This window comes from Crocodylus siamensis, chromosome 1, assembly GCF_052110815.1.
Source record: "Crocodylus siamensis isolate JL-2025a chromosome 1, ASM5211081v1, whole genome shotgun sequence".
Taxonomy (NCBI): domain Eukaryota; kingdom Metazoa; phylum Chordata; order Crocodylia; family Crocodylidae; genus Crocodylus; species Crocodylus siamensis.
The window spans coordinates 423,435,894-423,505,259 of record NC_143395.1 but is presented as its reverse complement, the minus strand read 5'-3'; the positions used below and the strand labels follow the sequence as shown (position 1 = coordinate 423,505,259).

The 69,366-nt window shown below is 53.2% G+C and overlaps 2 protein-coding genes and 1 long non-coding RNA gene across 8 annotated transcripts; 1 reads left to right on the top strand and 2 right to left on the bottom strand.

Annotated features, from left to right (window-relative positions):
• Positions 1 to 30,780: 30,780 nt before the first annotated feature.
• LOC149875685 (uncharacterized) lies at positions 30,781 to 42,243 on the bottom strand. 4 transcript variants are annotated; one of them, XM_090031053.1, is made up of 6 exons: positions 41,543 to 42,243; positions 41,340 to 41,445; positions 40,082 to 40,242; positions 39,527 to 39,653; positions 35,218 to 35,334; positions 30,781 to 33,444 (listed from the first exon to the last, which is right to left on the bottom strand). In XM_090031053.1, the coding sequence occupies exons 1-6, from the start codon at positions 41,903 to 41,905 to the stop codon at positions 31,220 to 31,222; spliced, it is 3,099 nt and encodes a 1,032-aa protein (XP_089887179.1). In that variant the 5' UTR covers positions 41,906 to 42,243; the 3' UTR covers positions 30,781 to 31,219. The 4 variants fall into 4 exon arrangements, with proteins under 4 accessions (XP_089887179.1, XP_089887178.1, XP_089887180.1 ...); XM_090031052.1 differs by having other exon boundaries at positions 40,082 to 40,239; positions 41,543 to 42,098; XM_090031054.1 differs by lacking the exons at positions 39,527 to 39,653; positions 40,082 to 40,242 and having other exon boundaries at positions 41,543 to 42,098.
• Positions 42,244 to 44,873: 2,630 nt separating this feature from the next.
• Positions 44,874 to 52,834, bottom strand: LOC149875684 (uncharacterized). The gene is made up of 2 exons (XR_016439745.1): positions 52,700 to 52,834; positions 44,874 to 47,001 (listed from the first exon to the last, which is right to left on the bottom strand). It is a non-coding gene; the product is annotated as an uncharacterized LOC149875684 (long non-coding RNA).
• Positions 47,022 to 64,614, top strand: LOC149875683 (uncharacterized). 3 transcript variants are annotated; one of them, XM_090031068.1, is made up of 7 exons: positions 47,022 to 53,196; positions 54,403 to 55,007; positions 55,123 to 55,333; positions 56,047 to 56,204; positions 58,594 to 58,720; positions 60,174 to 60,290; positions 62,871 to 64,614. In XM_090031068.1, the coding sequence occupies exons 2-7, from the start codon at positions 54,645 to 54,647 to the stop codon at positions 64,148 to 64,150; spliced, it is 2,256 nt and encodes a 751-aa protein (XP_089887194.1). In that variant the 5' UTR covers positions 47,022 to 53,196; positions 54,403 to 54,644; the 3' UTR covers positions 64,151 to 64,614. The 3 variants fall into 3 exon arrangements, with proteins under 3 accessions (XP_089887194.1, XP_089887193.1, XP_089887192.1); XM_090031067.1 differs by having other exon boundaries at positions 47,022 to 53,563; XM_090031066.1 differs by lacking the exon at positions 47,022 to 53,196 and adding an exon at positions 53,750 to 53,821.
• Positions 64,615 to 69,366: the final 4,752 nt, after the last annotated feature.

The following is a 69,366-nucleotide window of genomic DNA, read 5'->3' as shown; positions in this document are numbered from 1 at the left end:
CTCTGTGTCTTTGGGAACAGCTCCGCAAGGGGCTGTGGCGGGATGCCGGGCTAGCGGTGCCGGCACCGCTTCGGGGAGTCGCGGGCTTTGCGAGGCTGTGCGAGCGCGCGGCTTGTGGGGCAGGATTGGAGGTAGCTTTATAGCCGCCCTCGAGGTTTGCCGAGTTGGCACAAGTGGACGATTTAGAGTAAATTTTTAGTTTTCTTATTCTATAGGATGTCCGTTGGTTCACGAGGTTCCAGAGCCAGCCCTTGCTCTCCAACAGTGGAGCTGGTGCAAAGCTCGGTGCGGCTGCCGGCTCCGTAGTCCCAGAACTGGTCAACTGCTCATGAGTGGGATATACAGCACAAAACTGTAACACGGTGAATCGTTGTCAGTTGTCGGATTTTCGAGGCCTTTGTCTTCGCTGGGGTATGCCCAGACGGAGAGGCTGAGAACCGGTCTATAGGGTGATCGGGCCTATAGAGTTTTCTGGTCGTCGTCTCTGCTGTTTTCTGTTTCTTTGCCTCTTTATAGATGTTGGTTGGACTGCCTCTGTGACACTAACTATGATATAAGCTGAGCATACAGGGATAGGATAGTTTCTTTTACATAGTAATTGCTAGGCAGACTTTCTACATAAGTTTCATTTCTGCAAAAATAACACTTCTAGATAAGAAATAAAATCTACAAAATGTGCATGTGTAGCTTAATGCCAACAGAGAAGAATACAAAGCACTCATTTAGCTGATGTAAAAATCATGGTTCGTTTCTTTGGAGGCTCAATGAATAATGATCCTTTAGGCACACATTGTTGGTGATACAAAAGGTATATATTTGCAAATAGGGTCAGAGAGAGAAGACAAAAGATCAATCACTCTGCCCCCAGGGAACACTTCTTAGCAGGCTTTTATCCCCTCTCTCCTGAGCACGTGTACAGAAGCAGGAACTCTTACAACTCATTTCCGGTTCATACAAACATGTATGTGAATACGTCACATCATACATCGCATGTGTATTATAATTAACTACTTAAGTATGCGGGGCGGATAGGCTTAATATGTATTAGCTTATTGCGCTTGCCCAGAAAGCACTTCAGTTTACAAAAGTTCAAACCTCTCCTGCCTTCAAGGCTAGAATTGCGATTTACTCTTATCTGCATGAGAAAAGCTGAGGAGTATATGCTTTACTGTAACAAAGAGATAGTAAATTTGCAAAACAAAGAGAGAGTGATACCTTAGTACAAAGAGCCCTTAGTATCCTTCCCTCCAACCCCCTCCTTCTTACACCAGGGAGACAAGAGGAGCTGGCAGCCGTGCTTATTCTGACTATTAATGGGAGCTAACAGCTGTTTTAACAATATTATTGATAATGCATTTTTAATAATATTTCTAACAATATCCCCCCTCAAGATGCTTTCTGATCTTTACTTCATTTGGGCATATCAAGATAATTACGAGGAATTTTTCTGAGGACCATGACCTTTGCAGCAGTCTGTGCTTTTAAAGGTACTGCTGCGACCTGCATTCCTTCTACTGTGGTGGTTATCAATCTAGTGAGACAAGGAATAAGGCAAGGGATAAAAATCAAACCAGTCAGAGCACACAAAAGTACAAATCCTACTTTTTTCCACCAGGGTCCTCCAAATAATTGAAACCACCAGTCCTTATTCCATGTGGTTTCCCACGTTTGTATTGGTACATGGGCTATTTTCCTAATCTCTTTGGCAATCTCTAGGACCACTTTCCCGTTATCATCTATTTGGAGGCAACAATTAGAAAGGTTGAACTTTCCACAGACTCCGCCATCCTCTGCGAGTAAATAGTCTAAAGCCATTCGATTTTGGTATATGGCTTCCCTCATCTGAGAACTCTGTCGGGCCAGCAACTCGAGAGCAGTGGCGGTCTGGTTAGTAATTACTTCCAAGACTGCCTGCAACCGGATGATTCTATTTAGCATATATATTGGTGTCCGGTATCCCCAACTCCCATCATTAGCCCATGTAGCTGGTCCATAATACTCAATGATCCTTTGAGGAGGCCACTCATCCTCCTTCCACTTTTGGGAGCCACCCTGTGTCAAATATACATCAATACTTCTCTTGGCCCTGTTCCAATCATCATACAAAGAGACTCCCAACTTATTTCCAACCTCAGATGGTAACAAAAAGAAAGATGGTACAATTACTCCAATATAGCAGGTTCCTGTCCACCCTCGTGGTAGTACCGTATAGGCACGCTTTCCACAAATCCAATAATGTCCTTTCAGGGCCCTGTTTTCCCCTCCCAAGGCTAGGGGGTCACGGCTGTGGAAAAGAAGGGGATAGTATTTGGTGCCCTTATGCCCTAAAGGGCCAGTGTGATAGTTACTCAGTTTAAACTGACATTTCCATACACCATCTTTATCCCTATACTCGCACTTGGTTATTTCATTTGTGTCATTTAAGGCACTCCAATATGTATTAAACCTTGCCACTGTGCCATTCGGGTGTGCCCATTGCCACTTATAGATGTAGGTAAATCGTTCGCCTCGAGCCTTTTCATATGCCTGACATCTGGTAGGGTCAGGATCGAAAGGTAATATTCTTGTCCTTTTGAGATTTTGCATCTGTGTGGAGATTGGGAGCCTAACGGCAGCAGAATTCCATTGATCAGCATACTTGCTGCATACTCGGGCCCATTTTAATGTCCATGTACACTGACTATGTCCCAAACTCCTTCCTGTACCATTACTGCTAATACAGTACTCTCCCAATGCCACTTGGGAAAGATCCCAGCTGCGGTCCTCATCCCATTCTTGACCAGTACTCTTAACATCTGCTTTGTCACTGACTAACCATTTTGGGGCCAAAGGAAAAGCCCTCCAAGGCCACTGTTCTCCGGCCTCTCGGAGTCCCCCACAGGCCCAGCAGTTGGTAAGATTAAAAGTACTTGCAATTCTTTCCATCATATCAACATACAAATTTGTCCCTGGGGGAGCAATTTGGGAAAGCGGGGGCATAGGCCAGTGGTTAAGGCTACGCAATCCCGCTTCTTTCATTATGCAGATAACAACAAGGCACATTAAAATTCCCACCATATTTTCCCTTTTACTTTCTTGACTAATTTTCTGAGCTCTGATTAAGCCGTCTCAGGCGCACTTGGAGATCACCAGTAGGTTCACAGCTCCACTTGCTGGCTTCTTGTTCCGAAGACGACTCAGCTTCCGGAGTGAGTTCGTCTTGGGAGTTGTTGTCCTCTGACGCTTGTGGATGTCGTTTCACATGGGTATGGTGTATCCAACGGTCATGGCCAGCAATCTTTACAGTGGTGTGGGTTGTTAGAAGTACCTGGAATGGGCCACTCCACCCCTCAGTCAAAGGTTCCTTTTTCCACCGCTGCACCAAGACCCAGTCTCCTGGGGAGAAGTCATGTACCGGTACGTCTAAAGGCAGACGCTGAAAGGAGGCTGCATACCTGTGAAGAGAAGACAAGACAGACTGCAAAGCAATAATGTACATATGAAGCTCACTATTACCTAATTCAAAAGTTACATTCTCTCGCATCCCAGGAGGTAAGACTCGAGGGGGCTTGCCAAACATAATTTCATATGGGGTCAATTTGAGGCCCCGTCGGGGAGTGTTTCGAATGCAAGTAAGAGCTAGCGGCAATGCTTGAGGCCACTTAAGGCGTGTTTCAATACAGATTTTGGTGAGCAAAGTCTTTAAAGTCCTATTTATGCGTTCCGCTTGTCCTGAACTCTGTGGTCTCCATGGTGTGTGTAATTTCCAAGTAACCTTGAGAGTTTGCGCGACTTCTTGAACCACCTTTCCCATGAAGTGTTGTCCTTGATCCGACTCAATGGACTCAGGCAGGGAATACCGGGGAATGATCTCCTGCAACAAATACTTCACTACTGTAGCCGCAGTGGCAGTCCTGGTGGGCCAGGCCTCGACCCAACCAGAGAGCTGGTCTACCATGACAAGTAAAAACCCGTGATGTCCGGACCGTGGGAGCTCGGCAAAATCAATCTGCCATGCCTGTCCAGGGTACGCTGCCCAGGGTCTACCTCCCATTGGCACAGGGGGTTTCCTTCGAGGGTTTACTTTCTGGCATGTGATGCACTTGGTAGCAATGCGCTGAGCTTCTACATATAGCCCTGGGGCTACTGCTTGGCGGATCACTAGATCACCCATGGCCAAGCCTCCCATATGGGTTCTTGCATGGAGCTGTTGCAGCACCTCCCGAAGCAATGGCCTGGGTATCATGACTTTCCCTCCTGGTACTATCCACCACCCCTGGGAGTTCTTTTCTGCACAAGCTTTCTGTGCAAACTTATCTTCTTCAGGGGAATACTGTGGGACTAAATCTTGGACGTCTGGCCATATGGCATGGGACATAGCCTGCTTGGATACCTCCTCCGCTTCTCCCCCAATAAATGCAGCTTCCTTTGCTGCTGCATCAGCCTTTGCATTTCCAAGCTTATGCTTTTCCTCAGCAGCCTTCCCATGGGCCCGCACATGAATGACTGCTACCTCTTTAGGCTGGTGGAGTGCCTCTAGTAGCTTGATAATCTGGGGGCCATTAGCAATCTTATTCCCAGAGACCGTAATGAAACCCCTTTCTTTCCACAATAGTCCGTGCGCATGGACTGTAGAAAAAGCATAGCGAGAGTCAGTGTATATATTAACCCACTGGTCTGTCCCCAGCTGTAATGCTCGGGTGAGCGCAGTGAGTTCCGCGGCCTGTGCCGACCATGAGCTCGGCAATGACTCCTTCCATACTACCTTATCCAAGGTTACCACTGCACATCCTGTTCGTCTTTTTCCATTGATGACAGAGCTGGAGCCGTCTACGAAGTATTCAACATCTGGGTCCTCAATTGGGTCCTCAGCAAGATCAGGTCGCACCTGCATAGTTTGATTCAGGACCTCAAGGCAGTCATGCATCAGTTTCCCTGGCTCCGGCAGCAAGGTTGCAGGGTTTAAGGCTGTAGTATGTTTGAAAGTAAGTCCTGGATTAGAGAGCAAAAATATCTCATACCGTGATGTCTGGAGGGATTAAGAAATTTCCCTCCCTCAGTCCCTTGGAACTGGGGAACTCCATGAGGAGTGAGTATTTCCATATCCGCTCCCATGACTATCTTCTGGGCTTCTTCAACAACCACTGCTGTGGCTGCCACAGCCCGAAGACAGGCTGGCCACCCGAGTGCAACTGGATCTAGAACCTTTGAGTAATATCCCACGGGTCTCCAGGTCGGGCCCGATGGCTGTGTCAGCACCCCTGATGCAACCCCTCGATTCTTATGAACATACAGTCAATATGGCTTTTTACTATTTGGGATGGCCAGGGCAGGGGGCTGGATTAATGCTGCTTTAAGCAGATCAAAGGCATGCTGCATTTCTTTATTCCATTTCCATTTAGTGAGACTCTCCTTAGTCAGGGATTCATACAGTGGTCTAGCCTTCCCACCATAATCTGGTATCCATAGTCGACAGAACCCAGTTAGCCCTAGGAATGCCCACAGCTCCTTGGGTGACTTAGGTGGGGTTAGACCTTGGATTGCCTGTATGCGATCTGCACTCAGGGCTCTGACTCCTTTTGAGAGCTTATATCCCAAAAATGTGACTTCAGGCTGACATATCTGGGCTTTCTCTCTAGAGACTTTATATCCTTTTTCCCCTAGAGTGTTTAGGAGTGACCTGGTGGCTTCCTCGCAGAGCTGCAAGTTTGGGCTTGCAACTAGCAGGTCATCCACATACTGGAGGAGAGTCACTGCGGGGTGTGATCCCTTCCACTCCTCCAAGTCCTTCTGAAGGGCAAGTCCGAAAATATGGGGGGCTGCTACGAATCCTTGTGGGAGAACTGTCCACATGAGTTGGGCTTTATGGAAGGTGTCTGGATCCTCCCATTCAAAAGCAAACAATTTTTGACTCTCTCGGTGAAGGGGAATAGAGAAGAAAGCATCTTTCAAATCTAGCACTGAAAATATTTTAGCTTCCCCCGGTACTTGTGTCAAAATCGTGTGAGGGTTCGGGACTACAGGATGGTCTGAAAGGACCTTCTTATTTACTGCCCGTAGGTCTTGGACCAGTCTGTATGAGACCCCATCTGCCTTCGGCACTCCAAGAATGGGGGTGTTATAGGGTGAGGACTCTTCCACTAGCCATCCGCACCTCTTGTATTTCTCTATTAACGGCTTGAGTCCAGCTCTGGCCGCTCGGCTGAGTGGATACTGCTTTACCCGAACGGGCCCCTCCCCATCCTTGAGTACAATCCTTACCGGGGAGACGAACTTAGCTCGCGCAGGGGTTCCATCAGCCCATACCGAGGGGTCTACTCCAGTCATGTAATCTTCTGGACTTACTGCAGGGCGTTGGTCCTCCAGGAGAGCCATCTGATAGTTCGAGCTCTGCTTGACAGGTAGCTGGACCACCATCTGATCGTCTCTGAAAAAGATCTCAGCTTGCAATTTTGTGAGTAAGTCCCGCCCAAGAAGTGCAACCGGGCAACTTGGAGAATACACAAAGGAGTGCTCGAGCAAATGGTCCCCCACTTTGGTGAGGAGTGGTTTACAAACAGGGAGTCGGGTCTGTGTTTCCTCAATCCCTTCCACAAGTACATGCTGTTCACTAGTTCCTGCACAGGGGGCGTTTTCTGGAATCATTGAAAATGTAGCCCCAGTATCCACCAAGGCTTCAAAGTTTTTGCCACCAATCCTAATGGTTACCATGGGATCTTCTCGGGCTCCAACCCGAAGGGTAGGGGTCTTAGATCCCTGTCCCCTTCATTCTGAATCCTCACCCTTGTCTTCTGCCCGCATGAGGTGACCTCTCGGTTCCCTCTCTCTCTTCTCCTTCAACTTTGGGCATTCCCTCTTCCAGTGCCCTTTCTCTTTGCAATAAGCACAAACATCTGCTCCCACTCTTTCTCCTTTCCCCTTCTGTATCCCAGCCTTTCCAGGGTTTCCTCCAGTTATAGCAGCTGCTAGTGCTGCCATCTGTCGCTGAGCCTTTTTATCCTCCTTGCGCTCCTGCACTTGCTCACGATTCCCATACACCTTATATGCAATTTCCACCAGCTCTGAAATCGGTTTCCCAGCACCTCCCTCAGTTTTCTGTAACTTCTTACGGATATCAGCAGCAGATTGACCAATAAACATAAGATTTACCATGCGCTGGTTATCTGGGGCTTCTGGATCCAGATCCGAAAACCTGCGAAACGCCTCATACAGCCTCCCAAGGAAAGCTGAGGGATCCTCCTCTCTTCCCTGTCTCACTTCATACAACTTAGACAGATTGGTAACCCGAGGCACTGCCTTTCCCATTGCTTCCACTATAATTCCCAGATACCGTGCACTCAGCTCTCTGCCCTCTGCAGTATGATTGTCCCATCTTGGCTCTTCTACAGGGCAGGTATCACGCAGAGTACGACCAGCAGCACCCTCTGACTCAACTCTGGCTGCCGCAATACGTTCCGCTGTACCCAACACTAATTTCCTCTCCTCCGGGGTTAGGAGGGTCTGGAGCATCATCTGGACATCAGCCCAAGTGGGTCGATGAGTATGCCCAATAGATCGAAACAGGTCCCTCATCTTTTCAGGGTCTTCACGAAAAGAGGGGCTCTGATTCTTCCAGTTAAATAAATCTGAAGTGCTAAATGGGGTGTAGACAAAAGTTGCATTGCCTCCTTCCCCAATAATCTCTCACATCGGACAGTTCAGCACCGGCTGTGACTCTACAGGCTTGCGCAAATAATAACCCTTATTCCCCGATTCAGATGAGGCACTTGGCTGAGGCTCACGCTCTAACTCATTAGGTATGCTTTGGTACATCGGTGGTGGTCTCTCTAAGGGAGGGGGCGGTGGTGCAGAAGGACTGGATCCCGAGGAGGTGTCTGACTCATCTTCGCTACCTGACAGGGCAACCGGAGCGCGGGTCCGGTACTCAGCCAATTCAGAATCTTCCCCCCCCATTAGACTCAGGGAGTACAGGCAGCGCCCCCCGAGTCTTAACAACCATCACATGAGACTTTGCTAAGTAATTCTTAATCCAAGGTGGCTGATTTTGAACCACCCACAACCAACAATCAATATAAGGAAACTGATTCCAATACCCATTCTGCATAACAATTTCATGGATAGCTATCACTTCTTTTAGCACAAAGGATCCTTTCGGGGTCCAGTGGACCCCAAATGTTGGCCACTCGAGTTGACAAAACTTAATTAAATCACCTTTTTTTCATTTTTACTCCGTAATCGGCCGGCCTTGCAAATTTATTAAAATGACGTAATAAGCACCTTAGAGGGGCATCTGAATTTTCTACACGGGAGCGACCCATACCCATTTTGCCCACAAGAGTGCGCCCACGGCACACCAAATACCAAAAAGTCCCGATAACAGAAGTTTTACTATGAGAGCTGAGCCGAAAAAAAATATTCCCCAGCAAACATGCACACCCCCTGCTCTGGACTCAGAACCAAATTGGGCAAAAGGGAATTCGTATACTCACTCAGATACCCCAGAGATCTCAATCCAAATACCAAAGTTTGTCTGGCCTCTCCAGAAACTGAGAATTTTGCACGGGATCCTTTTAACTTCCCGAATATCCCGACTTGCGCCTCAAATTCCAGGGGCGAGCCCCAAAAGTCGGCTCGGTGCGCACAACCCCTGGTACCGGAGGCACCCCGCCGCTGGATTTTGGGGTCGTCCACGAGAAGGTCCCATCTGGGTCGCCAGGATTGTTGCAGAAATCTGCTATGGTTCGTTTCTTGGGAGGCGAAAAAAACTCTCAGTCACAGACACACTCCATTAGCAATACAAAAGGTATATATTTGCAAATAGGGTCAGAGAGAGAGACAAAAGATCAAACACTCTGCCCGCGGGGAACACTTCTCAGCAGGCTTTTATCCCCTCTCTCCTGAGCACGTGTACAGAAGCAGGAACTCTTACAACTCATTTCCGGTTCATACAAACACGTATGTGAATACGTCACATCATACATCGCATGTGTATTATAATTAACTACTTAAGTATGCGGGGCGGATAGGCTTATATGCATTAGCTTATTACGCGTGCTTAGAAGGAACTTCAGGTTACAAGAGGTTCAAGCTCAAGGCTAAGACGGCAATTATTCTTATCTAGCCTAAGAAATGTGGGAGCCATGAAAGAAAGTGTGATTTAGTGTAACAAAGAGATAGTAAATTTGCAGAACAAAGAGAGAGTGATACCTTAGTACAAAGAGCCCTTAGTAGCCTTTTTTTTTCTTCCCTTCAATCTCCAACCCCCACCTCTTCCACCAAGGAGACAAGGAGAGCGAACAGCTGTGCCTTTCTAACAACACTATTGATAATGCATTTTTAATAATATTTCTAACAGCTGTGTCTGTAGCCGGGGGGTCCCGCTGGCTCCCAGCTCTGATCTGGAGACATGCACTGGGTTACTTGCTGCCTCCATTGGGCCTTGTGCTGGTGTGCGTCCTCCCAGGCTCTCAGCATTTCACCACCTTCATGGGCAACTTCCCTCAGTTCCCTTCGACCCTTTCTCTTTCCGGAGGATGAACTGTTTAAACAGAGCCACGTCCTCGACCTCCCTCTTCTGCCTTTGCTCACACAGCCCTTTCACCAGGGCGGTGGCTGATGAGGCTCTTTCCATGGATATCATGTGCTCACTAGGCCTGGAGGTCTTGCTCCTCGTCTACCATCCTGATTTTTCCTTTCCTGCCTGATTCTTTAATGATAATGAAGGTATCTCTTTCGTTTGAGATGAAAGCACTGGGAGGTGGATGCATCTTGGCTGAATGATTGTGCTCCAGGATTAGTCCCCGAGAGCTCGCTGTCTTCAAACACAGGAAGGTGGCCGCGGAGAGGATGGAGACGTGTCCTGTTTGCTTCAGCCACAGAAAACAAGACAGGGCTGGAGCGGGTTTGGAAATCCCCCTCCCCCCGAGCTGGCTGTGGGGGTGGGGCAAACTCCCCCTGGTGCGGGGCCCGGGCTCCCGGCGCCGCCCCCCCCCCGGCCGGGCCCTGCACATGGAGGGCGGGGGGGCCGGGACTCGCGGGACAGACAGGCCGGCCCGGGGTGTACCGGACGGGAGAGGGAGGGGGGCCGTGCGGGGGGGGGGGCGCCAAGCACCGGTGTTTCCCGTGCGGGGGCCGGGCTGCACGGCCGGGGCGGCGGGGCCGGCAGCTCCCGGGGCGGGGGGAGAGCCCGCAGACTTGGGTTTCTTGGCGGAGAGTTGGTGGTGGGTGCACCACACCCCGCTGTCTGTCTGGGTCCCCCCCCCGCGTATTTCTTTTCTTGTCTTTTCCCAGGCTGGGAGGTGTTTGGTGCCTGGCTTGGTAAAAATCACCCAGAAGCAGTGCAGGGTTTCAGCAGCGATGCCCTGAAAGCACGGCGAGCAGCGTGAGAAGGGCGCACCACGGCGCTCACTGCAGAGCCCTGCGCCGCTCTCCTGCGCCAGGGCAAGCCGCCGTTCTCCAAAGAGCCTCCTGCCGGGAGGGATTCAGTAGCCAAGATTCACTGAGCGCGGGGCCAGATAACGAGGGACCCTCATCTAAATGCACCCAGCACTGAGGGATGTCGGCTACACTACTCATAACCATTGTCCCCGCTTACTCACCGTGTGTTTATTTGGTGCAGGGCTCTTTTCCACCCCCCAGAAGGGCTGAGAAATGATGGTTGAAGGGAAACTGGTTTCAGGAACTGAGGGATTTACTGGTGGAGGTGGGTGTGTGCGGGTCTGGATAGGAGCCTGGTTTAATGATTGGCAGCGGATGTGGGCGACTGCTTTTATTAGGGCTGTATTGATAAAGATTTTCAGGCTGATACGGATGGCCGATACCAAAGCGGGCAATACAGATCTGCTGGCTGGTCTGCAGCCCGGCAGCCTCGACCGCAGCGTCTGGCTGGTCAGTGTTGGGGGAAGGTGTCTGGGGGGCAGTTCGAAGGAGGGGGGAGTAGGGCAGAGGCAGGGGCAGGGGCAGGGGCAGGCGCTGCCCAGCCAGGGCAGGACAGGGTGCGGCTCATCCACAGGGCACAGGGGAAGGGGCGGCTTCTGTGCTGTATGCACCCCCGGGGGAGGGGCTGGGGGTATGTGCCCCCCAGGTCTGTGCATGGGGCGAGGGCAGGCTGGGGCCAGAGCTGGGGCTGTGTCAGCCTTTCTCTGATGGGCTGGGGGGCTGGGGTGGGGCTGTGCTTGGGGCAGGCGCTGGTAGCACCGGGACAGGGGTGTATGGATGGGGCCGCAGCCACCCAAAATCTGCCGTAGCCTCCTTCTACCCCGCCCCCCCACAGCACTGCTACCCGTCCCACCCCTCCTACTCTGAGCCAGCCCGGGCCCAGCCCTGCCCCCAGGAAGAGACCAGCACACCCCAGCCTGCCCCCACCCTGTGTATAGACTGGGGGCACATCCCCCCATGCCTCTCCTGGGGGTGCGTACCTCCCCCTCGCGCCCCCCGGGTGAGGCACTCGTGGCTCCATTCTGTGCTGCACCTTGCCCCACCTGGGCAGCGCCTGCCCCTGATCCTGCTCCTGCCCCAGCCCTGGTCCCTCCCTCACAGTGGGGGCCTCGATCTGCTCCCCCCAGCACACCTGTTCCTCACCCCGTGCGGGTTACAGAAGAGACCGAGTCCTGCGCCGTGCTCCCTACGAGCAAACCCAGCGCGCCCTGCTGTGATCTGATGCCACAAATACCGTCCAGGGGAAGGCATAGCCGCTTGTGTTGCTGGTCCTCTGCAAAGATGTCAGAGATTTCCAACCTCCAGCAATATTTCTGCAGGGACAACCAGGGGCCTTCAGCCAACCACACCTTTGCGGCACATGTAAAGGCCGTTTCCTTCAGCCAGGAAGGTGATGATGAGGATCCTGTTTAATTAAGTTTCCAGCCATCAGGCGGAGTTTCCTTGTGCCTAAAGAAGGGCGTCTCTGCCACAAAGCTGGCAAGGAACAATTTTTCCAGCTATTTAGTTGGTGTAATAGGAGATATCACATCTGCCCAAGGAACCGGGCCTGCCCACGTCCTCAGCCCAACACGGCTGCAGCCAACCCCCCTCTCCAGCCGTGGCACTCTGGAGAAAAGCTGCCAGAGGAGAGAAGTCAGAGCAGCCCCGCGTGGCCGTGACTCAGTCGGGGGTCAGCCGTGGGGCAGATGAGGGCTGTGGGTTGCACATGGAGATGAGGATCGATTCGATTGCTTCTGTTCGCAGCAATTTGGATTCATTCTAGCAGCTCAATCGTTTGCCGTCGCGCTGGCTGCGCGGTTGTTACTGCTGAACTTTCCTGGTGCCGACGCCTTCCAGAGCCGAACCGCAGGAAGGGCTTGCTAGCAATGAGGGGGATCAAAGACGGACACAGAGAGGTTGTGAAGTCTGTCTGGGGAGGGGTCGATGTGGAGGTCACACAGACATTTGTGGGGCAAGGTTCCCACTGGCCTGATCCTGCCCTGAGCAGGAGGTAGACGAACTGACCTCCCGAGTCCCTTTTAGCCTCTGTTTCCTACAAGTCTGTGACTAGCTTCAAGTTCGTAGCTGCCCTGTGCATGCATCGGTGTGTTGACTCTGAATCCTAACGAGGGCGGCTCATATCAAAGTGGTTAACTGGTTGACCCTTGATCTTCCTAGCCGACATGTCAAACCAGCTGGCTTCTCCCACAACACAATGGATGCTGCATCATTCATTGCAAAATTTAATTGAGCAATCCCTTACAGACATTTTTTTTTTAACTTTATCCTAACTGAGTGTGAACTCTGAAGCATCTACCCCTTCTTCAATCCCAGCCTTCTGCTGCAAATATTTACCCTGGAGCACACAGAGGAACAACTACAAAACACAATTTTTTGTTGCCATGTTCACATTTGAAGCCATTCTTGGCAGCTTTGCTCCAGACCCTGGATTTGGCCATGTCAGGATTCAAGAATAGAGACTTTCTGTTCAAAGACGATGCCTTCCCCTACTCTGTGCACTGAATGGGGAAGTCTGCCCAAATTTTTTTGGGTTTTTTTTATCATTTCACATGTGTTTTCTGAAGTGGAGGTGGTTACCTTAGTCCGTGTTGACTCTTCTACAGGGTCTGTGCCAGGGAAATGCCTAATCGTGGACCACTGCAGACAGAAAAGATCTGCTTGTTGTAGGTCTCATGCAGTCGTGCTCCACATACGAGTGCAACACCTGTATGCTGTTATACTTTCCTGTCAGGTCTTCTTCCAAGTGGCCTGAACTTTAAAACAAGAAAACAGTCCCACCCTGCGCCCTCCCAGGAGTCGACGTGCGCTCTGCTCCCATCGCACAGGTTTCCCTTTAAATGCAGCGTGCTCCCTGGAGCTCCTTGGGGAAGGCAGTATTGCATCTGCATGGTGTGTAACTCAGTTGTGGCACCAAAGTACAGAGAAACAAGGTGCAGAAATGTGCTGTTTTTGGCAATATTTTGTGTAGCACAAGGGAAATTTTGGGGGAAGTCTTTCAATAAGTGGTGTTTAAATGAGCCTGTCCTTTGCAGAGCACGCTCCCTTTAATGTTGCTCTTCCTGTCTTTATTTCTAACCCTGTGCTTCTTTTAATTCATCTACTCCCCTTCTCTTTAATCACGCCCTTTCCTATTCTCCTTACAGAAGAAGCAAGAGCAACAAATCCAGTTTAAAAGTATTGGGGTGTAACATATGAGCAATGGTACACACCTCCTCCTCTCCACGCCTGCCTTGTCTTTTTTGGCGGAAAGCTCCTGGGGGCTTTCCCCTGCATCCCAACAGCTCTGAGGTTCAGGGCCACGTGCTGAGCGGTGTCTTCAGGCTACTGGAAACGGTGCCCATGAGAAGCAGACCTGTGTGGCTGTCCCTTGAGAGATTTAAGTTTTACACTGAGTATTTAGCTGCATTTTACCAGTCTTCCAAATATGACTCTAATTCCAATGATTTTTTTTTCCCCAAATGTAGGGTGTAAGCAGTGAGTGATGCCAGGAAGGGAGCTTACATTGTCTATGTGGAGAGTAAAATTAAGATTTCTAAGGGAAAGTCAGTCCCCGGCTCTGTAGTTAGGTACAGAAAATCCAGAGCTCGAATGACATTCTCCACAGCCTGTTAGGTTAAATCTCAGTATAGTAGCTGAGAGCACAGGATTAATTACTTTTGTTTTAATTTTAAGTTAGACGTAGGCATTGCTAACGTCCCTCCTGGCGTGGTTAGTAATGCTGGTGGAGAAGGGAGCGCGGTGTCTCTGCTGTCAACCGTTCGAAAGCGGGGGCTGCTCATTGTCGCAGGGAGAGCGGACGGGGACAATGTCGCATGTTGCTGGAAATGAGCCCAAATCCTCGAGATGCCTTGGAGTACGGGGACCAAGTTCAAGTGACGAATTTCAAGATAAACATAGCCACGGAGCAGTAGATCTCTTCAGAGGTGACATTAAGGTTTAGCTTCTCTCCACTGGTGAACATTGTGAGTTGATTTTGGTTAATTCTCTTGTAATGATTGATTTTAAATGCACGTGTCAACGATGGGCTTCGGGAGAGGGAGAGCTGTTGTCCTCCCAACGCCTGGTCCAATGCTTGCCGCGTTACATGATCTGGTTTGCAGCACAGAGGTCCCTTAGGAAAGCGGTGGTCCGATCCAGATGCACACGCTTTAGTCTTTACACCACAAACTCACTTCTCATCTCCCCCAAGTATGCTGGTGTCGGTATTGTCTGTGATTACAAATGCAATGTGTGCATTGGCAGTTCATACAAAACACTCATTTGTCTTTGTTGCAACCCCTTGCCCTTGATCAACAGCTGGGCGTGTCTTTTTCTAAATGTCTATAGGATCTGAGACAAAAACCAAACCCCTCCTGAAGTGATAAGAAACATGAATGAGGAATTTGGAAAAGAAATACAGAAAGACTGCTCACTGATTCATTCTGTATTTCAGAAGCAGGGTAAAACCGTCTTGGCTGTAGACACAACACTTGGCTGTCGTGTTGCACAGTGGGTTGTTTTACGTTCCCCGCTGAAGTCGTGTTGCTCTCGTCTCTCCCTTTTCTCTTCTCCTCTCCCGTGTGCTGAGTTGCTCTGTTCTTGTGTTAGAAATAGAATATTGTTAGAAATGCGCATCTTGCATCTTGCACCTGATAAGAAAGAAATCTTGCCAAAGACTCCTTTCTCCCCCAGTCCCGCCTCAGTCTCTCTCATGCTGATTACACTCTCTCCCCCTCACTCACCTCAGTCTCTCTCATGCTGATTGCAGGAGGTAAAATTCAATTATCTATGGCCTTGAAGTGTGAACTTTTGGCGAACTGTTGTAGTTTTTGAGCATGCTTAATAAGCTGATACATATTTACCTCTCCGCCCTGCATACTTAAGTAGCTAATTATACTATACATGCAATGTATGTAATGATGTAACCACATGTATGCTTGTATGAAATGGATGTAGGCTGTAAGAGTTCCTGTTTCTGCACACGTGCCCAGGAGAGAGAAGATAAAATCTGCTTGCAAACACCATTGCTTTGTCAGAGTTAATCTCAGTGCTTGGCTCTGCTCTGACCTTGTTTGCAAACAAATACAACCTTTTGTGCCGGCTGATGACTGTGTGTCTGTGATCTTTGCGGGCCTCCAAAGAAATGAACCACTTTGTGCAACAAATCTGGCGAGCCAGCCAGGAGTTCTTTGGATCACCTCAAGACCCAGTGACAAGATCGTCCCTGCCACCACGGGGAGTGCGCACCGAGCTGCCTTTTTGGGCTCGCCCAGAGGGCTTGAGACGTGAGTCAGGGTACCCAGGAGATTAAAGGCTACCTGTGCAAAATTTTTGGTTTCTGAGGACGCCAGACACACATTTCAGCATTCTGATCGAGATCTCTGGGATACCTGAGTGAGTATACGAATTCCCTTCCCCAATTTGGTTTCTGGATCCGGGGACAAAGACGTGTTTGATTTGGTTTTGTACTGGGGGATTTTTGGCCTAGTATTTTGCGAGCGGTTTGTTGCTAGGATCTTTTGGTATTTGGTGTGCATTGGGCACACTCTTGAAGACATTAATATGGGTGCGGGTAGCTTCCGTGTAGAAAACTCAGATACTCCCTTAGGTTGTGTTCTATGGAACTTTAGTAAAATTTACAAAGCAGGCAGATTATAGGGTGAAGATGAGAAAGGGTGCTTTAATTAAGTTTTGTCAACTCGAGTGGCCAACATTCGGGGTCCACTGGACCCCAAAAGGATCCTTTGTAGTAAAAGAAGTGATAGCTATCCATGAAATAGTTACGCAAGATGGACATTGGGATCAATTTCCTTATATAGATTGTTGGTTGGAAGTGGTTCAAAATCAGCCACCTTGGATTAAGAAATGCTTAGTAAAGTCTCATGTGATGGTTGTTAAAAGGAGAGACTCGAGGAGGACCGCCTGTACTCCCTGAGTCTAATGAGGGGGGGGATTCTGAATTGGCTGAGTATCGGACCTGCTCTCCGGTCACCCTGTCAAGTAGTGAGGATGAATCAGACACCTTCTCAGGATCCAGTCCCTCTGCACCACCGCTCCCTCCCTCAGGGAAACCACCACCGGCGTATCAAAGCATACTTAATGATTCAGAGCGAGTGCCTCAGCCAAGTGCCCCATCTGAATCAGGGAATAAGGGCTATTATTTGCGCAAGACTGTAGAATCACAGCCGGTGCTGAATTGCCCGATGCGAGAGGTTGTTGGAGAGGGGGGCAATGCAACTTTTGTCTACACCCCATTTAGTACTTCAGATTTATTTAACTGAAAGAATCAGAGCCCCTCTTTTCGTGAAGACCCTGAAAAGATGAGGGACCTGTTTCGATCCACTGGGCAGAGTCATCGACCCACTTGGGCTGATGTCCAGATGATGCTCCAAACCCTCCTGACCCCGGAGGAGAGGAGATTAGTGTTGGGGACGGCAGAGCGCATTGCAGCAGCCAGGGTAGAAGCGGAGGGAGCTACTGGTCATACCTTGCGTGATACCTGCCCTGTTGAGGAATCGAGATGGGATAATCATACTGCAGAAGGAAGAGAGCTGAGTGCACGGTATCTGGGGATTATAGTGGAAGCAATGGGGAAGGCAGTGCCTCGGGTTACTAATCTGTCTAAATTGTATGAAGTGAGACAGGGAAGAGAGGAGGATCCCTCAGCTTTCCTCAGGAGGCTGTACGAGGCGTTCCGCAGGTTTTCCGACCTAGATCCAGAAGCCCCAGATAATCAACGCATGGTAAATCTTATGTTTATTGGTCAATCCGTTGCTGATATTCGTAAGAAGCTACAGAAAACTGAGGGAGGTGCTGGGAAACCGATTTCAGAGCTGGTGGAAATTGCATATAAGGTATATGGGAATCATGAGCAGGCACAGGAGTGCAAGGAGGATAAAAAGGCTCAGCGACAGATGGCAGGGCTGGCAGCTGCTATAACTGGAGGTAACCCTGGAAAGGCTGGGATACAGAAAGGGAAAGGGGGAAGAGTGGGAGCAGACGTTTGTGCTTATTGCAAAGAGAAAGGACACTGGAAGAGGGAATGCCCAAAGTTGAAGGAGAAAAAAAAGGGGAACCAAGAGGTCACCTCATGCGGGCAGAGGAAAAGGGTGAGGACACAGAATGAAGGGGACGGGGATCTAAGACCACTACCCTTCGGGTTGGAGCCCGAGAAGATCCCATGGTAGCCATTAGGGTTGGTGGCAAAAACTTTGAAGCCTTGGTGGATACTGGGGCTACATTTTCAATGATTCCAGAAAAAAACCCCTGTGCAGGAACTAGTGAACAGCAGGTACTTGTGGAAGGGATTCATAGATTTCATAGACATTAGGGCTGGAAGGGACCTTGGGAAATCATCGAGTGCAGCCCCCTGCCCAAAGGGCAGGAAGTCAGCTGGGTTCATAGGATCCCAGCAAGATAAGCATCCAATTTACTCTTGAAGGTGTTTAATGTAGGTGCTTGAACCACCTCCGCTGGCAGACTGTTCCAGACCTTGGGGGCTTGGACAGGAAAGAAATTCTTCCTTATGTCCAGCCTGAAACGGTCTTGCAGCAGTTTGTGACCGTTCGACTCGTCATCCCTTGGGGCGCTCTGGTGAACAGACGTTCCCCCAGATCCTGGTGGTCACCCCTGATAAACTTGTAGGTGGCCATCAGATCACCCCTGAGCCTGCGCTTTTCCAGGCTAAAGAGTCCCATGGCTCTCAGCCTGTCCTCGTAAGATCTGTTTTCCTGACCTCTGATCATGCGCGTGGCTCTCCTCTGGACTCTCTCAAGCTTCTCCACATCCTTTTGGAATTGTGGAGCCCAAAACTGGACGCAGTACTCCAGCTGCGGCCTCACCAAGGCCGAGTACAAGGGGAGAATGACGTCCCGGGATTTGCTCAAGAAGCATCTATGGATGCACGCCACCATTTTGGTCGCTTTACCAGCTGCAGCATCGCATTGCAGGCTCATGTTCATCTTGTGGTCAATGATGACCCCCAAGTCTCTTTCTTCTGTAGTGCTAACCAACGTAGCACTGCTGAGCCTATAAGGGTGCTGCAGGTTTTTCCTCCCAACGTGGAGAACCTTGCATTTTTCGGTGTTAAACACCATCAGGTTCTCGTCCGCCCATTTGCTGAGCTTGTCCAGGTCAGCCTGGATCACCCGCCTATCTTCTGGCATGGATGCTTTGCCCCAAAGTTTGGTGTCATCGGCGAACTTGGCCAGTCCACTCCTGACTCCAATGTCCACATCATTAATGAAGATGTTGAACAGGATGGGTCCCAGGACAGAGCCTTGAGGGACCCCACTGGTCACAGGGCACCATGATGAGTGACTGCCATCAATCACAACCCTCTGGGTCCGACCACGGAGCCAATTTCCCAGCCAGCAGATCGTAGTGGAGCCAAGGCCACAACTGGGCAGTATGGCCAAGAGGTGATCATGGGATACCAGATCAAAAGCTTTTTTGAAGTCAAGATATATGACATCAATCTCTTCTCCCTTGTCCAGGTGATAGGTCACCTGGTCATAGAAGGAAATGACATTGGTCAAACAAGACCTACCCGCAACAAACCCATGCTGGCTATCCCTTAGAATGTTAGCCTGGGCCAGTCCCTCAAGGATGGCCTCCTTAATAAAATTTTCTAAGATCTTCCCCAGGATAGAAGTCAGGCTGATGGGCCTGTAGTTAGCTGGATCCACTCTCCTCCTTTTCTTGAAGATCGGCACCACATTGGCCTCTTCCAGTCTCCGGGCACTACACCAGAGCGCCAGGAGCTGCCGAAGACCCGTGCCAGGGGCTGGGCTATGACGCTTGCCAGCTCCTTGAGTGCCCTGGGGTGCAGATTGTCAGGGCCGGCTGACTTGAAGGTATCCAGCTTCTCAAGGTGTTCCTTCACGAGGTCAGCATGTATGGAGGGTAGGGGATCCCCATCACCCGGATCTCCCTGTCCCATAGCAGGCATGGGCATCCTGTATGACTGATGAAAGACTGACGCAAAGTACCTATTTAATAGGTTGTCTTTTTCCTGGGCGTCAGTTGTCAGTTGCCCCATCTGGTTTAGCAGGGGTCCAACGTTGCCCTTGCTTTTCCTCTGGCTCCCCACATATCTGAAAAAGGACTTTTTGTTGTCCTTGATGCCTAAAGCTAGTTGGAGTTCAGTTGCAGCCTTGGCTTTCCTGGTTTGGTCCCTGCAGGACCGGACCAGCACGGAGTAATCCTCCTTGGAGGTGAATCCCATCCTCCATCCTTTGTAGGCTTTCCTTTTTAGCCACAGGAGGTCCACTAGGTCTCTGGAGAGCCAGGCGAGCTGCTGTGCCTTCTTGCTGCCTTTCCTCCGTGTTGGAATAGATTTAGCTTGTGCACTGAGGATCACTTCCTTGAGAAGCAACCACTCTTCTTGAACTCCCATCTCCCTGGGGTCATGCAACCAACATGGGTTCATCAGTGGCAGGGCTTGTCAGACCAACCTGGTGGCCTTTTACGATCAGGTCACCAAATCATTAGACGCAGCGGTTGCTGTGGATGTAGTCTTTCTGGACTTCCGGAAGGCTTTCGACACTGTCTCTCACCCTGTCCTCATCAAAAAGCTGGGAGACTGTGGTGTCGATGCCCACACGGTCAAATGGGTCGCCAACTGGTTGGAGGGCCGCACCCAGAGGGTGGTAGTGGATGGGTTCTTCTCGACCTGGAAGGACGTGGGCAGTGGGGTTCCGCAGGGCTCGGTCCTCGGGCCCGCACTGTTCAACATCTTCATCAATGACTTGGATGACGGGGTAGAAAGCACCCTGTTCAAGTTTGCTGATGACACTAAGATGTGGGGGGATGTGGGTGCACTAGAAGGGTGCAATAGGCTACAAGCTGACCTTGACAGGTTGCAACGGTGGGCGGATGAGAATAGGATGGGGTTTAACACTGATAAGTGCAAGGTGTTGCACATGGGGAGGAAGAACCGGCACCACACTTACAGGTTGGGGAACTCCCCTCTTGCCAGCACGGAGACGGAAAAGGATCTTGGAGTCGTCATTGACTCCACGATGAACATGGGCCAGCAGTGTGGGGAGGCAGTCAAGAAGGCCAACCGTACCCTGTCATGCATCCACAGATGCATCTCGAGCAGGTCCAGGGAGGTGATCCTCCCCCTCTATGCGGCACTGGTCAGGCCGCAGCTGGAGTACTGCGTCCAGTTCTGGGCGCCACACTTCAAGAGGGACGTGGACGATATGGAAAGAGTTCAGAGGAGGGCCACTCGTATGATCAGGGGTCAGCAGGGCAGGCCTTATGAGGAGAGGCTACGGGACCTGAACCTGTTTAGCCTCCACAAGAGAAGGTTAAGGGGGGACCTTGTGGCCTGCTACAAACTGGTCAGGGGGGATCAGCGGGTATTGGGGGAGTCCCTGTTCCCCCGTGCGCTGCCAGGAGTGACCAGGAATAACGGTCACAAGCTGGCGGAGGGTAAGTTTAGATTAGATATTAGGAGGTGCTACTTCACAGTCAGGGCGGCTAGAGCCTGGAACCAGCTTCCAGGGGAAGTGGTGCAGGCTCCTAGCCAGGGGATTTTTAAAAGGAAGTTAGATGAGCACCTTGCCGGGGTCATCTGACCCCGGGGCTCTTTCCTGCTAAGGCAGGGGGTCGGACTAGATGATCTACCTAGGTCCCTTCCGACTCTAGCTACTATGAAACTATGAAACTATGGTCCCTGAGGGCCTGACTGACTAGCCTCTTGAGCTTGTCAAAGTCGGCTTTTCTGAAGTCAAGGACTTCTGTGTTGCTGACTGACTTGCCAGCTTTACGGCGGATGGTGAAGGTGATCAGCTCGTGGTCACTGTCACCCAGCTTCCCATCGATCACTAGGTCGCCCATTAGGTCGTCCCCCGTAGCCAGTACCAGGTCGAGCAGCGCTTTGCCTCTCGTTGGCCCATAGACTTCTTGAGTCAGGTAGAGGTCATCCACGCACGAGAGAAAGCTTTGTGCCCGCTGAGATTTAGCTGAGTGATCTTCCCACGAGATGTCCGGGTAATTGAAGTCACCCATGACAACCAAGGTCCTGGAGCAAGTGGCCTCAGTCAGTTCCCGGGTGAACTCCTGGTCAAGCTCAGGACCTTGAGTGGGAGGTCTGTAGTAGACTCCCACCGTTGTGTCCCCTGGGCCGTATTCCCCACGAATTTTTACCCAGAGGGTCTCTAGCTGTCCATGCCGGTCCCAACATCAGCTTGCAGGGACATGTAGCTTTCCTTCACGTAGAGAGCTACACCCCCGCCCCTTTTGTCAACACGATCCCTCTTGTACAGGGTATAGCCCTCTACACCCGTGGTCCAGTCATGGGTGGAGTCCCACCAGGTCTCCGTTATCCCAATGACATCATATTTCTTTGCACTGAGCAGGAGGACGAGCTCGTCCTGCTTGTTGCCCAGGCTCCTGGCATTAGTGTACAGGCAGGCAAGTGTGCCCTTGGGGGCTCTTGCCTTGCCCACAGATTGTGCCAGGACTGGGACAGGGGTGAGCTCCGTTAAGTGCCCCCTTAAGTGCCTTGGTCTGCTGGCTTTGCAAGGGCCGTTCAGCGGGCCAGCAGTGGCAGTCGTCCCCCCATCCCCCAGCGGGCTTAGTTTAAAGACCGGTGGAGCAGTTCAGCCGGCCTGGCTGAGAAGAGCCTCCTCCCCGGGGGGGAGAGGTGAAGGCCATCTCTTCCCAGCAGCTCGCTGCCTCTCTCTCCAAAGAGCGGGCTGTGGTCATGGAAGCCAAAGTCTTCCCGATAACACCAGTGCCGCAGTCTTTGGTTCACCGCGTGGATCCTCCTCTCCCTCCTCAGCCCGTAGCCCGAGACTGGGAGGATTGACGAAAACACCACCTGAGCTCCCAGACCCCTAAGCCCCACTCCCAACTCCCTGTAGCGCCTCATGACCTGGCTGGAGGTGCTCTGAGCTGTGTCATTGGTGCCCACGTGAATAAGGAGCATGGGGTAGTGGTCTGTGGGCCGGAGGAGCTGCGGGATCCTCTCTGCAATGTCTCGGATGCGGGCCCCTGGGAAGCAGCAGAGTTCCCGGGCTAAGGGGTCGGGGTGGCAGATTGCCCCCTCAGTGCCCGCAGGACGGGGTCTCCCACAACAAACACCTTTCGCTTTGACTTGGGGAGAGTGGGGGCAGTAGCTGCAGTCGAGCCTGGGTTGCCTGCGGGAGCCGGCAACTGCGTGGGCTCTGCTGGGGCTGCAAGATGTGTGAACCTGTTGCTAAGCTCCGGTGGGGCAGGGGCCTTGGTGCGGCGGGCCTTGGGGCCCTTGACCACCTCGGTCCATGCCCCTGACTGGGCAGAGCGGGAGGTCCCAGAGTCCTCCTTAGTCGTGGAGGGAGACGGTGCTCTCCCCTGCGGCTCCCGGGGAGAAGGGCCTGGCAGTAGGAGTCGATCTCCTGCTCGCAGTCCCTGATGGCGCGCAGTCTCTGGACTGTGGCCTGGAGCTCCTCCAGCTGGCGCGCCAGAGACCGCAGTAGGGAGTAGACCCCGCAAGGGGAGTGTGAGCAAGTGGGGCCTAGGGGCGGCCGTGAACTCCCTAGCGCCCCCTACCGTCACGTTAGGGTGAACTTAGCACCCTCAGAATCTCTCCTGCCACGACTTTGATGACCAATAAGTTGTATGGGAGGCTGCCTCTGTTTCCCTAGTGGATGGTACCGATGTTCCTGCCCCTACTCCTAAATGGGGTATCTATATGCGCCCCGCCTTAAGGGCTATGTGTGCCTCCAAACCTCCCCTTCAGCATGCCCTAGGCCTCGCAGCTGTTCTGGGGGACGTTTGTACGGTCCCTCGCCCCTCGGGTGCCCTTGTTCTCTCTCTCAGGCACCCTGGGCTCCTCGCCCACCTGGCGCCCCCCTGGGCCGGGCTCCTATCTCCAGCCCGCTCCCTGCGCCCTGGGCCTGTCTTGCTGGCATCCAGCTAATTGCTGGCGCCCCCCCTGGGTCCGGCTTGCTAGCGCCGCCTAATACCGGTGCCCCCTGGGCCGGGTTCTCGCCGACGTCCAGCTAATCGCTGGCTTCCCCTGGGTCTGGCGCGCTACCGCCACCCTAATCCCGGCGCCCTTGGGCCGGCGCGCTACCGCCGCCCTAATCCCGGCGCCCTTGGGCCGGCGCGCTACCGCCGCCCTAATCCCGGCGCCCTTGGGCCGGCGCGCTACTCCCGGCGCCCTTGGGCCGGCGCGCTACTGCTTGTTCTGCCCCGCTCCGGGGCCTTGCCCTCTCTAGGGCAGACACCACGCTCCGCACGCAAGGGGCACAGGCAATCGCTGCCGTGCCTGTCCCCTTGACCCTTCACTGGGTCCGGTTGCCCCACTGGGCAAAACACTGCCCTTATGGGCTGGGGTCTGCAACCCCGCACACCACGCCTCCCTGGCGCAATACAGCGCCTCTCTGGCACCGACAATAATGTCCCGCTGGCACTGTGCCCTTACTGGGCACCGGGAACCCCCAAGCTGCTGGGGAGCCCCCGTGAGGCCTCCTCGCTCCCCTACAGCCTCACCCGGTCCTCCAGTTTAAACTGTAACATAAGCTCAAGCCATCTGGCTGCAACATAAACACAGAGGCTCCATACGCCTAACGATAACTCCAAGCCCCGCCGGGCTCTCAGTCCTACCTCCCTTCAGGGCAATCTTGTTCCCCGCATCATCGCATCCGGTTAGTGTGGTAAGGCTGCGACCACTTAACTCGGGCCACTCAGCTCAGCCGCAGAGCTCCTGCTCCTGCGGCAGCCAGAAGGGAACTGTGAGGCAGGCTCTGGCCTAAGCTGTTTATAAAGGCCTGGCCCTGCCCCCTTCTGGCCACGTGACCCGCCTGGTCGCCCTGGTAACCGGCACCTGAGCTGCCCGGATGATTGGCAGCTCTGCCAATCACCCTCACAGTCACGGGGCACTTACGTGACTCTGTGACAGGGAGGTGGCCATGCTTCCGGGCCCCAGAGCCTGAAAAAGGGACAGGCAGCCCCCGCAGCCAAGAGCCAGGGGCTCCGTCTGCGTGGAGCCCGGGACCATGGGCTCCGTCTGGGTGGCCGTCTCTGAGGTGCCCAGTGGAGGGACCGCAGACCCCGAGGGGACCCTCGGGGTGCGGCGCGTGCCCATCCGTGTCATGCCTCTGGTAGGCTGGCTACAGCTGGGGGGGGGTCGCAGGCAGGGTCTCGTGCCCTCCCACGCCCTCTCCTGCGCGAACTCTGCGCTAACTCGAGAGCCTGTTTGCGCACCCTGTTCGCGCAGCCTGTTCGCGCGGCTCCGGTCGCGTGGGGGGCTGGGGGGCTGGGCCAAGTAGGGGCCTGGGCGGGGGCTTGACCCGGCACCAGGCAGCGGCCTCCTCCCAGCAAGCGAGGAGTTAACCCCTTCCCACCACGAGCCCACTCACCTCCGGCTGTGCTGGGGGTCGGCAGGGGGCTCGGCGGCTGCTGAGGGGGTGTCTGGGGGGCTTCGGGGGAGTGGGGGCGCAGCGGGCTTCACCCGCGCGTCTCTCACCGCTCCAGAGCCTGCCTGAGTGTTGTTTTTTTTTTTTTTCTTCCCTGTTTGGCGGGCCCTTTTAAGCTACGCGCATGTGCAGTGGGCCTGCCGTCGGGCAACGCTGGCTTCTCAGGCCGGGGGGCCCTGCCCGGGATTTGGGGGGCCCTGCCTTACAGGAGGGGGACTGGTGAGTACCCTCTCCTTCACTTCTCTCTCCCTGGGGGGCTGGGCCAAGTAGGGGCCTGGGCGGGGGCGGGGGATTGAGGGAACGCAATCCCGACTCCCTGTTTGTAAGCCACTCCTCACCAAAAGGGGGGACCATTTGCTTGAGCACTCCTTTGATGCAAAAATTTGCGGTTCGTTTCTCGGGAGGCACGCACACGAAGAAATCTCAGACACACACTTATTAGCAGCACAAAAAGTGTATTTGCAAATAGGGTCGGAGCAGAGTCAAAGGACTCAGATTACTCCGCCCCCCTGAGGAAATTCTCAGCTGGCTTTTATCCCTTCCCTCCTGGGCACATGTGCAGAAACAGGAACTCTTACAACTCATTTCCAGTTCATACAAACATATATGTGACCACGTCACTTCATCCATCACATGTATATTATAATTAACTACTTAAGTATGCAGGGCGGATAGGTGAATATGCATCAGCTAATTGTGCATGCTCAGAAAGTTCTCTAGGTCACAAAAAGTTTAAATCCCCCCGCTTTCAAGGACACAGTCAGTTGAATTCCAGCTTCTGTAATCTGCATGTGAAAGCCAGGAGGAGTGTGGAGGAGGGAGTGGGGGAGAGAGTGATTTAGCATAAGAAAAAACTGTAACAAGGCTTAGCTAAAAAAGAAAAGTCCTTGGCAGTGTTTTTTCTTATCAGGTACGAGATGCAAACTGTGCAGTTCTAACAACACTCCATTTCTAACAATATTCTAACAATACTCCATTTACTGTGCATTTCTAACACCTTTGTATATTCTCCAAGTTCCCCGGTTGCACTACTTGGGCGAGACCTACTCACAACACTGCAAGCTGAGATATTTTTCAGAGACGACCAGATGGTGGTCCAGCTACCTATCAAGCAGAGCTCAAACTATCAGATGGCTCTCCTGGAGGACCGATGCCCTGCAGTAAGTTCTGAAGATCACATGATTGGAGTAGACCCTTCGGTATGGGCTGATGGAACCCCTGCGCGAGCTAAGTCGGTCTCCCCGGTAAGGATCATACTCAGGGATGGGGAGGGGCCCATTCGAGTAAAGCAGTACCCACTCAGCCGAGCGGCCAGAGCTGGACTCAAGCCATTAATAGAGAAATACAAGAGGTACGGATGGCTAGTGGAAGGGTCCTCACCATATAAGACCCCCATTCTTGGAGTGCCGAAGGCAGATGGGGTCTCATACAGACTGGTCCAAGACCTGCGAGCAGTAAATAAGAAGGTCCTTTCAGACCATCCTGTAGTCCCAAACCCACACACGATTTTGACACAAGTACCGGGGGAAGCTGAAATATTTTCAGTGCTAGATTTGAAAGATGCTTTCTTCTCTATTCCCCTTCACCGAGAGAGTCAAAAATTGTTTGCTTTTGAATGGGAGGATCCAGACACCTTCCATAAAGCCCAACTCATGTGGACAGTTCTCCCACAAGGATTCGTAGCAGCCCCCCATATTTTCGGACTTGCCCTTCAGAAGGACTTGGAGGAATGGAAGGGATCACACCCCGCAGTGACTCTCCTCCAGTATGTGGATGACCTGCTGGTTGCAAGCCCAAACTTGCAACTCTGCGAGGAAGCCACCAGGTCACTGCTAAACACCCTAGGGGAAAAAGGATATAAAGTCTCTAGAGAGAAAGACCAAATATGTCAGCCTCAAGTTACATTTTTGGGATATAAGCTCTCAAAAGGAGTCAGAGCCCTGAGTGCAGATCGCATACAGGCAATCCAAGGTCTAGCCTCACCTCAGTCACCCAAGGAGCTGCGGGCATTCCTAGGGCTAACTGGGTTCTGTCGACTATGGATACCAGATTATGGTGGGAAGGCTAGACCACTGTATGACTCACTAAGGAGAGTCTCACTGAATGGAAATGGAATAAAGAAATGCAGCATGCCTTTGATGTGCTTAAAGCAGCATTAATCCAGCCCCCTGCCCTGGCCATCCCAAATAATAAAAAGCCATATTGACTGTATGTTCATGAGAATCGAGGGGTCGCATCAGGGGTGCTGACGCAGCCATCAGGCCCAACCTGGAGACCCGTGGGATATTACTCAAAGGTTCTAGATCCAGTTGCACTCGGGTGGCCAGCCTGTCTTCGGGCTGTGGCAGCCACAGCAGTTGTTGTCGAAGAAGCCCAGAAGATAGTCATGGGTGCAGATATGGAAATACTCACCCCTCATGGAGTTCCCCATAGTTTCATAGTAGCTAGAGTCGGAAGGGACCTAGGTAGATCATCTAGTCCGACCCCCTGCCGTGGCAGGAAAGAGCACCGGGGTCAGATGACCCTGGCAAGGTGCTCATCTAACTTCCTTTTAAAAATCCCCTGGCTAGGAGCCTGCACCACTTCCCCTGGAAGCCGGTTCCAGGCCCTAGCCACCCTGACTGTGAAGTAGCGCCTCCTAATATCTAATCTAAACCTACCCTTCGCCAGCTTGTGACCGTTATTCCTGGTCACTCCTGGCAGCACACGGGGGAACAGGGACTCCCCCAATACCTGCTGATCCCCCCTGACCAGTTTGTAGCAGGCCACGAGGTCCCCCCTTAACCTTCTCTTGTGGAGGCTAAACAGGTTCAGGTCCCGTAGCCTCTCCTCATAAGGCCTGCCCTGCTGACCCCTGATCATACAAGTGGCCCTCCTCTGAGCTCTTTCCATATCGTCCACATCCCTCTTGAAGTGTGGCGCCCAGAACTGGACGCAGGACTCCAGCTGCGGCCTGACCAGTGCCGCATAGAGGGGGAGGATCACCTCCCTGGACCTGCTCGAGATGCATCTGTGGATGCATGACAGGGTACGGTTGGCCTTCTTGACTGCCTCCCCACACTGCTGGCCCATGTTCATCATGGAGTCAATGACGACTCCAAGATCCTTTTCCGTCTCCATGCTGGCAAGAGGGGAGTTCCCCAACCTGTAAGTGTGGTGCCGGTTCTTCCTCCCCATGTGCAACACCTTGCACTTATCAGTGTTAAACCCCATCCTATTCTCATCCGCCCACCGTTGCAACCTGTCAAGGTCAGCTTGTAGCCTATTGCACCCTTCTAGTGCACCCACATCCCCCCACATCTTAGTGTCATCAGCAAACTTGAACAGGGTGCTTTCTACCCCCTCGTCCAAGTCACTGATGAAGATGTTGAACAGTGCGGGCCCGAGGACCGAGCCCTGCGGAACCCCACTGCCCACGTCCTTCCAGGTCGAGAAGAACCCATCCACTACCACCCTCTGGGTGCGGCCCTCTAACCAGTTGGCGACCCATTTGACCGTGTGGGCATCGACACCACAGTCTCCCAGCTTTTTGATGAGGACAGGGTGAGAGACAGTGTCAAAAGCCTTCTGGAAGTCCAGAAAGACTACATCCACAGCAACCCCTGCGTCTAATGATTTGGTGACCTGATCGTAAAAGGCCACCAGGTTGGTCTGACAAGACCTGCCACTGATGAACCCATGTTGGTTGCCCCTGAGCATGCATTCCCCCGCAAGGCCCTCCTGGATGTGTGCCAGGATAATTTTTTCAAAGAGCTTACCCGGGATTGAGGTAAGACTAACTGGCCTGTAATTTCCCGGGTCCTCTTTTTTTCCCTTTTTGAAGATAGGGACCACATTGGCCCTCTTCCAGTCCTCCGGCACCTCACCAGAGCACCACGAGTGCTCATAGAGCCGCGCCAGGGGTCCCACAATGACCTCGGCCAGTTCCTGTAGAACCCTAGGGTGAAGATCGTCCGGACCAGCGGACTTGAACACGTCCAGCCTCTCCAGAAGTACCCTAACTAACTCCTCGCTAACCCCTGGCCCAGGCGTGTCTCTCCCGGGGCCCGAGGGGGGCCCAGCAGGGAGGTGGCTGAACTGGTCCCTACTTAGGAAGACAGAGGCAAAGAAATCGTTAAATATGTTAGCTTTGTCATCTGGCATGACGACTAAGTTGCCCATCGTGTCCTGCAGGGGCCCCACATTACCCGGGACCCTCTTTTTACCACCTATGTATTTGAAGAAGGACTTCTTATTGTCCTTAATCCGGGAAGCTAGTCCTATCTCCATCTCTGCCTTGGCCTTCCTGACTGCCCCCCTACATCCTCGGGCGACTGTAACATAGTCCTTCTTGGTGATGACCCCATCCCTCCATTGGGTGTATGCCTCCCTTTTAGCAAGGAGACATTCCTGGATGCTCCTAGTGAGCCATGGGGGTTTATGTGCCCTCCTGCTCCCTTTGACTTCATCCCTCTGACCCCACTACACTGACATAAGGGACCCTACTACCTCTTGCCCAGGGTTCATTCAAGAGGGCAGGGTCCTGGCTGCACAGCAGGACATGGGAGTGAAGCCTTGAGTGGGACCAACTCCTGCTCCTGAGGGTTAGCAACAAGCTCTGCGTAACAGTGAATCCTCTGAAAGACAAGGGGCTGGGAAGTCACAGAGAGATCTGCCCTGGAAAGGGTTGAGGGTTCCCATGGCACAGCTCTGGAGAGGACACAGACACCAACCACAAGGCACCATGTTCAATTCAGGAGCTTTGCTAGCAGGGAATTCATGAGAGAATACAAGGGAGGGAGGGCAGGGAAGGGAAGAGCATCAGGGAGACAGTACTTGGATCTTGGGCAGCATTGGATGTGCAGCTGAACAAAAGGCTATAAGCTGTGCCTTAGAAAAGCTGCTGACCAGAAGGCAAAATGGTATGTTAAAAGTAACACTGCAAGACACTTAGGCAAGCATTTTCATAACACTAGAGTATTGTTGTAAGATATTGAAGTTAGATGAGCACCTTGCCGGGGTCATCTGACCCCGGTGCTCTTTCCTGCCAAGGCAGGGGGTCGGACTAGATGATCTACCTAGGTCCCTTCCGACTCTACCTACTACTATGAAACTACTATATAGCTCCCTGTGTACAGGAAACAAGATGTAGACCTCTAGCTATCATTAGGAGATAAAGCAAAAGCAAAACCTTGGAGATAGTGAAGAAAGCAGCAAGAAACTGCAAGTGACTGAGAGAAGCAGAGGTCAGGGTTTTAAGCATGCGCTCATAGCCAAAAGCCACGTAAATGAGTGACATGCAAAGGCAACTGCATGCTAATAGAGTAAACAGTAAACAAAGGCGGAGCTTAAGATGGGAAGGACTAAGGGTGGAACAAAGGTGGGGTAAAATGTTAATGAGTAACAACCAAGGTATACAAATATGAAAAGAATTAATATTCACTGCAGCTCCCGTTTATTGAAGCAGTCTCCACTTGGAATAAAGCTGTTGACAAGCAATGTGTGCATCAATCCATTGTCTCCCTAGTTTTGGGCATCGCATAGAGTCGGGGTCGAACAAACAGCTCAGGGGGTGGCAGGAGCAGCTCCTGGCAGACCCCACTGGGCATGGGTAGCTCCAGGAGAGGGGTGATGTGGTGGTGAGGAAAGGCAAGGTCAGGGAGGAGAGTAGGGAATGCTGCCCAGCCATAAATGCCCTGCTCCCTGCAACTCAGGGGCTCACATACCAGAACCCCTGGACCAGGAGGAGGGAAAAAGCTGGGAGGCAGCCCAGCAAAGTCCCTGGGTGTCATTTCAAGCCAGCTGTCTTGGGGAGGACACCCTACCGGGAAGGCACTTCTTCCCCTGGGACTACTATTTGCTTTTAGAGAATGATGGGGAATGCACAGGCTCCAAGGCAGATGCAAGATCATCTCCTCCTCCTCTCCTTCCCCTGCATGGGGGCTGACTTCTACAGAGGTGTTGGAAGAAATCAAACTTTGCCTTGTGGTTGAATCAGAACTGACAGAGCCAGCTTTTCTTTAATTAGGGCTATACTGTGATCACAAGGAGAGTTTCATACAGCAAGGGGAATCACCCACTTGTCTGTTTCAAAGGACTCCTGCTCTATAAGTTTACAATCATATTTATACTTAAGCCAGAGAAAGAGAAAAAAAAATACGACTTTGGAGAAACCAAAATGATAATAAATTACACACAGACATGCAGGCATTTTACTGGTGGTTGCTGAGCAGGCAGACATCTCCACGCCCTTCCTATACTGCTGGCTGAATTAGGGATGCTTCTGGGTGTGGATGTGCTGATTCAAGGACGGGTGGGACAGATAGGTGAAGCTTTTCCAGTACTCAGGGCACCGATGTAGCTTCTCCCCTGTGTAGCTACACTGCTGTTCGGCACAACCTGGAGGAGTAGGTGAAGTTCTTCCTACACTAAGAGGAATGATGCGTCTTCTCTTCTTTGTGGAAGCGCTGGTGCCGGGCCAGGTGGGAGGGCTGGGTGAAGCTCTTCCCACACACAGAGCACTGATATGGCTTCTCCCCTGTGTGGATGCGCTGGTGCTCAGACAGGTGGCAGGACTGGGTGAAGCTCTTCCCACACTCAGAGCACTGATATGGCTTCTCTCCTGTGTGCGTGCGCTTGTGCCTGGCCATATTGGAGGAGGAACCGAAGCTCTTCCCACACTCAGAGCACTGATATGGCTTCTCCCCTGTGTGGGTGCTCTGGTGCTCAGACAGGCGGGAGGATTGGGTGAAGCTCTTCCCACACTCAGAGCACTGATATGGGTTCTCCCCTGTGTGGACGCGCCGGTGCTTGGCCAGCTTGGAGGAGGAACGGAAGTTCTTCCCACACTCAGAGCACTGATATGGCTTCTCCCCTGTGTGCATGTGCTTGTGCTTGGCCATATTGGAGGAGGAACCAAAGCTCTTCCCACACTCAGAGCACTGATATGGCTTCTCCCCTGTGTGGATGCGGTGGTGCTGGGCCAGCCCGGAGGAGTAACTGAAGCTCTTCCCACACTCAAAGCACTGATATGGCTTCTCCCCTGTGTGGATGCGCTGGTGCTTGGCCAACTCGGAGGAGTAACTGAAGCTCTTCCCACACTCAAAGCACTGATATGGCTTCTCCCCTGTGTGGATGCGCTGGTGCTTGGCCAACTCGGAGGAGTAACTGAAGCTCTTCCCACAATCAGAGCACTGATATGGGTTCTCCCCTGTGTGGACGCACTGGTGCTTGGCCAGCTTGGAGGAAGAACGGAAGCTCTTCCCACACTCAGAGCACTGATATGCCTTCTCTTCTGTGTGCATGCGCTTGTGCTTGGCCATATTGGAGGAGGAACCAAAGCTCTTTCCACACTCAGAGCACTGATATGGCTTCTCCCCTGTGTGGATGCGTTGGTGCTCAGACAGGTGGGAGGACATGGTGAAGCTCTTCCCACACTCAGAGCAGTGATATGGCTTCTCCCTTGTGTGGATACGCTGGTGCTGAGACAGGTGGGAGGAGCGAGTGAAGCTCTTCCCGCACTCAGAGCACTGAAATGGTTTCTCCCCTGTGTGGATGCGCTGGTGTTCAGACAGGTGGGAGGCACAATTGAAGCTCTTCCCACACTCAGAGCAGTGATATGGCTTCTCCCTTGTGTGAATGAGCTGGTGTCGAGCCAGCTTGGACGAGGAGATGAAGCTCTTCCCACACTCAGAGCACTGATATGGCTTGTCTCCTGTGTGCATGCGCTTGTGGGTGGCCAGCACGGAGGAACAACTGAAGCTCTTCCCACACTCAGAGCACTGATATGGCTTCTCTCCTGTGTGCATGCGCTTGTGCTTGGCCAGGCGGGAGGACCAAGTGAAGCTCTTCCCACACTCAGAGCACTGATATGGCTTCTCTCCTGTGTGCATGCGCTTGTGGGTGGCCAGGCGGGAGGACCAAGTGAAGCTCTTCCCACACTCAGAGCACTGATATGGCTTCTCTCCTGTGTGCATGCGCTTGTGCGTGGCCAGCACGGAGGAACAACTGAAGTTCTTCCCACACTCAGAGCAGTGATACGGCTTCTCCCCCGTGTGGATGCGCTGGTGCTTTGTCAAGCTGCCGTATAGGCTGAAGCTCTTCCCACATACAGAGCACTGATGTGGCTTCTCCCCTGTGTGGATGAGCTGATGTCGAGACAGCTTGGACGAGGAAATGAAGCTCTTCCCACACACAGAGCAAGGATAACGCTTCTCCCCTGTGTGGATGCGCTGGTGCTCAGACAGGTTGGAGGACTGGGTGAAGCTCTTCCCACACTCAGAGCACTGATATGGCTTCTCCCCTGTGTGGATGCGCTGGTGCTGGGCCAGCACGGAGGAGTAACTGAAGCTCTTCCCACACTCACAGCACTGATATGGCTTCTCCCCTGTGTGGATGCGCTGGTGCTGGGCCAGGGAGGAGGAAGAACTGAAGCTCTTCCCACATTCAGAGCACTGATATGGCTTCTTCTCCTCGTTCACTGCTACATTGTCCTGTCTTGGGGTCATCCCGTGACTCTTGTGCCACTGGTCCTTTGCTGGGCTCAGGGAAGCCACCTCACTCCTACTCCCCAGGGAAGCCCATGGTGGCTCCACCTTTCCAGGCCCTTCCTCAGGAGCTTGCTCCTCATTTCCGCTCATCAGCCAGGCATGTCCTGCATGGGAGGAAAAACAACAATTTAGTCCCTGCCCTGCTGCCAGGGAATGAGTCCATGGAACTTTCCTCTGCTAATGAATCCCAAGCAGCCTCCACATCACAGGAAGCTGCACTGGGACAAAGGCCTTGGCACGACCCCGCACACGGGCTCTGGGCTGAGCGTCAGGCTTTGTGACACTCAGCACCACAGAGAGGAAATGGAACAAGGGAGATTCTGGTGCAAACACTGGAGGATTCAGTTCCCCGCACAAAATGAAATCTTCTGAATCCCACCCACTTTAAGCAGCCTCAGACCAGGATTACACACGTCCTGTGCTTCAGGTCAACTGGACCAGGAGACACCAGGGACAGCGCCAGCCTCTCTCTTGTCCAACAAAAATGGCTGGGGGGGTTCAAAAAGCCCAGAAGTGAGAGACTGTGCCCATGAGGGTGAAGATAAATGAGGCAGAAGAACCAAAAGATTAGTCCTGTTTAAGTCCTGAAAACTACACCCTCCTAGGACTGGTTAGTGCAGTGGGGCTACTTGCAGCAGGGCAGCCTCTACAAAATGTCACATGTTGCCAACCCTGAGAAAGGCGAGTGCAGAGCACCTGAAAACCTTGGCTCCCGCTTCCTTGTGGGTCACTCTTGCCTACCCCAACAGAAAACCCCTGGTGAAAGGCAAGGAGGGAAGATGTATGGCAGGGTACACCTTGCAGCAGCTGTCACTCGAAATAGAAAAGATTGCTAAAAAAGCACCCTCTTATGCTGCAAAGAGAGGAATCAGTGAAGGAGCTGGAGCTCTAAGTGGCTGCAATGTTAACTATGCTAGACAAGGAAATGCAAGCACAACTTCGGGACGGGTTCTGGAATATCTGCAAAGTGGCTACAGAAAATGGTACAGCCCTGGAGTATAGCCACCAGGGCCTCAAAAATATCAGTCACGTCGGAGATCGAGAAGGGCGGATAGACCGTTTGTTTGTATTCTCATCCTTTTGGTGGTTTCCTTTTGACCCTTATCTACAATGGCACAAAGAATACATTTGAAACAACAAGGAAAGTGTTGCCCACTGTATAAAAGGGGCAGAATTCCCGAGAACACCTCTGGTCCCAAACAGCTCTGATCATGGGATCTTTCTCTGATCTAAACAGCCATAAATATCATAGAAAATATCATAGAAAACCATCATTTGAGTACTGGAAGACCTAAAAAAAAACAACTTACCCATAATTATCAGTGGTGAAAAACTGTTCAGCTGCTAAGGAACTTGAGGATTAAACAGTTTGACATGAGAAAGTTATTAAAGTTGCGGATGAACGCAGGAAGAGGGTGTTGTGAGCATGCTCTTATTCAGGGGAGTTGCAGGGGCGGTCGTGCAATTTCAACGTGAACAGCGGGAAAGCCAGAAACAAACATCTCCCACACCCAGCAGAGGACACAAGCAGAGCACCACCAAACACTGCTGCTGTAATGTCTAAAGGAGCCATGTGTCAGATTGTGTTGTAGGGAGGAACTTGTAGTAATTACTATTAAAGTTTACTTGATATTAAATCAGGAAGGGGCCATGTCAGACATTGCGGTCTTTGGCAAAAAGACTACTGACAGTTTCCACACTTTGAATTTCAGGGATTGGAACAAGACCTGTCTGCAAACATGACAGCATAAGCTATTTGAGGTCAGCACCCTGAAACGGCAGCACAGGGCAGGTCTCCAGTCTCCAGGCCCCCTTTCACCCTGGGCACGGAGCGTTTGCGAGAGGGCACTTGGGTGGAGCGGACAGCCACAACTCACCGGGCAGCAGGTCCTCCAACCTCGAGACTGCCCCACAGTCCTCATCACCACAGACCCACAGCTCCACCTGTCCTCGCTGGATACGGCAGATCAAATCAGGTGTGGGACCTCGATATCCTGTTTGGGCAGCGGGTAGAAAAAGTTTAACCAGGGCCTATTACGGAGCGGGGGCGGGCACAGGAGGGCCATTTGGCCCAGGCCTCTCATTCATGGAGGGCCTTAAGTTGAGACTGTGTTAAAGAAAAAAGGAACATTTACTACAAATTATTGCATTGCATTTTTTGTTTGTTAAAAGTGTTAATTTTTTAAATGTAAACATTCAAAATATACCACAAGTTCTGGCATTTCATTTTTGAATAGACCAGGAGCCTCAGAAAATGGAAGTGGCCCGGGCCTCTCACAACCTCTGAGAGGGCCTGAGTTTAGCCACTGGTACTGGATGCAGAATAAGCAACTGAAATTTGGGGAATGGAGCCAATGAACTCAGGAATTATACTAAGGACTTGTAGGACAAGGGGATGGAAATTTAGGATGAAAGGGAAGGCAGAGCAGGGAGAAGAGGATGGTCCTTTTCATCCAGGTAGTGGAAGCACGGTCATAGGAAACCAAACACCAGTGTAATTCCAGGCAAATGAGTGGAAATGAGTTTGAACTGGACACACTAAGCAAGAGAGGGAGCAACTCGACGATCTTCCGAGGTCCTTTCCAGCCCTAATGTCTATGAAATCTATGAAACTCAAAATAACTACTTCAGGAAAGGCTGTTACTGCATTTTTAGGCACAATGAATGGGAAATGATATGATCATGGTGAGAAGGCAAAGGGAAATCATGTTATCAAGGAGGAAGACTCCAGGGAAGGTGGTTGGATCAAATGAAGGAGGAATATATACAAGCATGAGATGTGAGGTCTCATTAAGGACAGAGCAGTGATGAGCAAAGGGATTTAAGCCACCAGCCAAAAGTTCATAGTCTCATAGTTGGTAGGGTTGGAAGGGACCTGAGTAAATCATCAATTCCGGCCCCTGCCATGGGCAGGAATGAATCCTGGGGTCAAACAACCCTGGCTAGGTGATTATCCAGCCTCCTCTTGAAGATCCCCAGGGTAGGGGTCAGCACCGCTTCCCTTGGAACTTGGTTTCAGCTCCTAGCCACCCTGACTGTGACGTAGCACCTTCTGATACCTAGTCTGAATCTACTCTCAGTCAACTTATGGCCATTTTTCCTCGTTACTCCAGGTAGTGCTCAGGGGAACAGGGACTCTCCCATTGCCTGCTGGTCCCCCTTTGCCAGTTTGTAGACAGCCACCAGACCCCCTCAGCCTTCTCTTGTGGAAGCTGAACAGTTTCAGGTCCCATCGCCTCTCCTCATAGGGCCTGTACTGCTGTCCCCTGACCATGCGAGCTGCCTCCTCTGGATCCTCTCCATGCTGTCCACATCCCTCTTGAAGTGCAGCACCTGAAACTGGACGCAGTACTCCCACTGTGGCCTGACCAGTGTCACATAGAGGGGAAGGATCACCTCCTTGGACCTGCTCAAGATGCATCTGTGGATTCATGACAAGGTGCAGTTAGGATCCTTGACCGCGTACCCACATTGGTGGGCCGTATACATTTTGGCATCAATAATGACTCCAAGATCCTTTTCTGCCTCTTTGCTGAGGAGAAGGGTTCCCTAACCTGTAGGTACGCTGCTGGTTCTTCCTCCCTACATGCAGTACGTTGCACTTGTCAGTACCAAATCCCATCCTATTCTTATCCACCCACCCGTAACCTTTGTAGATTTAGTTGCAGCCTGTCCCTCTACTTCAGTGTGCCCCCTTCTCCCCACCTTACTGTCATCCGTGAATTTGAACAATGTGCTTTTCACTCCCTGTCCAAGTTGGTGATGAAGATGTTGAACAGCACGGGTCCAAGGACCAAGCCTTGGAGGACCCATCCCGCCAATCTGTGACCCATCTGACTGTGTAAGCATCAACGCCACAGTCGCCTAATTTCTTAATAAGAACGGGGTGAGAGACTGTTAAAACCAGGGAGAAGACAACACCACTTCAGAGCTCACATGGCTGCAGGGGGAGGCAAGAACCAGCGCTTTACCCAGAAACGAGGGCTTGGTAGTTCCTCAGCATGTGGTCCCGGTAAAGCCCCTTGTCTTCCTCTTCCAGCAGGTCCCACTCCTCCCATGTGAAATAAACTGCCACGTCCTCAAACACCTCCCATAGCTGCAAGCATAAGCGTTGCAGCATCAGTGTCTCCTGCCCCAGCTGCCCCCAGCCCCCATGGCCTCACTCACTCAGCACTACAGCACTTTGCATGTTTAGCCATCACAGGCAGGGGTGCACTACTCAGCTGACATGACATGCAGGGATCCTGGTTTTCTCTGTTTAAAAATTGCAAATTCTCTCATAAAAAACAATTGCGCCCAACCCATAGGCCCCCTCGACCCCTGTGGGGACCCGTGACCAGGGAGCCAGCAAACAAGGACTGCCAACAGGAGCTATTTCCAGGCAGTTCGCAGGCAGGAGTACAAGCCTACAAGCCCTCTGCAAGGGCATGCCAGCGTTTGGGCCGGCGTTGGCACAAGGCAGGCAAGCAGGAGCCAGGTCGGATTCTTTGGCAGGGAAGAGAGGAAGACGCTTCACTCTACAAGAATGGTAAGGACGTGGTGGGCTGCCAGGGACCCAGCCCCAGCGATGCTGCGTGCCCGGGGCTCCTCTGAGTCCTCCACCCAGAGCCTGCATGGAGCTTAAAGCCACCCTCCCCCTATCTGTGGGGGTGCCTGGCAGGGCCACTGCGGCCTGTGGGGGGAGCAGGAGTTCCCTCGCCTGTCCCACGTGTGCCCACCTTCGGGCCCTGGAGGGGAAGGGGAGGGAGCTCCAGGCGGAGCTCAGTGGCCTGAGGGGAATCAGAGCTGCCAAGGGCAAAATGGACAGGTATTTCAGTTCACTGCAAGGTCAAGTACCTAGTACAGGCACCCCGGGAGGGACCAGACATGGCAGTATCACAGACCGTTACCACCAGGGCCAGGACTATTTGTGCTGCTGGAGTGTCGACCCCCCCCCCACTACAACTGGGGAACAGGTACAAGGCCCTGGCAGCATGGGAGGAAGAGGCAGGCGAGGATGACTCCAGGGGAGCCGATGCCGCTCCACGCACGGAGCAGACTGAGCGATGCTGGGACACCCAGAGGAAGAGACGCCGGGTCCTCGTGTTGGGCAACTCCCCCCTGAGCAGAATGGAAGGATCCACCTGTTGCCCCAATCCCATGGCACGTGTGATTTGCTGCTTGCCCCAATTCAGGACATTGTGGCCGTGATCCCGGACCTCATCTGGCCCTCTGATCACTACCGCTTAGTCCTCATCCTTGCGGGCACTAATGGCTCGGTCGGGAGTAGCCCGGACCGTGTCGTGACAGACTACAATGCTCGGGGGACAAGCTTAGGGAGATAGGAGCACAGGTGGTTTTCTCATCTGTTCTTCCGGTGAACAGCCACGGATGGCACCACGAGGCCTGCGTTGAAGAGGTCAACCAGTGGCTTCGCATTCCTCAACCACGGCCAACCCTTCCATGCAGGAGACATGCTAGGGCGGGACAGGCTAAATCTCTCCCCGAAAGGTATGCATGCGTTTCTCTTCCAGGTTGGCTGAACTTGTACGGTGAGCTTTAAACCTAGGTTTGTTGGGGGATGGCGATGCAGAGGTAGAGGACACTTCTACGTCAAGGCGGAGGAACACCCTTCTCAACACAGGGGCTGAAAGGGATCTTGCAGTCATTGTTGACTCCAGGATGGACATGGGGCGAGTGTGGGGAAGCAGTCAGAAAAGCTATCTGCACCTTGTTGCGCATCCAACCGTGCATCACAAGCAGATCCGGGAAGGTGATCCTTCCCCTCCATGCGGCACTGGTCAGGCCGCAGCTGGAGTACTGCTCCAGTTCTGGGCGCCGTACTTCAAGGAGGGATGTGGACAGCATGGAGAGGATCCAGGAGGGCCACTTGCATGGTGAAGGGGTGGCAGGTCAGGCCCTCCTAAGATAGACCAAAGGACCTGAATCTGTTCAGCCTCCCCAAGAGAAGACTGAGAGGAGATCTGGTGGCCGTCTGTAAACTCACCAGTGGGGATGAGCAGAAAATAGGTGAGGCTCTGCTCCCCTGGACATCACCTGGCATAACAAGGAATAACAGCCAAAAATTGAGAGTAGGTTCAGGCTTGATATCAGTTCATGAGGACGAGACACTTGAAAAACAGGCAGAACACAACAACACTTCAGAGCTCACATGGCTGTAGGGGGAGGCAAGAACCAGCGCTTTACCCAGGGAAACGAGGGCTTGGTAGTTCCTCAGCATCTGGTCCCGGTAAAGCCCCTCGTCTTCCTCTTCCAGCAGCTCCCACTCCTCCCGTGTGAAATACACCGCCACGTCCGCAAACGCCTCCCGGAGCTGCAGGCACAAGCGTTACAGCATCAGTGTCTCCGGCCCCCGTGGCCCTGTCCGTGCTTGCTCCCCTACAAGTATTTGCGGCATAGCTACAGAGGCAGCTGTGGACACAGGAGCTCGTGTGTCGGCCTCAGCCCGGCTCAACAGGCTCCATTTCCTCGGCCCTTGGAGGCCGCCCAGGCAGCACATTCAGAGGCAGGGAGCCCAGCTCCGGAGACTCCGACCAGCCTCCCCATGCCGGCACCCCTGGCTCTCTGCGCCCCGCAGCGCGCTCCTGGCTACCGCAGCCGGGGGTGTCTGCAACGCTGTCACCAGAGACTTCTCACTCTTCAGGTCTCTTCCCCCCCAAACTCTTGACAGCACCCCTGCCTCCTCCTGGCCTCTGCCCCAGTTGCACTCGCACCCCCACCTTGAGCTCGTGCCCTGCTCACCTCCATGCTCTCACCCTGCTTTGCCGGCCTGCCCTGCCCCGGCCCAGGTGTCAGGGAGCCATTCTGTCCCCGTCTCCCTGGGGAGGGTCTCTGCAGCTCCCGGTTGACAGGTCCTTCCTCGAGAGGCTGCTCATCCGCTCTGCTCAGGGTCCCGGCACCTGTCGGTGTGAAGGGAGTGCACAGGTGAGCCCTGGGGTGGTGGCAGGGGAAAGCCCTGCTCGTCTCCTGGACTGGTGGCAGGGGAAAGCCCTGCTCGTCTCCCGGACTGGCATGGAGTGAAGGGAGCTGAAGGCTGCAGCATGTGGAAGAAGGGAGACTCATGATCCCACAGGTCTTGCTCACAGACCTCCACAGGCACAAGGCTGGAAAGGAGCCCCAAGAGCTGTCCAAGTGCAGGTGGTGATCACAGCACCGTGTCAGAGCCGGCAGGGACATTGCTCCTGGGAAAGGAGCTGCAGCCATGTTGGTGCTGTGTCACATTCACATTTTCAGGGGGGAAGAGGGGAAATGCACAGTAGTCATGTGAAATGCTTCCAGTGGGGCGGGGTCTCGCTTCCTTCCCATCAGGCGCCAACTGCAGGGGCACAGGGAGAACAACCACCGTGGATCTGTTGGAGCACCGACCCACCGAACAGTTCGGGCAGAGAGGTTTGGGGATGAGTTTGGTCCAGGGCACCTGCCTGAGAAGCTTCCGTGTCTGTGGGAAGCTGCACACAGGCAGTGAGAAACATCTGGGACCTCGAACTGCTCATATTGACCACGGTCCTGTCCCACCTGAGCCACGTGGCTTTGTAATCTTGTGCCCCATCCCAGGCAGCAGCCGGCATTAGAGCTTCTCACCCTGAGCCCAGGACAGCCACTCAGGCACCCAGACCCAGGCCCAGGGCTGTTTCCCATAACTCACCTGCCTTGGGCTCCTTGCACTCATTCAAGAGCCAACGGCTACTGTCCGCTCAGCTCACTGTCTCCCCTTGCAGCACTTGTTTTGTGCCTGCGACCCCTCCCAGCCCTGTTTTCTTTTTAGTTAACCCTGAAAATCAACTGGCCTAAGCCCAGGAGCCAACAGTAACAATGGCGTGGTGCGTGGGGAGGGAACTGTTGCTCTTTGGGTGTCGAGCCCGGGTTAGCCTTGTACGTCAGGAAGGCTGGCAAGGGCCTGGCTCGGGGTGGGGCGGGGGCTCCGCTGTGGCGACATGGGGCAGCTCGTCCTCGGGCCCGGGGGTCCCCATCTCCTGCCCCTGCCGGGGCCTGTCCTCACCGTGGGCCTTCGGCGGCTGCTCCCAGGAGTCCCCAGGCTCCGGCAGGGCCCCGGGGGGCTGCATCGTGTCTGAGGACACCTCCTCGACCTCCACACGCACCGTGACCTGGGGACACACAAACGTGTCGCTGGGGAGCCAGGATCTGGGGGGGACGTCCCCCGGACACGGGGAGGTGCGGATGGCACCAGACAAACGCTCTCACCGGGAGCTTCCCGTCCTCCGCCTGCCCCAGCCGAGCCCCCTCGGCCAGGGCCACGGCCTGGGCGCAGGTCTCCACGCGGCCCCCGCACGCCCAGCTCCGCATCTCCGGGGGCAGGATGGCCAGGAGCTGCTCCAGCACCACCAGCTCCAGCATCTGCTCCTTGCTGCGGCACCAGGGCTCCAGCCAGCGCCGGCACAGCTCCCGCAGGCGGCTGCAAATCTCCCGCGGGCCCTCGGCTTCCCGGTAGCGCAGGCCACGGAAGAGCTGGCGCCAGGGCTCTGGGGAGGGGGGCTCGTCCCGCGGTGCCAGCGCTGGGGTGGCGGAGGGCAGCTCGGCCTGGCCTGGGGGCTGCGTGGCCTGCATCGCGTCCCGCCCCCGAGCTCTCGGTGCTGCACCGGTCCGGACGGGACGCCACGAGGGGCTTCTGCCCCCTCAGCCCCTGCCTGCAGACCTGCTGGGCCCTGCTCCGCGACAGCACCAGCCAGAGCAGGATGGGAGAGCCGGCCCGGACACCCCCGCCTCCCCCCACTGCCAGCAGTCCCGGAGCCTCCTCCCTCGCCCCCAGCCCTAGCACCGGCTCCCGGAAGCGGGCTTGCTGCACAAAGGTGCAGTCCAGCTCCGCGCCCGTCCCTGCAGGGCGGGGGAGCGGCAGCCCCGCGCCGGGCGCACGCGTGGCGGGCTCGTGGGCCGCGGGAGGAGCCGGGGCACGGGTCACCTCAGGCCGCAGCTTCCCGGGTGGGCGGGGCTTCTGGCTCCTCCCAAGGTGCTTTGCCGCCGGGGGGCGGGGTGTCGCTTCCTTCCCCTCAGGCGCCAACGGCACAGCGGCCGGCTCCTGTCAGATTTGCATATGCAAATCTGTCCCGTGCAGTGATTGGAGGAACGGACAGAGCCCCGCCTCGCCGGCGGCTGGGCGTCGCGGCGACCCGCCAGCCCAGGAGGGGGCGCGTTTGCCTTTCCCTTGTCGCCGCTGCGACCCCCGCAGCGCCCCGGGTGCGGGGAAAGGGCCGGACCCGCGCTCGTCTCCAAGCACCGCCAGCATTTATTCCCGTAACTCGCACGCGATCTGAGGCGTAAGCAGTGAGGTGCACGTCAGCACGCACAGCGTGCGGGCGGGGCGCGTGTCACCTAAAGCGCTTGCCATGTGTTTTAGCTCAGACGCACCGCGGCTCTCGCCTCAGCGCTGGCGAGCAGTTCCTGGCTTGCACACCTGCTTTAACAGCCGCCCGGCGCAGCAGCACACCCACGTGTAGAAATGCCCTGCGGGACTAGTGCCAGGCATCCTCACGGGTGAGCTCCTGGGTGTGGAGCACAGCAGCAGCCTCAGGTGGGCGAGGAAATGCTCATGCCGCCTTCCTCGGGCCCTGCGCTTGCTGCCCGGCTCCCCCGCCCAGCAGGTAGGTGCCAGGTGCTGGGCCAAGCCGAGCCAGGAGCAGCCTCCAGAGCGCGGGCCTGCAGCCCTGAAGACCAGGTAAGTGGGTTTTCCCCAGGCTGGAGCAGGGCCCGAGCAGAAGAGGCCGGGCAGGTGCCAGCGGTGGAGGGGAATGTGGCCGTGAGCGAGGGACCACGTCCAGTGCACGGCTAAACATGAGCTAGGGCAGAGGCCCATCATTTTTGCACGCTTGTATGGACCCAGAGGGGCCAGACTGTCATCCTCAATTCCCTCTGGGCAAAAAGGAAATTTATTTCCTACCTACAGGGACTTTTTGCCATCTTTAATTTTCCCTGTGCCAGATGAAGGGAGTGCTAGCCCAAAAGCTTGCTGAAAAAAACACCTTTCTGTATGATTTCTTACTTAGTGCAATAAAAGGTATCATCTCTGAACCAAGAGTTCTAGGTTTTTGCATTCCTGGTACCCGGTGATTTTCCAAAGGCCTAAGTACACTGGTGAGGAGTGGATATGGGAAAGGGAGGTCAAAGAGTCTGGACTCCTAAGAGCTCCTTCCCAAGGGGGGAGCCTGGTGCCAGATCTGCCAAGGTCACCTGCCAGGTCTCCAGCAGGCTCTTCTGCAACGCCGAGCTCCCAAAGACTGCTCTCACTCCAGCCTGCTCGCACCAGGAGCCAGGCCAACCCCGCTGGTGAGGGTGAAGTGGATGCTGGCTGCACGGCTCCTTTGTCTGCTGTTAGCTACATACATGGCAGCTTTTTCAGAGAGCAGAGGGGATGTCATCCTCTGGCAGCTGCCCAGTGCCCAGCTATCATGTCCCTGAGATGGGCCCGCCGAACTGTACCCGTCCACACCGAGCTGTACCCCTCCAGGCTGGCACAGAACAGGGAGCAGTGCGCTGCTCTCGCCGTATCCTGGGACCACCACTGCGCCTTCCCCTGTGGCCCCCCGTTCCCCCCTCCTTGCGGTGGGGGGCAGCGCAGGGGCCTGCCAGGGGACAGGCTCCATTAGGCTGCTGGGTTCGGGATCAAGGAGGCAATTCGGGAGTGAAGTAAAGGCAAATTTACTTATAGCTTAGCATACAACAGCTAACAGAAAGGTTAATGTGATTAAACAGGTTGTACAGTAATAAAAAGCTACTAGTGAATAATAACAGATGGACAGAATGACAAAGAGTTACCACATGGTGTTGGAAAGGTTAATGTGACAGACAGACAGTACAGTAATAAAGAGCTAGCAATGAATGGTAACAGATAGAATGACCCCACGTGGGGTTAGCAACTTACCGGCAGTCCCTTTACACCAGGTGCACACCAAGTTGTTCCAGTGAAGTCAAGTGTCCCTGATCAACGCCATCTGTGAGGGGTCACTGGGAAGGTCCCTAGATCAGGATCTGGTCCTCACTCACTGGGAGTCTGGGGTCCAGGCTTGGTACAGTGATGGTCCTTCTATCCTGTCCTTCATGCTGGTCACTTGACATACGTGCTCAATTATTTTATGCTAATCTGTTAGCTAAGAGCCACTCACAATCTTGCCCTATAGCTGTTACCCTATGGCATTAGGTGGTGTTAGAAATTATAGTAAAAGGTTACTGCCTAAACTTGGACTCACTCAATAAGCAAATCACAATACACCACTTTGGGGTTTGAGATTAGCATTTACTCTGCCCAAATAACCCCCTTGGTTTCTTCCTCTTTTTCAGCTCCTCCTTGGATTTATGAAAGGTGCTAATTATATTTTGTGGTCAGGGTTTGTCGTTATGACTGAACCTTAAGTAAGAACCATTAGATTAGCTGATGTTTGCAGTTTTATTTTTGGGCCCCATGATCAGTGCAGAGTTTCAATATTTTGGTTAAACTTATGATAGACAAGTTACATCTGTGGGTTACAAACTTGCAAGCTTTGCATTAGCTAATATTAACTGTCAGACAATTACCAGATATCTCCAAGAGCATATATTTATTGATTTAATCCCTCTGGTTCTGGCCGTCACAATCCACCCCTTGCTTCTTGGAGCATCTGCAATTGTTTTACAGATATGACTCTTGCCAGGAGGTATATGTAACAGTATGAGCAATAACATTTATTTTGGCATAAACATGAGGACCAATTTTATAACAACAATATCTAAGGAGTATATTGAATAATATTAGTCCTGTGATTAAACCTATTACTACTGCAAACCAAGGAAAGGGAGCACCTTTAGTAAAGGTATACATTTGTACAGTACAAGCTACTTCATACCACTTATATAGCGAGGGAATGTTAGTAGCACACTTAATAATTCGCCCTCCCTCTTGGGCTATGAGGGCAAGTTGTTTATCTTGTGGGCCATTTTCAAACAAATTTTTGATGTAGGCTGCTACTTTATTCTACCCTTTTAGTTGGGGTATGTCTACATCTTGAACCTAGGATTTTGGAAGACTTAAAGGTGAAACTTTCTAGCTGGGTCTTTGGCCACATTAAAATAGCTTCCTGGCCTTGGACATTTAAAGTAGCTGATGCCCCTTGAAAATCTCGAGCTTCTGCACAGCAGCTGGTGCAGGAGGTCCAAAACGTACTGTTGGGATAGTACAAGTGGCCAGAACCTTCCCAACAAACCCGCTGAGCTAGGGTAACATAGGCAGTCGGTGGTAGGGGTGTTACACAAACCATGTTGTGGGGGGACTATTTGGCCATCCCCTCCATAAGGTTCCTAAGCCTATTCGAATGCCATGTACAGGGTACACCGGGGATTGACCTAAATACTTGGGGCCTTCCAGGGTTATAATTTCCCAAATGGGACAATGTAAGTCCCAGTCCCACATACATCCTCGCCCCAGTCCTGTTGTTAAAAGGTGGGAAGTGGACCATGTGCTATTTGCTACCCCATGTACGACAAAAAAGCATTTTGTTTTGCTATACCCCTCCCAGCGTGTGCTCCATGTGTCTCAGTAAACTAACCATTGGGCTAAAGCTGGGGGTAGTCCATGGCGCTCTAAGCGAGCAGGCCATTCTTTGTGTCTGAGATCTCTCATCACCTGGGAAAAGTGAAAGTTAAGTGAAAGCTGCACTTGGGCACACGCAGTGCTCCAAGTTTGATCAGCATTGGCTTGAAAGACTACATGCATCAACAGGTAACTTATTTGTGCTGCTTCTCAGCCAATGGTTGCTACTAACTCATCAGTGTATTCTAGGGCCATGTTATCAATCATACCTCCCTTAGTGAGAAAAACTATGGCTTGTCGTACAGCCATGATTCCTTGGGTACTTTTCTGAGATTTATCTATGTTCCAAACTCCAGTGGCTGAATTAAGTCCATTCCACACGTGGTCTAGGGTACCTTTTTTTTTTCAGGCACTTGGAGGCTGCTGGGCTGGGGGTTGGAAAACAGTTGGCCAAGTCCAGAGCAACATTTTTTCTGCCAACTGGGCGCCGGCAGAGCAGTTGGGGAATGCTGTTCTGATAAACCGTTGCTCAGAGTTAAAGGTGATATGGGCATTAAACAAGAGGCATTAAGGAGAACTGGAGCTCTGGTCTGGGACCTCCACCATGGGGTGACATTAGACAAGGGAGGTAGCGGATACACTTGTGGTGGCTCCTTTCAGATTAACAACGTGCATCCCTGCTTAATGCAAAAAACAGACAGAGGTTCTTCTGTTTGGGTGCTTAACCATTTCCCTTCTTGGGTTGACCAGGCGTGTGCCCTGCAGACTCTCCCATACTGGTGATAGGCGGCTATGGTATATTCAGTTCTGTGAGCGTGCCCTGCTTTGTCCATATGACAGAACCACAAAATACCCGGAACATGGGACGTGTTGGCCTCCCGTTCCGTGGACCACCACTTGACAGCATAAGAGCTGTTTTTAAACCACCATAGTACCTTGCTATACCTGGAGGACTGGTGTATTTGGTGAGCTGTACACCACTGTGCCAAAGTGTCATCGGGCAGGGGAACCACTGGAGCTATCGTTTCCCATGGAGGTGGGGTTGGAGGGTTTTGTTGCCTGTTTGGGCTCTGGGTGGTTGTAGAATTTCAAACTGCAGGCGGGGTTACGGCTGTAGTCACACCAGGACTCAGGGTGGGCAGCGTACCTGCAGGCAGAATATAACAGCACCAGAGCCATTGGAAAAAACCACAACAATCTCCCCCATCCCACACTCGTTTTTCCCGATCCTGTCATATGGGAGGAAACCGAGCAACCACCCCGTCCCACAGTAACATTGACAGATTCCCCCTTGCCAGTCTGCAATCCACCACCGATGACTGAAAGGCCAGTTTCGCACTTCTTCGATTGCAGCTGGGCACTCCCAGTATCCCAGCATGTCTGAGGCCTTGGCAGTGGGTGCAATCTGGGGCACGGGAGCAGGTGAATCCCCAGATTAGTCAAACAGTAGCAAACGACCCACAGTCCCGTCATGATGGCATGCCACTCCTTAACTGCTAGAGGAGGGTGGCAGCGTTGCTCTGGAGCAGAACAATGACTCCCGAGCAGCCCGGGGCTGCTACAGCTGTGCTCATGGATGGACCCAATCTGCAGGAACAAGGAAAAATGGAGTCTGGCTCCCATTAGGTAGAGCTGACCTTGACACTCACCATGAGTTGTGTGTGTCCTGTGCTATTAGCACCCCTTCCCATTTGTCCTCCTCCAGATGCCGAACTACTACCTGGGCTCCCGCCTGGAGTTTCCCCCAGCCACCCCTTGCCCATTCCACTGCCAGCTTGTGGGGCCCACCCCAGCCGAAGGCTTGCTGCATGGGGCTTCCTTCGGGGCAGGGCCGATTTGTTGGCCCAGTTGACTGAGCAATCCAGGTGCAGGTCCCAGTCTTTGAGGGCCAAACCAGCGGCTATTTGCAGGTTGCACTTTAAGATATCGTTGGCTTGTTCTACCAGTCTAATAGATTGCAGGTGATAGGGAATTTGATAAGTCCACAGCACATGATGTTTCACGGCCCACTCATAGACAAGATGGTGGCGAAAATATGAACTGTTGTCACTTCGTAGCTCCACGGGAGGTGGGTGGATGGCTAACAGGTCTTCCAGTGCTGCACAGGTGTCCTGCGCAGTGGCTTGGCAGAGGCCCGGGCAAACATCATTCCAGTGACTGCTTCCACTGCTACAAACACATACTGTCGCTTTCTGGAGGTGCAGGGAAGTGGGCCTATAAAACCATATTGCCAAACTTGCCATATTACCTTTCCATCATGTAATGACAAAGGGGTAGTCGAGGCAGGGGTTAGTCGGGCCTTGACCTCCTGGCAGGTGTTGCAGGAGCTGACCAATTCCTGCGCTTCTCTTTTGGTGAGGTGAATGCCCCAGGTGTCTGCTAGGCGGGCAGTGCCATCGTGGCCAGGGTGCCCATGCTGCCAATGCAGCCTTTCTGCGGCTAGCACTCCAGGGGTGCCGGAGGGAGGCGCCGGGCGCCTTCTCTGGCGGTGGCGGAGCCTGTGCTTGAGCAACAAGGGCTTCTGTGTTGCCTCAGGCTACTTGATCCACTTGCCTGTTCTACTTTGCTTCAGACCCTTCAGCTTTTTTGCTCCCATGAACTGCACTGATGTGTCGTATGTGTAAGGGAAGGACTCCCTGTGCCATTTCACACAAAGCTTCCCACTCTTCACAGCTCCAAATGTCTCTGCCTTGCCTTTTGAAGTTTTCCTTTTTCCACAGGGGCAGCCACTTGATGCAACCCTCTCTTACCATCCATGAATCACAGTAGATATAAATGGGTTTTGTATAGCCTGACCCTAGTAACAGTTCAAAGTTGGCAATGTCGACTACAGCAGCCAGCTCAGCATACTGCGCACTTTGACCATTTCCTTCCATTATAAGTTGCTTACCATCTCGAACCTGTAAGGCAGCACTCCTCCAGGTGCGACCTTTGGCTGAGCTGTTGGTAAACTAGACCTCTGCATCTTCTGACGTTTCCAAGTCAGGTGAGAAGGGAGGTGCTTCTTTGATGGGAGATGGCTCATCAGAGCTGGCTGTGTCTGGGTATATGTTGACCGTGCTTTCTGTGACTTTTTCCACTAGTGCTGGACGACCCTTTGGGGTTACCTGCTGAGCCTGACTTAAGAGATAATAGATCCATTTCTGCACTGTTGTTTCTTGGGCCCTCCCTCTGGGCGGGAGGTATCAGTCAAACAATGCCATTCCCAGGATGGGTACCGGTGTGGTTATGACAGTGGGTATCTCCCCTCTCAGGGCCTCTGTGGTTTCTAAAGCTGCGGCGGCTGCACACAGCATTTGTTGTAGCATGGTGTATTGGGCGTCAGCCCCCTTCCAGCCTCGGCCCCAAAACCCAAGGGGCTTTCCCTCTGCGTTAGGTGTATCCCTCTGCCATAAGCTCCAGTGGGGCCCCCCATCAGACACATTTACATGGAGCCAGAGCTCCCCTTCTGGGCACGATGCTGCTAGGGAGGCATGGATGATCACTGTCTCCTTGAGGGCCCGCTTGGCATGTTGGTGCTCAGGGCCCCATTCCCACTGTGCCTTTTTCTTGCATAGATTATACAGAGGCCAGGTGCAGGGAGGAAAGGCGGGTGTGTGGCGCTCTACATTAAGGAGGAATACACATCCACAACGAGTAGCACAGGGTCAGAGGAGGGGCACACGGAAGTGCTCAGGGTTAGGATACAAGGCCGTCGACGGGAAAGAGACTTAACAGTGGGGGTCTACTACAGACCTCCCAACCACGGGGAAGAGCTTGACCGGGAATTCTTAAGTCAGCTCGCGGAGGTCGTTAGGTCAAAGGACGTGGTCATCATGGGTGACCTGAACTTTCCAGACATCTGCAGGGAAGAGCAGTCAGCTAGGTCTGACCGCTCATGTAGGTTCCTAGCCAAAACTCTCTCAAAAAGCTTCCCCAGGACTGAGGTAAGTCTGACTGGCCTATAGTTTCCTGGGCCCTCCTTCCTCTCTTTTTTGCAGATGGGAACCACACTGGTCCTCTTCCAGTCCTCTGGCACCACACCAGAAGGTACCAGATAACATGGGGCCCCTGCAAGACACACTGGGAAATCTGGTTGTCACACCAGATGACAAAGCTAACCTATGTAATGACTTCTTTGCCTTCATTTTCCTGAGCAGGGACCGGATCAGCCCCCCACTGGGCCCCCCTCAAGCCCCAGTTGGTCAACTGGCTGGAGGGCCGCACCCAGAGAGTGGTGGTGGATGGGTCATTTGTGACCTGGAGGGATGTGGGCAGTGGGGTCCCCCAGGGCTCGGTCCTCGAGCCCGCACCATTCAACATCTTCATCAGTGACTTGGACGAGGGGGTAAATAGCACCCTGTTCAGATTTGCTGATGACACTAAGATGTGGGGGGATGTGGGCACGCTAGAAGAAAGGAATAGGCTACAATCGGACCTAAACAGGTTACAGGAGTAGGCGGATGAGAATAGGATGGGATTCAACACTGTGCAAGGTGCTACACCTGTGGAGGAAGAAACAGCACCATACCTACAGGCTGGGGAACTCCCTTCTCGTCAGTGCAGAAGCAGAAAAGCGTCTTGGAGTCATTATTGCTGCCAAGAAGAACATGGGCCGGCAGTGTGGGGACGCAGTCAGGAAGGCCAACCGCACCTTGTTGTGCATCCACAGATGCATCTCGAGCAGGTCCAAGGAGGTGACCCTCCCCCTCTATGCGGCACTGGTCAGGCCGCAGCTGGAGTACTGCGTCCAGTTCTGGGCACCGCACTTCAGGAGGGATATGGCCAGCATTGAGAGGGTCCAGAGGAGGCCACTCGCATGGTCAGGGGGCAGCGGGGCAGGCCCTACAAGGAGAGGCGACGGGACCTGAACCTGTTCAGCCTCCGCAAGAGAAGGCTGAGGGGGGATCTTGTGGCCTGTTACAAACTAGTCAGGGGGGAATCAGCAGGTATTGGGGGAGTCCCTGTTCCCCCGAGCACCGCCAGGAGTGACCAGGAATAACGGTCACAAGCTGGCAGAGGGTAGGTTTAGGTTAGATATCAGGAGGCGCAACTTCATAGTCAGGGCGGCTAGGGTCTGGAACAAGCTTCCAAGCAAACTGGTGCTGGCTCCTACCCTGGGGGTCTTTAAGACAAGGCTAGACAATCACTTTGCCGGGGTCATTTGACCCCAGTACTCTTTCCTGCCATGACAGGGGGTCGGACTTGGTGATCTGCTCAGGTCCCTTCCGACCCTACTAACTATGAAACAACACATAGACAGCTTTTTCCAGCAGTTCTTTGAAGTTTCCATACTTTCTTGAACAGAACATATTATGCCAGCATTCATAAGCAGGCATGGTTCTTCAGGTAGATGTGATATCTTTTGTTAGACCAACTGAGCAGTTGGGAAAAAGTTCTTGACAAGCTCTTGGGCGATTCACCCTTCATCAGGCGTTGGGAGTCTTTGCTGTTCTGAGACACCAAGGAGTGAAAGAAGCTAAAAGTGTGTTCGTATGCATTTCTGGGTTCATACACATTTAAAGCTTTTGGTTACCACTGAGACTGCATCTGGTATTTACCATAAACCTGTGCACTTTTCCAGATGGGATATGTATCACCACAAGGGTTCTTTTCCATATACTGGCCAATTTATATAAATCTTTCAATCATTTGGACAGCAACAGGCAGACCTATCTTGCACTCTACCGTGGCTACCCAGGCAACACTATACCATTGCTGAGACAAATTTAGTCTTTTGTTGAGTTTTTTTTAACCATCTTTCAGACAAAGGTCCCAGGTTTAGGAAAGCATTTATTCTGCAGGTTATTGTTTCCTTTAAAACAATGGGTTAAGGCACATTCTCACACATCTGATATGCTGGTGTTATAAAGATCATTTATATACAAACTTTTTTTTTTAGTAGCCTTAAAAACATTTCATCAGTTGGTTTGCTAAAAATACACACACTACCTTTTATTAAATGCCATTTGCCTAAACAAGCAAATTTGCAACTTTCATATGAATTGCTGCCTTTTGTTTCACATATTAGAACAACTTTTTGGTCCAAGCTGGATGGAAGAGTCCTGGCCTGGGAACCAGAGAGCTCCAAGGTTCAGTTTTTCGAAGGGGTATTAGCAACAGTTTTTATATGTTTATGATATTCACATGCAGTTCAACTTTTGCCAATTTCAACCAAACAAAGAACCAAATAACACAAAACAGACAAGACAATTTTTGTTGTAGTAGTAAAGCCATCACTTAAGTGAGGAAGACACTACTGATGGTAAAAAGGCCTCTTGGTTTATCAGTCACCTTTGCTACGGGATTGAATTTTACACTACAGTTTCTGCCAAAGAAAATAAACACGCACAGACCCATTGAGGAAAACTCCTCGCAGCAAAATCATATTTACCGAGCTGACTTATGCAGTGGCAATGTACATCTTACTGGAATTCAGGGGGGCAGGGATTTATACACACACACATTGAATGACAAGGATTATTCATATCTAGGTTATTGTTTTCAATGGCCCATTGCACCATTTGGGCAACTGGAATTGGAACATTTACAATTTTTGTAAAATATAAAATCATGGGATGCTAATACCCTTGTTAGACTTTTAACCACATTGCCATTTTAAAAAGGGGGGGGAGGGGCCGTTAGAGGAACAATTTCTCCCTTAAAATTTTTACCTAGAAAGGTTTTTTCACATTCTTATTGCTGGACATTGTAAAATCTTTAGGATACTTGGATAGAACAGCACTGTTGTTCCCATGAACATAAATTTAAAATTATACCAGCACTTTTGTGCCATGGAAATAGAGAACAAAACAAAACAAAATAAAAACTGCATCAGCCAAATTCAATGTTGAAAATCACTTTACCTCTCCTGCTATAGCTGCTCGAATTTCAGACAACAGGGGCTGTGATAGTTGTTACGGTATTCAGAGCTCTGAAGTTTACTGTCAGCCTCCAGGTTTTGTCTGCCATCAGAACAAACCGAATCGGGGAGTTGCGCACACTAGGCATCTGTGCTATTGCTCCCTGACTTAACGTGAAGGAGTGAGAGAGGGTCAGCAGAAGCCCTGAGGTGCGGTACCTGCTGGGCAGCGACAGGCGGGGGAAACGAAAGCAAGCAGCACTTCCAGCATGGCGGATGGGCTTGCGAGGCTGGAGCCAGAGACCGGAGGGGAGGAGAAGCGATCACCACACTTCCGGAGCAGCCTCTGGCTCCGGGTTGGAGGACGAGGGCTGCTCAGAGGTGTTTCCGGCCCCGCAGGGGCAGAAGGCGTCGAGTCCCTGCGAGCTGCAGAGAGGAGCGGCCAGGGCGGAGTAAAGGGGAGGTTGGAGCCCCGCAGAAGAAAACGGGGATCAGGACCTGGTAGGATCACCTTGGGCATTGCCTCCTAGCAATATAATATCAGCAAAGTCGTGGCAGGAGAGAAGACGTAAGCCCAGCTTCCCGGCAGGCCAGGCGGTCCCAAGTCAAGGCCCCCCGCCACCGCCCGTAGGGAGACAGCTCGGGGCAGCGGGAGCAGCAGTCGCCACGAAGGCCTTCTGGGGAATCGCACATCTTCTCAGGCGCTCGGGGGGAGCCTCGCCAGGCCTCTTCCGCGCGGGGAAGGCAGCGGCGGCCGGGGCGGGGCGGGGCTTTAGCGCCCGAGCGCGCCTCACCCGCACCAGCCCGCGGGCGGACTGGCGGAGCCCGCCCCGAAGCCGCGAGCCTCCCGCGGGCGGCAGGCCGAACAGTACGTGTATGAACGCCGGCGGCCCTGCGAGCGGCTCGGAGCCGCGGCGCGGGCGCGGCCCTGCCCCCGCGCCCAGGGGCGCTGCGCGGGCGGGGCAAGGGGCGGCGGAGCGGCCGGCCGGAAACGCGCCCCCCGCAGCTCCTCCCCCGCCCGCGGGGCGGCGCCGCGCTCTGGGGCGGGGGGCCGCCCCCTTCCGGCCGGCGGGCCCGGGAGCGCACAGCTCGCCGGGAAGGCAGCACACGTCCCCCCCCCGGGCGGGTCCGTACTGCGGGGGGCGGGCGGTAGCCGGGGGCCCCCTCCCCCCGTACTGCGCAGCGGTCTGGGCTGGCGCGTGCCCCCGCCCCCACATCACTCCTCCCCTCCCCTGGGCCTCCATCCACCCCGCGCTGCCCCCCCACGCACGTAGCGGCGGGGAGCTGCTCCCCAGCCGCGCGGTGCGGGCGCCCTGGTCCCCCTCGCACGCCTGCACAGGGAAACCCCCCGTGTCCCATCCCTCTAGACACGGGGATTCAGGACAGACGCGGCCCCGGGTCCCCAGGGACGTGGGCACTGTCCCACCCAGTCAGGGCGCGGGGGTCCCCCTAACCGCTGGGCGGGCAGAGGAGGGAGCAGTGTGGTGCTGGTGGAGGGTGCAGGGAGCTGGGGTTGTGCCATTTTTCCAGCTCGCCTGGTGCCTGCATCCTGCGCTGGGGCCAGAGGGGAAGTGAGGACGGTCCTGAGACTGCTCCGAGTGGGGGGCAGTCAGGGGCAACCGGGCTGGACAGACCTCGTGCTGGGGCAGGGTCATGGTCCCGGGTCTCGGATCCATGGCCAGATTTCCGCTGTCTCCTTGCCCACAGGTGGTCTTGAAGACTGGACACTGCCGACAACACAGGGCGTGAGCAGAGAGCCCCGGCCCCGACCGGCGAGACCCCTCCCAGGGAGACGTGGGTGCTGCGCCGGAGCCCGTGGCAGCCGTGGGCCTCCCTTCCCGGCGGGAGCAGGGCCCAGCAGGTCTGCAGGCAGGGGCTGAGGGGGCAGAAGCCCCTCGTGGCGTCCCGACCGGACCGGTGCAGCACCGAGAGCTCGGGGGCGGGACACGATGCAGGCCACGCAGCCCCCAGGCCAGGCCGAGCTGCCCTCTGCCACCCCAGCGCTGGCACCGCCGGACGAGCCCCCCTCCCCAGAGCCCTGGCGCCAGCTCTTCCGTGGCCTGCGCTACCGGGAAGCCGAGGGCCCGCGGGAGATTTGCAGCCGCCTGCGGGAGCTGTGCCGGCGCTGGCTGGAGCCCCAGCGCCGCAGCAAGGAGCAGATGCTGGAGCTGGTGGTGCTGGAGCAGTTCCTGGCCATCCTGCCCCCGGGGATGCGGAGCTGGGCGTGCGGGGGCTCCATGAAGACCTGCGCCCAGGCTGTGGCCCTGGCTGAGGGGCTTCAGATGTGCCAAGAGAAGGACAAGGAGCTCCAGGTGAAAGCATCTGTTTCCCCCTTATCATCATTGCTGCCTTCCATCCCTCCACATGCCTGGGGGATGTTCCCTCCAGCATCCAAGCTCCCCAGTGACACATTTATCTCATCCCCAGGTCACAGTGCAAGTGAAGATCAAGGAGGTGTCCTCAGACAAGATGCAGCCCACTGGGGCCCTGCTGGTGTGTGTTGATTCCAAGGTGCAGCAGCCGAAGGCCCATGGCAAGGACAGGCCTCTGGTGAAGGCAGGAGAGAAAAAAACCCCAGGGCCTGAGGATGAGCTGCCTCATGTCCGCAAAAAGGAGCCCCCACCCAACCCCAAGCCAGGTCCTTCCCAGCCTTTTTGATATACAAGGTTACCATGGGCTCGACACCCAAAGAGTAGCAGTTACCTCCCCTCGCCATTATTAGTGTTGGCATTGTTAGTCCCCCGTGGCCTGTGGCTGGTGCAGGTGCAGTTCACCCAGCCTCCCCATCCGGCTGCAGGGCCCCGGGACAGGGCAGACCTGGGAGCTGTCGGCACGTGGAGGGTCCCCAGGCGGGTGCCCCGGACCAGGCCCTTCCCCAGGCGAGGTGAGGAGTGGCGGGTCTCCCCTTCCCAGTGGCAGGAGGCCCCGTCCCCCAGTGCAGAAATGTCTCTGCCACAACAGTTTGGTGGGTCTGTGCTCCAGCAGGTCGGCGGCTCCTGTTCTCCCGATGGCCCTGGAAGCATTTCACTTGTCCTGGAGTAGACTGACCCTGCATTTTACCCCCAACACCCCAACATGTGGACCTGACAGCACCAACATCCCTCCAGATTTTTTCCCAGAAGCAATGTCCCTGCCGGCTCTGACAGGGTGCTGTGATCACCACCGGTGCTGGGGCAGTTCTAGGAGCTAATCTCCAGCCCCTTGTCGGGGGGACAGTGAATCTCCCTTCTCCCCCTCTTCCACACACTGCAGCCTCCAGCTCTCTTCACCCCAGGCCAGTCCAGAAGACAAGCTGGGCTTTCCCCTGCCACCACCCCAGGGCTCACCTGTGCACTCCCTTCCCACCCCCAGGTGCCAGGAGCCTGAGCAGAGTAAATCAGCAGCCTCCTGAGGAAGGGCCTGTCAACCAGGTGCTGCAGAGAGCCTCTCCAGGGAGACGGGGACAGAGCGGCTCCCTGACACCTGGGCCGGGGCAGGGCAGGCCGGCGAAGCAGGGGGAGAGCATGGAGGTGAGCAGGGCACGAGCTCGAGGTGGGGGTGGGAGAGCAGCTGGGGCAGAGGCCAGGAGGAGGCAGGGGTGCTGTCAAGAGTTTGGGGGGAAGAGACCTGAAGAGTGAGAAGTCTCTGGTGACAGCGTTGCAAACACCCCAGGCTGCGTTAGCAGCAGTGCGCTCCGGGGCGCAGAGAGCCAGGGGTGCCGGCACGGGAAGGCCGGGTCAAAGTCCCTGGAGCTGGGCTCCCTGCCCCTATATGTGCTGCTTGGGCTGTCTCTAGGGATCAATAAAATAGAACAGCATTTCTCAGCCCATGGGTCGCAACCCTAAAGTAGGTTGCAAGAATATATGACAGGGTCACAAACAAACTTTGCAAGTGGAGTAACAAATTTTAAAATGGATTCTCCTTTAAAAGAGGAAACCATGGGAACCCGTGGCTTTTCCTTTTCAAGCTGGTAGAGTTCCAGCCTGTAAGACTGCTTGAAGCTCCCCATGCCTCATACACCCACCCCCATTGCCTGCCCCACACGCTGGGGGGCTGGGACCTGGGGGTGGGGGGTAGCGGCTCGGGAGTTAGGGCACTGGGTCAGGACTGGCCATCAATTTTTACAAATGGGTTCTGACACAAAAAAGGTTGAGAACCACTGAAATGTGACATTTTAAGACCTGAGGTACCCGGGAAGAGCCCTTTTTGGTACTTCATGACAGCCAGCCAGCACCCGGCCGCCCGGGGCAGTGGTCCCTACAGCTGAGCCCAGCAAGTCCTCTCCCCCTGGCTAGGACTGGGGAGCACAGAGGGTCTCTGCAGCCGATGCCAGCAGGGCCCCCCAGCACATCGGTTTGGCAGGAGTGAGCAGCACACCTGGCTGCTGATTATCTGTGTTGGTGTGAGGGGAGGCAGAAGCCAGGATGGATTTGCAGCTTACAGACCAACTGAATCAGAGGCTCAGCACAAGTGTCTTCGATGCCACACTCATTTCATCAGTGGGAATTGAAGGCTGTGCACAGACCAGACTATTAAATACAGAGAGTGTTTTGAATGCCAAGTGCAGGGGGGCAGCATGGTGGGAAGGGGGACAGTGCTGGGAGAGGGGATGGAAGTAAAAACCCCCCCACACCAAGGGGACACAGCAGGAAATCTAGTTAATCGGAGAAGACTCCACAGCCCCTGTGAGGACCGTGCTTAGCACAACCCAGCCTGCAGATGATTTCTGGTTGCACAGCTCCACGTTCAGGTTTGTTTTGAAGTCTCTGGTCTAAGGCAGCAGCTCTGAGGTGTCAGCACTGGGCAGTGCAGGGGGGTGAAAGTGTCCTGCCACAAGCCTTTGTCTGTTCCTGGACCAGATGTTGGAGCGGGGTTGATTCAGTCCTTCCTGGAGGGATCGCACCGTCTGCCAGTGTAGACAGCAGCGGGATGGCCTATAAGAACGGTAGCGGTCAAGGTGATTGACCCTCAGCTGCATGTTCTCTGGCTCAGTGACGATATGATGTATATTGAGGAGGGGGCAGTGTTTGCATCAGGCTCCGTTGCAAGGCCTGGTGCCTTGGTGAAAATGGGAGTTCGGCAGCCTGTTGCTTGAGAGAGGCTGTTTGAGGTTGTGGGGCTGCTTGGTATCCAGGACATGTTCATCCCCCATGGCTACACTGAAATGGCGCTCCCTTGGCAGGAGGGGATGGAGGTCATTAATGTTGTGTCCTGCCTGGCAAGAACTCAGGGGGGCCAGGCAGGGAAGCTCGATGCTGCTGCTGCGATCCAAGCACCGCCACGGTGATTCACCCCCTGCCCACGCAGCAGCAGCGTGAAGCACAAGTCTGTGCCACAACCCCCGCTGTGGGCAAGGGCCCCTCACCATGGTGGCACTTGGCTCGTGGCACCACCACCAAGCTCTCCCACCCTGCTCTGTCCTGCCGTGCCAAGTCCTGCTCCCTGGAGGCCTCAGGAGATGGGCAGCAAGATGCGGAGCCTGGCAGCAGCTGAGCAGACAGGGTGCTGTGGACCTGGTCCCTGGCCCCATAGCCCTGGCAGCTGGGGGCTCCCTCTGGCAGGGCTGGGCTGGGCAGAGGGCTGTGGGTGGGGACTGAGGGTACCAGCAGGGGTAGCAGGGCTGTGCATGGGGAGTGAGGGGCACCAAAAGGGCCAAGGGCCTGTGTGGGGTACCAGCAGGGGTGGGGGGGCTATGGGTTGGTAGCGAATTTTTTTTTAATGAGAAAATTTGCGATTTTTAAACAGAAACACCAGGATCTCTGCATATCATGTATCAGGTGAATAGTGGGAATGTTGTGCCCCTGCCTGTCCTGGCTAAGCTTGCAAAGCGCTGTAGTGCAAAGCGCGTGCAGACGGGGCCGTGGAGGCTGGGGGCAGCTGGGGCAGGAGACACTGATGCTGTATCGCTTGTGCCTGCAGATCTCGGAGGTCTTTAAGGACGTGGCAGTGTATTTCACGAGGCAGGAGTGGGAGCTGCTGGAAGAAAAAGACAAGGGGCTTTACCAGGACCAGATGCTGAGGAACTACCAAGCCCTCGTTTCCCTGGGTAAAGCTCTGGTTCTTGCCTCCCCCTGCAGCCATGTGAGCTCTGAAGTGTTGTTGTCTTCTCCCTTGTTTTAATGGTCTCATGCTCATTAACTTTTGGCCTGTGACTTAAATCCCCTTTTTCCTCTTTGCTGTGTCCATGATCACACCTCTCTCACATTTCATACTTGTATAAGTTCCTTCTTCATTTGATGCAGCCACCTTCACTGAAGTCTTCCCCTTTGATAACATGATTTCCCTTTGGCTTCTCACCATGATCATATCATCTGTGATTCATTGTGGCTAAAAATTCACTGACAGCCGCCATTCCTCGGGTAGTTATTCTGAGTTCCTCCCTCTCTTACCTAGTGTGTCCTGTCCACTAGTGTTTAACAATCTGACTGTGCTCAGCTCAGTGCTGTCTAAATCCCTTTTCTCCTCCTCTGAATATGACCCCATAGAAGTTAATGTCAGTCTTATCGGCCTCTGCTGCTGTAACACCTGTAATTTGCATTTCCTCAGCTCCTTCTCTAGTGACCTATGTACACGTGATGGGACCCGGATACTTGTAACCCAGAGTCACTAGATGTTCCTGTCCACATTCCTTCCTACCATCTTCATCTCCACTGACCACAGACTCTGGCTTTGCTGTATTTACTCTGAGACCTATGCTCTCAAGCTCACCCTGCCATTCTCAAAAGTTTTCTTCCCCTCCTAAAATCCCTCTGCATCTCTCATGCCCATCCATCACTGATAAAGTGGAGTGGGCTTGGTTCAGGGCCCAGTTAAAACCAGTTGTCGATTCCAGAAGCTCCTCCTACGGGGACTTGTTCTGTGTTGTGTGCAGGCTTGGGGCACTTACCTTTTGCTAGGTCCATTGGCTTTTTTGGTGCTTTCTTTTTCCTCCATTTCCCCCAAAGGATCTTAAAAAAGGTTCAGATGTTTTTTTTCAGCTCAGCACAGACCATCTTGAGCTTTTTAGACTTTTGTGTAATTATATAGGAAATGTCAGATGATTTTTGCCCAGTGTAAAAACCTACTTGTTATTGCTTATGTTGGCAATCCTCTTGATTTCTGGCTACACTAACATTTTACTCACCACCTGCCTAGGAATAACGTCTCTTTAATTACAACCAAGGCATAGCAGGTGAGTTAGGTGGGTGGAGTGCCCTGGACTGGTGGGCTGGCTGCCGTGACTGTCCCAGAGATGGCCCTGTCATGTGTTCATTTTCACATGTTCACATGCAAATGTTGTTTGGATCATTCTCTTTGCAGTCACTTCCCAAAATATACATTTCAGGAATGAAAGGCCTGCTGGCCTGTTAATCCTTTTTTCTAACACTAACAGCAATGTCCATGCTCCTGTGTCCTTGAAGTCCTTAATATTACCCTCGAGTTCATTGGATCCATTGCCCAAATCTCAGTTGGTTATTATGTATCAACTCACAAACATGCTTTAATCGCTGCCCAAACAGGATATCAAGGTCCCACGCCTGACTTAATCTGCCGCATCCAGCAAGGACAGGTGAAGCTCTGGATCTGTGATGATAAGGACTATGGAGACATCTCAGGGTCAAAGGACTTGCCACCCGGTGAGTTGTGGCTGTCCCCTCCACCCAACTCCACTCCACAAAATGTTGACCAAGGTTCCAGTATCAGTCAGCACTGGGGAGGGGGTTCATATTTCCCTTTTCTCCCACTAAAGTTTGACCTCTAATAGTCAAAACAAACTCATCCTACTAGCCCCCTGGGTGCTTGGGGATAGGGTTTTCCTTCCTTATTGTGGGTTGGGAGGCACTGAAAGATGAACTGACCAATTTGAATACAGCTCTGCCCCCACCCCCAGCTCCTGCACGCAAATGAGCTCTGTCACACTTTGTACTACTTTGCTCTCTAACTCATTCCTCTCCCCTTTTGTTTAACAGCTGTCTCCAGGGCCCTTTATATCAATTTTCAGCTTCTCCACAAAATGCTTCAGTGTTGCAGGCATCAGTTGTTGGGGGAGCAGCACCATAATGCTCAATTTTACAACTTGCTCAGAACTAGTCTGATTAAGAATTAGTTCTCCCTAACATCCCTAACATGGGTATGAAAAGAGGGAAATCAGGGCATATTAGGTAGTGACCCCAGTTCCCCAACCCCTAGAGATTACCTTACCCACTGGCTGTAGTGCTCAACTTGATACGTCAGTCTGTGGCATTCACCAGTTTTACCAATAGGATACTTTTTGCCAGAGACCCCCAAAGATTGGTTGTCACAGGCCAGCTGGGCACTGTGAGTGTATCAGTGTAGTTGCAGGCTGACGGGGTGCTGCAACTGTATCAGCCACTGGCTGTTTGGTTCGGGATCGAGGAGGTAGAGTTGGCAGTGAAGCAAAGACAAGTTTCATTTATAACAGTAAAAATAAATTTTACTTATAACAGCAAAATAACAACAAAAATATGTTTAAGCAGCAACAATTATAGTTTACACATATAATAGTTAATAAAAAGGTTATGCTAATAAACAAACAACATAACAATAAAAGTTAAAAATTGGCAGTCATAATAAAAACAGACAAATTGACAAAATGTTCCCACTTGGTTAGCAACTTATCGATAGTCCCTCAGTGTCAGGCACACGTCAAGTTGATCCAGCAGAGTCAGGCGTCCCCAATCCACGCTGCCGGAGGGAATACCAGGGAAGATCCTTCAGTCAGGATTTGGTCCTCGCTCACACCGAGAGTAAGGAGTTCTGGGGCAGCAATGACCATTCTGTTCCGTCCTTCCTGCTGGTCACTTAATGTGCATGCTCCTTTCTATCTTGTCTTATGCTAAACTGTTGGCTTTAGAGCCACTCACAACATTACTCTACAGTTGTTACTCTACTCTATGGCAGGAGTTCTTAACCTTTCTTGTGCCATGGACCCCTTTGGCAGTCTGGAGAAGCCTAGGGACCCCTTCTCTGAATAATGAGCATCTGTAGACAGGAAGACTGCGATCGCATGCGATCCAGTGGCTTTATGGGGTTAAAAGGTGTTAGAAATTATTATAATAGGTTACTGCCTAAGCTTGAGTTTACTCAATAAGTAAATCACACCGCATCACTTTGGGGTCTGAGGTTAGCATTTTTCCTGCCCAAATCTAACTGACTTAAAATTTTTTTAAGATGTGTTAATTATACCTTGTGGTTAGGTTTGTCAATCTTACTGACCTTTAAGCAAAAATGTATTAAATCAGCTAAGTGCAGTTTTATTTTTTAATTATGGTTTTTGAAACTCATGTCAGTCTTATGATCAGTACAAACAGTTAAATATAACATTATGGTTATATTCCTGACAGACAGGATGCGTCTGCAGGAAACAGTTTCATAAGCTTTATTTTAGCCAATATTTGTTATGTGCCTGTTACCAGATACTCCCAAAAAGCAGATTCCGTTTTTGTTATAAGTTGCTCATTAATCCTTTTGGTTCTGGCCATCACAATTGGTGCGGCCCCTCATCTGCTTTAATATCTAGTAAACATTAATAGTAACTCCTAAACATTTATTACAAGTTTCCTCCCTGTAATATGACTTGACAAGTGGCTCCATTAGAGGTTACAGAAGCAACCTCTTATACCGGTCCCAGAAATACACCCTGAGGCTGTTCACCCTTGTATCCAGATGCTGCTCGCAGGATTGCAAGAGCTCAGGGGCAAGCACTGGAGGCGAGTCTCACGAAAGCACTGGGGCTTCTGGAGCATGTCAGCCCAGTCAGGTGGAGGGTTCAGCACCGTCTCCCCCTAGACCCACCAGTGCTGTGGGAAAGAGCAGCCCTTCAAGAGCCTCATTTTTCCCTGTAGGAGATCCTTCTGGTCTCAATCTCAGTCCATTACAACATGAAGCCATTCAGGAACTGTTGAAAAATCACATGTCCTACATGTTCCTCCCAGCAGCGCCTGAGGTGATGGGGCTGAGAGCTGGTCCAGAATCCTTGAGAGTCTGGCTCAGATCTCCACCGAGTAGGGAAGATGAGACTGGCACTGCCTCACCCCTGGCACTTGGGGTTTTGGCAGGAAGACCTTGTTTTCTGGCGGAAACACAAGTACCAAAGCCCAGGCCTGCTCAGAGGCCTATCCCAGCAGAAGGAATGGCAGTGTTTGCCCCTTGGCAGCAGGGCAGGGACTAATATGGAGTTTCTCTCTCCCACTTAGGAGGTGCCCGGTTGCTGAGCAGAGCTGAGGAGCAGTCTCCTAAGAAAGGGCCAGCAAACCTGAAGCCACCAGGGGCTTCCCCAAGGACTTTGGGTAAAATGGACTTCCTGAGCTTTGTGAAGGACCACTGGCACATGGTTCAGGGGATGCCCCAAAAGCAGAAGCAGAATGTAGCAGTGAACCAGATCCCATCTTCAGTTGGGCATGAGCGTGACAAAGGGAAAAAAGCCAAAAAGAGTCCAGGGTGCTGGGAAGAATTTGTGGTGCAAAGAGACCTGAAGAGGGACAAGACAAAGGTCCACTGGAGAGAGAGACAGCATGCAAAACGAGGCAGTGGAAAGGGCCTTAGAGGGAAGCAGGAGCTCACTGCCAAGCCCAAGAGGAGAGCCCACCCCTGCCCCGAGTGCAGCAAAAGCTTTAGCTGCCCCTCACTCCTGGCTCTGCACAAGAAAAAGCACGCTGGGGAGAAGCCCCACAAAAGTGACAAGAATGGAAAGAGCTTCTCCTACTCTTTCAAACTGGTCCAGCACCAGCGTGTCCACACAGGGAACAAATCACATCAGTGCTTGGAGTGTGGAAAGAGCTTCACTCAATCCTCCAGCCTGGCCCGGCACCATCTGATCCATACCGGGGAGAAGCCATATCAGTGCTCTGTGTGTGGGAAGAGATTCAGCCACTCCTCCAACCTGGCCCAGCACCACCGCATCCACACAGGAGAAAAGCCACATCAGTGCTCTGTGTGCGGGAAAGGCTTCACATACTCCTCACACCTGGCCCGGCACCGGTTCATCCACACAGGGGAGAGGCCACACCAGTGCGCTGTGTGTGGGAAGGGCTTCACCGACTCCTCAGTCCTGGCCCGGCACCAGTTCGTCCACACAGGGGAGAGGCCATATCAGTGCTCTGTGTGTAGGAAGAGCTTCACTGACTCCTCAGGCCTGGCTCGACACCGATTCATTCACACAGGGGTGAAGCCACATGGGTGCTCTGAGTGTGGGAAGACTTTCACCCACTTCTCCAAGCTGGCCCAACACCAGCGCATCCACACGGGAGAAAAGCCATTTCGTTGCTCTGTGTGTGAGAAGAGCTTCACCTGCTCCTCAGGCTTGGCCCGGCACCGGTTCATCCACACAAAGGAGAAGCCACAACAGTGCTCTGAATGTGGGAAGACCTCCACCCAATCCTCCCTTCTGGCCGAGCACCAATCCAAACACCTCAGGCAGACGACATCCCAGATGCAAAAATCATCTCCTCATCTCCCCCCCCGGCATCAGCCTTGAAGGCCTGTGCATACCACATCATTCTCTAAAAGCAGTCAGTTCTCCCATGGGACGAAGCAGTACCTTCATGATGGGGCGCTTTCCCCAAGACAAGTGACTCCAGATGACACCCAGGGACTTTCCTTGGTGCCTTCCCAGCTTTGTCCTCTCATCTGGTCCCAGGGTTCTGGTATATGAGGCTCTTGAATTACAGGAAGGACATGTATGGCTGAGGAAACATTTCCTGCCCTTCACCCTGACCTCACCTTTCCTCACCACCCCATCATCCCTCCCCCAGGCCCTCCCATGCGCAGTGGGGTCTGCAAGGAGCTGCTGTTGCGACCCTTGAACCTTTTTTGGTCTTTTTTGCTTTTTAGCCTCTGCAGAACTTTGCACCATGGGGTGTCTGCTGCTCGCATGCCCTCCCATTCCCTCCTTTCATTGCATGCTTGCTCATGCTACTAAAGCCCCAGAACTGAACATGGTACCCTGTGGCTGGTTTCTGTGTCCTCTCCAGAGCTGTGCAATGAGAATAGACAAAGGCCTACAGCCCTTTCCAGGGCAGATCTCTCTATAACTTCCCAGCCCCTTCCCTTTCCATGTGGAGCTTGTTGCTAACCCTCAAGAGCAGGAGTTGGCCCCACTTGAGGCCTCATTTCCCTGTCTGCTGTGCAGCAAGGACCTTGCCCTTTTGACGGAAAGTCTGGGGAGGGGGTGCCAGAGTCCCTTTTCTGAGTGCCGTGGTGTAGCAGGGGTGAAGGAGGTGCAGCCTGTGGCCGGCCCTGCCCCTCCTGTGTAAGTGTGGGGGAAGTATGAAGATATCCTGTGGGTGAAGGGCAGCACATTGTAGTCTCCCATTGGGAATACTGAGGCCTTCCCCCCAGTGCCAAAGTTGTTTGGCTCCATGATGATCCTGGGGACACGTACTGCTGCGCAGATGTCCCAGGGACACCTTCAACTCCCAGGACACTGGCCTCTGGCAGGGGGAGTTTGGCTATCCTCCAGAGAGGGAGGAGTACAGGGAGAGAGACCTTTGCCCTCCCTGGGAGCCCTTGAGTTGTTCCAGTCTGTACAAGGCAGGGAAGCATGAGCAGACAGGTAGCTTGGCTGCACCCCAGAGCTGCCCACTGAGATAAGTGCCCAGGGCTGTCCAGGCGGGGCATGAGCCATAGACCCCAGCCCCTTGTGCTGGGGGCAGAAGTCAGAGACAGCATCCCACAAAGCACAATCATTGCACCAGAGGCTTCAGCAGAACTCTGTTCCCATGCAACAGGAACAGGATACAAAACTTTTAAGCCAGCCCTGGCCATAAGCAGAGGCAGCAGTGGGGAGCAAAACCTTTGCCAGAGAGACTGGTGTGGGGCTGCCTGGAGTTGCTGCCCCATATGTTGTCCTCACTGGTGGCCCTGGTTTGGAATAGCGGGGCTGGGGCCTTTCTGTCTCTTGCTCCCCTGGATGGAGAGAAGGAGGGTGCTGGGGGCTGCAGGTCTCCGTGAGGTTGGTGGGCAACAAGAGTGGTGCAGTGGCTAGAGGAAGCCCTTCCCTCCTTCACCTCGTGGATGGGACTTGTCTCGTCTTGGAGGTACATCACTGCTGGTTTCTGCTCTGTCCTTCATGATCGCCTCTGTGCTCTGGGACATTGTCTCTGGGATTCCTTGCTCCTGCCTTGGCCAGCGTGAGCGGTGTCTGGTTGTGCACAATTCATTGCAGTCTCAGTCACAAGTTCAAATGTGTCTTGCAAATGCCTTTTACATTTGTGAATTTCCTTTTAAAATCTTCTGACAAAAATGTGAAAAGAAAAAACTGGTAGTAATACCAGTTTCACATTTCCTCCCAGAAGAAAGATCTTTGGTTTAAAACCAAAAATTCAAACACCAGCAACACACAGTGCTTCAGTGAAAAACTAAACTGCAGAAAAACACAGCACCCAAATGAATATATATTACACTAGATCTTTTATTTTGGTTTCAGATTTTGGAGAATGCTGCAGCTTTTTGTTTAAACTCACAACGCTGTATTTTTGTTCAATGCCATGTCCTTCCCTGGGATAGCAAGGGGCAGCCATGAGCTGTAAAAGTCCTTCCTGATAAGAGTAGGTGCTTGGACAGACAGCTAGGCTGGGGTATTCCCCAGGGGGAGAGTCTCTGTTCATGCTGGTTCTCCACTTCCTTGTGAACTTATTTTGCTCTCCTGCTCTCTTTTTCTAGGTTATTTTGTTATCTGACAGTTAGCTGCTCTGATCCATTGTAGGAAACGTGGAATATAAATGAAACGGATGACCGAGGAGTATGTGACAAGGCCACACAGGGAGGGTGCAGTGCATGATTGCTGGTCTGAAACTTTCCTTTTTAAACTCCTTTAATCCCAGCTGCTTCTGCCCCATGGCCCACACACAGGCCACTCGGTGCTTGCATGCAGGATGCCTGCCATGGGCATGGGAGTATCTGAGGCTCCAGGGGGAAGAGTCTGAGAGGGAGAAGACTTGCTGGGGTAGCCGCACACAGACTTGAATGACTGAGCTGTGCTCTGTCAATGGACTTGGGAACTGGTTTGGCTGATTTGGCCCAAGACCAGAACCTTTAAAAAATAAATATTAATGAAAATGCCCCTCCCTCACCTCTCCTCAGCTTTGGGTCAGGATCAGTGTTCTGGGCTTTTTTCCCAGCCCAGGGGAAGCCTCTCACTCCCCACAGGTGTGTGGAGCTGCTGGTGAGAGCAGCTAACGTGTGCACATGTGTCTGTGCATGAATTAATGCACACACAAACTGGTGCTTATTGCTTCAGAGTTTTTTGCTCCCAGGCATGCCATTTGAACATGAGCATGGTACACCTGTGGTTGGGGGAACACAACAATTCTCAACTTCAGGCATATGACAGAGAAAAACAGGAAACTTTACCTAAGCTAAGACATTGGGAGGGATCGTGTTGACAAAAGGGGCGCGGATGTAGCTCTCTATGTGAAGGAAAGCTACATGTCCCTGCAAGCTGATGTTGGCGACCAGCATGGACAGCTAGAGACCCTCTGGGTAAAAATTTGTGGGGAATACGGCACAGGGGACACAACGGTGGGAGTCTACTACAGACCTCCCACCCAAAGTCCTGAGCTTGACCAGGAGTTCGCCCGGGAACTGGCTGAGGCCGCACGCTCCAGGACCTTGGTTGTCATGGGTGACTTCAATTATTTCACAGATTTCATAGACATCAGGGCTGGAAGGGACCTCGGGAGATCATCGAGTCCAGCCCCCTGCCCAAAGGGCAGGAAGTCAGCTGGGGTCATAGGATCCCAGCAAGATAAGCATCCAATTTACTCTTGAAGGTGTTCAATGTAGGCGCTTGAACCACCTCCGCTGGCGACTGCTCCAGACCTTGGGGGCTCGGACAGTAAAGAAATTCTTCCTTATGTCCAGCCTGAAACGGCCTTGCAGGAGTTTGTGACCGTTCGACCTCGTCATCCCTTGGGGCGCTCTGGTGAACAGATGTTCCCCCAGATCCTGGTGGTCACCCCTGATAAACTTATAGGTGGCCATCAGATCACCCCTGAGCCTGCGCTTTTCCAGGCTAAAGAGTCCCATGGCTCTCAGCCTGTCATCGTAAGATCTGTTTTCCTGACCTCTGATCATGCGCGTGGCTCTCCTCTGGACTCTCTCAAGCTTCTCCACATCCTTTTGGAATTGTGGAGCCCAAAACTGGACGCAGTACTCCAGCTGCGGCCTCCCCAAGGCCGAGTACAAGGGGGGAATGATGTCCCGGGATTTGCTCGAGAAGCATCTATGGATGCACGCCAGCGTTTTGGTCGCTTTACTAGCCGCAGCATCGCATTGCAGGCTCATGTTCATCTTGTGGTCAATGATGACCCCCAAGTCTCTTTCTTCTGTAGTGCTAGCCAGCGTAGCACTGCCGAGCCTATAAGGGTGCTGCAGGTTTTTCCTCCCAAGGTGGAGAACCTTGCATTTTTCGGTGTTAAACACCATGAGGTTCTCGTCCGCCCATTTGCTGAGCTTGTCCAGGTCAGCCTGGATCACCCGCCTGTCTTCTGGCGTGGATGCTTTGCCCCAAAGTTTGGTGTCATCGGCGAACTTGGCCAGTCCACTCCTGACTCCAATGTCCACATCATTAATGAAGATGTTGAACAGGATGGGTCCCAGGACAGAGCCTTGAGGGACCCCACTGCTCACAGGGCACCACGATGAGTGACTGCCATCAATCACAACCCTCTGGGTCCGACCACGAAGCCAATTTCCCAGCCAGCGGATCGTGGTGGAGCCAAGGCCACAACTGGGCAGTTTGGCCAAGAGGTGATCATGGGATACCAGATCAAAAGCTTTTTTGAAGTCAAGATATATGACATCAATCTCTTCTCCCTCGTCCAGGTGATAGGTCACCTGGTCATAGAAGGAAATGAGATTGGTCAAACAAGACAGGCATATCATTGCCCCGGCCCCCTCCCCCAATCATATTACCACCAGGTGTCCGCTTTTTTTGTTTTTTAAACTGGAAATTGGTAACCCTACAGGAATGCAACCGACCAGCATGTAGAGCAACACCCAGCTGTTAAGTCCGTGGAGAGGAAGGGCTGCAAGAGAGGGAAGGGGCAGATTGAGGCCTTCATGGTCAGGAAGGGAGTGAGGCAGAGCAGGCAGGGGCTGGGGTGAATGGGGCCCTGGGCTGGGGAGTGGGGCAGAGCCATGGGAGGCTCATTGAGGGGTGATGGGGGACACTGCTGTGCATACCGCTGGGGAAAGCATGGGGAGTATGTGCCCCTCTGGATTTGTGTGTGCGGCAAGGTGGGCTGCTCGGTGAGGACAGGGGCTCTGTGCCCCGCTGCCTTTGCCCCAGGAGCCACACACTGGTTGTGCCCCACATCCCCTGCCAGCCCAGTGGCAGGATGCACGACATGGGGTCACACGGCTCTCAGGAAAAAGGCAGCAGAAAACAGAGCTCCAGCCCTCAGCAGGCAGCCACCTCTGTCCTGTACACAAATCCAGGGGCACATGCCCCCCATGCCTTCCCTGGGGGCGCACCCAGGAGTAGGGAGCCTGCCCCTGGACGCACCTCCCATGGCTCCATCCCACTCCCCACCGCAGCCCTGGGGCCTCATTCAACCCAATCCCTACCCTACTCTCTCTCTCAACATGAGGCCTTGATCTGCACCCTCCCCACACCCATTTCTGATTGGTTGAGGGGTGCTGCAAGTCCCACCCCTTCCCAGGCATTGATTGAAAGCCCTGGCTGGAGCT

Excerpts from the sequence above, each read along its gene's own strand:
- LOC149875685 (XM_090031053.1), bottom strand. The coding sequence starts at position 41,905 with ATGCAGGCCACGCAGCCCCCAGGCCAGGCCGAGCTGCCCTCCGCCACC. Across the intron at positions 41,446-41,542 it reads CGGAGGACGGGAAGCTCCCG|GTCACGGTGCGTGTGGAGGT; the intron begins GTGAGAGCGTTT and ends GTGTGTCCCCAG. Across the intron at positions 35,335-39,526 it reads CCAAGCCCTCGTTTCCCTGG|GATATCGAGGTCCCACACCT; the intron begins GTAAAGCGCTGG and ends CTGCCCAAACAG.
- LOC149875683 (XM_090031068.1), top strand. The coding sequence starts at position 54,645 with ATGCAGGCCACGCAGCCCCCAGGCCAGGCCGAGCTGCCCTCTGCCACC. Across the intron at positions 55,334-56,046 it reads CCCACCCAACCCCAAGCCAG|GTGCCAGGAGCCTGAGCAGA; the intron begins GTCCTTCCCAGC and ends TCCCACCCCCAG. Across the intron at positions 60,291-62,870 it reads GTCAAAGGACTTGCCACCCG|GAGGTGCCCGGTTGCTGAGC; the intron begins GTGAGTTGTGGC and ends TCTCCCACTTAG.